General features: G+C 43.7%; 3 protein-coding genes across 3 annotated transcripts in view; 2 read left to right on the top strand and 1 right to left on the bottom strand.

The window, feature by feature from the left end:
* The first annotated feature begins 1,331 nt into the window (after positions 1-1,331).
* Positions 1,332-22,541, top strand: KLHL6 (kelch like family member 6). The gene is made up of 7 exons (XM_009807328.2): positions 1,332-1,591; positions 6,673-6,838; positions 12,358-12,807; positions 15,202-15,439; positions 18,759-18,961; positions 19,928-20,141; positions 22,218-22,541. Exons 1-7 carry the CDS (start codon positions 1,332-1,334, stop codon positions 22,517-22,519), a joined length of 1,833 nt encoding a protein of 610 aa, XP_009805630.1. The 3' UTR covers positions 22,520-22,541.
* A 6,756-nt stretch (positions 22,542-29,297) lies between these two features.
* Positions 29,298-30,356, bottom strand: GPR148 (G protein-coupled receptor 148). The gene has a single exon (XM_009807329.1). The coding sequence runs from the start codon at positions 30,354-30,356 to the stop codon at positions 29,298-29,300; it is 1,059 nt and encodes a 352-aa protein (XP_009805631.1).
* A 29,463-nt stretch (positions 30,357-59,819) lies between these two features.
* AMER3 (APC membrane recruitment protein 3) overlaps positions 59,820-60,948 on the top strand; it is a 3,009-nt gene continuing 1,880 nt past the window's right edge. The window contains exon 1 of the mRNA XM_009807327.2: positions 59,820-60,948. This exon is cut by the window's right edge and continues 1,880 nt beyond it. Within this exon, the coding sequence (XP_009805629.2) occupies positions 59,820-60,948 (1,129 nt within the window).

Raw genomic sequence — 60,948 nt, 5'->3', positions numbered from 1 at the left:
TCGGAATGCCGCTTTCACCTCCCTCTTCTCAGCCAAGCTTCCCTTAACACTGTGAGTTCAGCTATACAAGCTGGAGACAAAAGAGGAAACCAAGCACACAATAAAAACATGAGGATTGGCCAAACGAGGATTCCTAGAAGTAAGTATCACAAAGGCAAGGTCGGTTAGCACTCAAGCTACCAAGGTTAGAGGTTAGCCCTGCTTTCCTCTCGGGGGGAGAGAGAGGGGTGAGATTTTCTAACTCCACAGCGTGAGAGTTTCCTAAGCGAGCCAGGGGATTTACCCTGTTACTTTCAATAGGCTGTGTGGCTTATTAGCTCAGGCAGCTTGGGTCAGCTTCCCATCTAGGCGAGGTCCAAGTAGATCCAATTCAGCCTTAGGTGAAAGCGAAACCTTCAGCCCGGTGCTCTGTGTGCTCCTGTCATGCAGGAGGCTCAGCCCAGTGCTCCTCTGCATCATCCCCGCCACCAGCCACTCAGCCCACAGTCCCACCACCATCCGTGTTTATCTTGGGGACTGCAAGTTAGGACTGCAATGTGATTCAAGGTACCTCCAGCAGTGGGGATGGTGGGGATGAGCACGCGTACGCAGCTCCCTAGGCTCTCTCCTTTAGCTTCCACTATTAGCCAGAGTTGGTGGCATGGCACTGGCTGCATGGACCCATGCAGGACATCACTGTGCCCGGCAGTGTGGCCTGAAGACCATCAGCTGCGAGGTCTTTGATGCTGCTCCATGTCCTGAAGAGCGTTATGCCGATTTAGCCTTAAAGACAAGCCATCCAATGTTTGTCAGCTACCATGTCATGAGGGACAGAAACAGCCGCTTGGAGGGCTTTCTGAATATGGCAGCATGTTATTAAAGACCAAAAACAAACCCAAAACCAGCTCAATGATTAATAATCACATACCTGGAAAAAGGAATTTAAAATAATACCCTCTTCCCCTTAGCAGCCCACTCTGCCAGGAGTGACTCGATAGCCGTATGGTGCACCTATCACTACAACCAGCAGATCCGGATAAGAGCGAGGGACTGTCTTGAGGGTGGGAAGCAGGCCTTCCCTGTCACTTGTAATCTTCTCACATCCAGAGGCATCTTAAGTCCTTTCTAAACACGTTGATACTGCCTGAAATTCACCGAAAAAAACCCAGCCTTTGTTTGTGTTAACAGGATGAGAAAGTGCAAGGCTTCCTGTTATGTGTGTGTGACAGCTACAGATAAGCAGAGACCTCTGGACAGGAAATCCGCCCAACTTCTGCAGTGTGACTCGTCTGAAGCTTAGGAGCTCTTTTTAGATTGAAGCACCAACAGAATGAGACGGTGCTGGCCAGAAAATGGGGGACACGCTGGAGAAGAGCTCTGAGGAGCCCGAGATCTCTTTGGACAATGAGCGTTTGACAAAAATGGAGGACCTGGTGGAAGTCTCGAGTGGTGAAAAGGTCAAGTTTGATGATACGGGTCTCTCTCTGGTGCTCCAGAATGGCCTGGAGAACCTTCGGCTTGAAAATTCCCTTACAGATGTCATCCTGTGCGTGGACAGCAGGGAATTCTCCTGTCACCGAGTGGTCCTTGCTGCAGCAAGCAATTATTTCAGGTAAGGCATGTAAGAAACAAACCCAATAAACTTTGCTTCTTAGGCTTGAACTGTAGATTTCCAGGGAGTGTAAACTGGGTGCTAAACTCTGCAAATTTGCAGTGAGTCTGTAATTCCTGACACCTTTCAGCTCTTTTTTTAAAGTTGGAGACTTAAATAAGGCAGGTGCCAAGTTGTGGATTTGCCGGAGTTCTGATACCAGCACTCAGCAAGTCCGCTGGAGGCACGCAAAGAAACAAGAGAATGGTTGGCAGACAAGTGGATGAGAAAATGGTGTTTTAACCAAGTATCTGTAGCCCCCTGTATTGTCCCTTTGGGATTCAGGCAAAGAGGAATATTCATTCAGATCACATGGTATTTTTATTGAGATAGGAGTGGGTTTGTGAACCTTGATAATTTTTCCCATTACCATTCTGTGGTAAAAATATATATTGCATAAAATTGTTGAGGAGGAAAGAGAAGGAATTTTCCATCTTTCCTAGGGTTACCGAAAATCAATTGCAATGGGAAATACTCCTTGAAAGCAATTTTACCGTTTCACCCCCTCCTTCTGGTCCTCTTGAATTTTTCATTCTTTCAGTACTACAATAAATAGTCTATCTGAGACTACTGGCCAGCAAGAACAAATTTTAGACACACAGAGGAACTCGGTATCAGTTTTAACACAGATTTTCCATTATCATTTAGACAATCAAATTTGCATGGCTGGGATTTTTTTCTTTCTTTTTTTACTGCTAAAGTGGTCAGATGACTGAATAGCTACAGAGGAAACATGAGAAAAAAGAACCTGTGACCACTTGTGACGTGAGCAGAAAGCTAATTTTAATGGAGTCTGGTAAGCTTTGCTGGTAGTGCCTGGAAAAGCAGTTCTGCTTTTATCATCTCGTAATAGAGATCGTGTCTGTGAATATATGGAGATAGGTATTATTTCTACAGATAGACCGTATAGATTGCATATGTGAAAATGTGCAACTAAAAGCAGAGATGCCCCAATATTTCTTAGCAGCATTGTGTGCAGGAAGGAGAGCTGATGCACAAATTAAAATCAGAATTACCATAATGATACTTTGACAAAAAAACAATTTCTCTTTTTCTATGAAGAAAGGTGCTGCAATCAGAATGGACTTCAACAGTTAAAAACAGGCAAGACAGTTTTCCGATAACTACTGTTGGCCGGTTTTCCACTAAGCGCTGAGCTACAGCCTGTCCCTTTGAAGGAAGGGGGATACCCGGCTGGAGGTCATCTCATCCCAAGGCAATGGCACACATGCGTAGGGTCTGCCCCCCTGGGCGCTTGGCCTGGCTTCCCACAAAGTTCAGGTTTCTTATATCACACTCTCTGCCTGTCAGTGCTTCTTGTCATTAGTCTTTGGGTTAGTTTCAATCACGTTTGGCAGAGGGTGGAAATCTCAAAACTGAAGTTCCCACGAGTTTGATGGAAATCAGTAGCTAGGCAGAGGAGAGATGCCAGGACTGGGACCCCATGGTGCTCAGCTGGGTAACGAGCACCGCGTCCTGGCCAGCCAACACACGCAGTGCCCAGAACCAGCCAAAGCACGCGCTGCCCTTGCTCAGCCAGACACAGGCAGCCAGCACAGAGCTGAGCGTCCTGAGAGGGACGGCAAAATGTGTGTGAGAGGAAAAACGAGGGAGAATGGAGGGCTCAGGGAGGGGAAGCTGAGGTTACTGCGAAGAGGGAAAGGAGGACACAAGTCTGCTGGGAACTGAGCTTCACTAGTTCTGCTACTCACAAGGCGGCTTGCTTCATCTTGCCATAATTCACTAGAAGCTGCATGGGCCCAAAAAAAGAAGAAAGTTTAAATCACATTATTCCTGCGAGTCTTTCCATGCTATTACAGGGCCTCTAACACCCGTGCACAGGAGCAAAGCAAAGGGACCCTGTGAGTCATGGGCTTCATTCCCCTGCAACAGCACGTTACACAACCCCCTTCCTGACTGTTGGGTGCCATAATGCAAGCAGTCCGTAGCAGCTGACTTGAACGCAGTTAAACAAAGCTAACAACTTCTAGTCCTTCCTTCACCACTGCTTGAGAGTAGATAGACTGGTACTTCTCACACGTCCTGCATCTATAGACATAAAAGCATTGACTCTCCATTTACCTGGATGAAGGTAAGAAAGCAGAGAAGAAAAACACAAGCTGACCAAGGTGGAGCAGTAGTTCTTTACACCTGCACTGCCCAAGGTAATGGGAGAACAGGGCTGGGTGAGGTTGAAGCAATATTTTCCAGAGCATCCTCAAACTCCTGCACGGTTGTTTGAAGTCAGGTTCATAATTCCAAGCACAAGCACTCCAGTGTGGGTGGGTGTTTAAAAAGAGCTTCACAAACTGCAACCCCTCATTTGTTTTATTGAGTTTTCTTCCTGTTTTTTTCTAAATTTACCCATTTTTAGGCATCTAAATTTCGCCCTGGGCACTCACTTCAGATGTGCATTTCTTGGAGTAAATGTTGGTTCAAAGGCTTAGTTTAGAATTACACAGGGACAGGAACCAGGGAAACAGACAACGAAATTAGTAACCATATCTGAAGGATTTAGAGCCCCAGAGAAAATAATCACACACCTCTCTGGGTAAGTATGGAATGGTTCAGAAGCAGCATTTTAATCCCCAGGAGAGAAGCTCAGCCTGATCAGTCCCGAGTGGTGTCAGGGTGTTCCCTCTGTTTGGCACACAGGGTGGGAATGAGGTCCACTCCATCTGAGCAGAAGCAAGGCCACTACAGGAGTCAGCTCTCCTGGATAGCACTGCCCTATTCAGCCCTGCCACTTTCTGGAGAGGAGTACTGATGGGAGGGCATGGTGCTTTAGATGTGTGATTTCTGCAGGTTGCAGCCATGTTACATGAATCCGTACCCTACGAGATTGGGAGCGGATGGCAGCTCTAATGCAATTTCACAGATTAGGAGACAGATAGGTGAAAGCACTTTGACAAGATCCCTGTGCAAAGCCTCCACCAGAATCCTGAGGCTGGTTTCTGAGCAGCCTTGCAATGGTGTAACGCTGAGTATCTCTAACTGACCTCCATCAAACACTCTGGCTTTGCGGGATGGAAGTGAGAGCTCTCACCTCCCCGACAGGGATGGTTAAATACAAGACTGGAGTCACCAGTTTAAGAGATAAAAGGAACAAGAGCAGACAACACCTGTGTCCTACAACGGCCGATTTCTCATTCAGATGAAGCACTCGGCACCTATCAATCCCGTGCAATTGATAGGGTGTTTTGTGCAAACCTCCCTCTCCGTTGAAACCCCGTTCCCAGGGAGAAGTGGGTTCTGAGGGCTGCTGTTTTCAAATGGCCACCTGCCTGCATGCCGCAGATGTACAACATTAGACACTGCTGAAGGGGAGAGAAGCTAAGGAGAATCCCAGTCTTGCACTCACTGAAGTTAAGGAGCATTTTGTCTTAATGCCTTTCAAATACTCTGATTTCAGTGGCAACAGAAACTGGACCATGGAGCAGAGTAGTGAATCAAAAACCTCTAATGAGCTGAGGCGAGTGAAGGGAAAATGAGAATTTTGGCTGAACATCTTTTCTGACAAGTAACTTCTCTGCCCAAGTTTCCTGCTTGAAAGTTAGGTCTCTTTATCCAAAAGGCAGTTTTATACACTGAGATAACTAATACCAGCTCTCTCTTGCTATAAAAATCTCTGCTGAGACAGGGAACAGGTAGCCCTTACAGCAACAAGCAGCTGGTATCTTCCATCCATTTGTCATTCACTATGCCTAACTGCTTTGCAATAAAAACTGTTTACATCTTGGTTCCAGTAAGATGTGTCAATCAGACAGCTTTATTCTGGCACCGCTTTTACAAGAAAAGCATGGCCTAAGATTTTGGACCTCTAGCCACTTCCCAGGTTGCACTGTCCTGTCAACATTGTACATGACTAATAAAGAAGGGCTTGGTATGCAGGGTAAAGAGTGCTTCTAATTACACTTTAGATCAGCACATGTTTTTCACCAACGCAGTTACAAGTGGACTCATGTACTTCTAATCTGTTGAGCCAGATTCCAAATGATGTGAAATCTTGCCCTCTGAATGCAGTGAACGAGACGCGACTGATCAAACTTTTAAATAAAAGCAAGAACATTGGAAGAAATACTTAAGACTATGAAATGAAAATGCAGATGAAGACATGTGTGTTTGCCTTGCAGCTATCACAATGCAAAGTGGATTTAAATAGCTCTTAGAGAAATTTCTGATTTATATTCCACATGAAATATCTGACTAATACCAAAGGTGTTTGTGGCGGTCACCTTTCAAATGCAGTATTATCCATCAAAGAAGAGGTGGTATCAACATGCATGAAATCCCTGTGCTTTCTGGCTAACAGTAGTTCCAATTCATGATTATTCAAGTACTTCTCTAGCCAAGAGGTACCAACTCCACAATCCTACCAGAAGCTCCCAAAATTTAGCAGAGGAAAAGTCAGGCTCTTAATTACAAGAAAATCCATAAGCCATTCTCTCCTGGCCCATTCCTGCTGTTAATGGGGTCAAAGATACATTGGGAAGTTTAGAGGCGAGGCTATCAGACATGTCGATCTAGTCTGTCTCTCAGGGTTCAGTCTAAGCAGCGTTCTGCAGCTTGGAGGCACAGGGGTATTGACCTTGCCAAGGGCTATAAAGTACATGTTCCAAGTGGTAATGAAGTATGAAGAATGCCAGCGGCTTGGAGGTTTGGGGTTAATGAGCTGGGCCTGTACTAGAAACAGAAAGAGTCTGTAAGAGGCCAGCAGGTGAGACATCACAGCTGCTCTGCAGCATCAGTCCAGACACAGAGCATGACTCAGGGAAGGTCCCAGCTGCCTTTTGCTCTCATGGAGCTCCAGGTCTACAGTAGAGTCCAGCTCTGGGCTATCCAGCATGTGTGTATGCCTTATCAAACTCATAAGTAGAGTATGAAAGCAACAAAAGGATTTTCCTTGTTACGTTGCTATAGGACTAGTTGCATAAAATATGAAGCAATCGGAGTATTCCATGTTGAAATCTATACAACCAAATGCTTTCAGAATGCCTCATCCTGGCTGGGATAAAGTAAAAGATAAACGGCTTTCTTTTCAGGGCCATGTTCTGCAATGATTTAAGAGAGAAATATGAAGAGAAGATCATACTTAAAGGAGTTGACGCAGAAACCATGAATATACTCTTGGACTACACCTACACCAGCAAGATGCTTATCACAAAGCAAAACGTACAGAAAGTCTTGGAAGCTGCCAGCCTCTTTCAGGTACAGATAACTCAAATGCACTGATCCAGTCTTGTCGCTCTGGCACACCATGTCTTACCCTGGTTAACACACTGCAAACTTCTCTGATTTCATGGGTTCTGGAAGCATTTTGCTTCATATTTACTTACATTGTGGTAAAAAATGGCAGTCGCAGCCATGTACTGGAATGCTGCTGTGCAAACAGCCAGGCTCTGCCTCCAAGAGCCGCTCCCATGTGCCGCTTGCCAGGCAACAGGGTTGTGTTGCTGGGACAGTGCTCCCTGAGGTTCAGGTCAGCCTGCGAAGTCCGGTCACCCTCCAGCCCAAAAGAGTTAGTGGGTAGTGGCTGGCATGGCCAGCCAGAGCAGGAAGCTAACTTTGTCTCTCCCTCTCCATTGCCTTGAGGTGGAGGCTCCCCAGCCAAAGTTAGCATCCTCCTTTGTAGAACTCTCCATGTAAAGGGTTTTAGTCATGACCTGGGACTTGTGGGAAGTCAGACTTGAGCAGCATTACTCAGCCTTTGGTCGCTGAGGTATTCACGTGTCCTGTAAATCACCTGTGAGGTCTACCAAATTGCAGTCCCTGGTACCAAGCTGCAAATTGCTAACAAATTGCAACCAGCGTAACCTGCCAAGTGCCAATGTGTGTATGTGTGTCCAGTCTTTTCATTAAGGAAGGTGAGAAACACCTGACTCCATATCACCGTGGTTCATTATGAACTTCAGATTCTTGGATCTTACATGGGAGGTTTTGCTCTGAAATGAACCTGTGGCCTTTGGGGTAATGGGAGCTGGTACTTGCTGTGGGGAGAGAAGGGAAAGTTATCACAAAGTACTCCCCAAGGTAACTTAGAAAAGGTGGTGTAGCTTTAATGTTGCCTGGGGCTGGAGTGCAGTAACCTACTGACATTTTCAGCAGACCAATACTGCAAACTGGCAGCACTCAAAGGTTACTTTTGGTTCATTTTCAGGACACTTCTCTGTGTTCTTTTTGTTTTCTTCTGAACCTTTTTTCCTTAGGATCATTCCTCAGGTTTTTTTTTTCTGAAACCATCAAAAGCATAAACTTCTGTATTTTCCTTTCTTTCCCCTATTTTTCATTAAAATTAAGATTACATTCGATTCCCAAGTCTGGTGCTTTAAGAAAACTATCAAACAGCGTTTAGAGTAATGATAAAATCATGACAGTACCATGAGCAAGAATAGTAAACTAGAAAAACCTAGAAAACCAGGAATGTTCAACTAAGAGCAGCGATCCCAAGTCTTACTGCAACGGTCTTGGATACTCTCAAGATTTATAAGGCCTTAAGGCTTCACATTATACACGGGTGAGGTTTTTGGCTGAAAATGTGTTTTGTGTAAAGAAGATTTAGCAACTACTAGCGTTCTGCCAGCTTGTCTCTGCTCTTTATGCCGAAGAACAAACAGAAAGAGTTAAAAGAGTCAAATGTTTCATTTCAATAGATCAACAGCTGAAAAGACTAATTCTGCAATTTATAGTAACATTTTTGGTTGGGAAATTCTTTCCTTTCCAATTAATGACACGTGAGAAAAACAAATTCCAAATAGAACTTTTTTATCTGACTAGCAACAATTTTTGGCAGTGCCTCTTTTCAATCTCTCAGACTTGACAAAGAACCAAAAAAGAAACAACTTGCATGGCTCAAGATGTTCCGATATAGATACCCCACTTTTCTCTAGAAACTGCTTTTGAAAAAGTTTTGCATAATTACGCCTTCCCTTAGTCCCTTCCAATACGTTTTGACCAAATGCAGCCAAAACTGGCAGCGGGGAGAGGTAGAAGGCTATTCAGAGAGAGCCGAAGTCCCTGCCGCAGTGTGCTTTGTGCACAGAGATTTCCTCCTGGGGGAAGCAGGTGAAGGGTTTGGAACAGGGAGCTGCTGAACAGCTAAGCCTCACCCTGAAGTGACCCAGACAAATTTTTTCCACCTAGAACACAGTTGCAACATGAGTTCAACAGTCATCTCCTCTGTCTGGGCTGGCAGCTGCCCAGCCACCATGCTCGCAAGGCTGGTGCCCACCCTGGATCCAGCCCAGCACCCTCTGCCGCCCGCACTGCCTGCAGAGCAGCTCATCGTTTCACCTCTTGGTAGGGCCAGGATCTCAGCTGCTTGTCAGGGCTGTGGCAGAGAGCTCTGCTTCCCCCACGGTAATTCAACAATAACCTTCAGACCTGGCTACACCCATCCTGGCCCCCCATGAACCTCTGTATTACACCCCTCCCTCAGCATGGCTTGGGTCAGGGGCCACATCAGCTGCTTTAGTGGAAGCAAAGAGACAGTGGGAGGGAAGCAAGCTTCTGAGCAGATAAGACGTTGTGAAGGGCTGTGATGACCACTGCCATGGAAAAGCCAGCTGCAGGGGGTCAGCGGAGGATGCCCCGAGCTGCCTCGCTCTGACTGCTCTAAGCAGAGCAGGGCTGCTCTGCCCCCAGGGCACGGCGGAGGGACCACCAGCCTGATGGCCTTACTGACTCTCAAAGTACTTCTCATCTGCATGTTAATCCACTTTCCATGAACAAGACACTATAAGGAAAATACCTTGCCAATTATCTGAAGACCATCCTGCAGCCACCTAGAAGTGAACAGCCAGGGTGGCTGTCGCAGGACAGTGCTAGTTGCACCGCAGTCACCGCGCAGTGCCAGCTGTGCCAGCCAGGAAGGCGTGATTTCCTAATGAAGGGCTTCTGGGCAGCTCCAGGTCGGAGATCGGTTCACAGGCTCAGAAAGGTGTCAGCTCTCCTGAGAGCCACCCTGCAAGGGTCGCTGTGCCCCTTCACTGCCATGGGGATCCCTTGGGACGCAGGTGTTGCTGCTGAGCCGGCACGTGCTGCCCCTGCAGCCACAGGCAGAGTGGGTGGCCGAGGGCAGCGCAGCTGCAGGGTGCAGGATCTGACCCTGAAGTGTGCTGCATACAGAGAGGGATTATGAATAAGAGCCCTTTCAACCACAGTTCCCTTCCCTTCCCTTTCTGGGGGTTATAGCAGGAGGCAGGGCTGCTGGCACTGCTTACACTAGACAGCTGAATCAAAGCTGGGACAAGCAAGGACTTAGATGGGGAGAATAGGTTTTATAATTCAGAGAGAAGGCCAAGTGGAGGCCCAGTAAGCATATGGGACGTCTCTAGCAAGTAAGAACCTGGATTCAAAGGCGTATTAGGAGGACCCAGTTATTGAAGAAACTGTTCCCAGGGAACAGGGCTTTTAAAATGCCTGGAGTGGCATTAGGAGGGGTGCTTGCAGAAGGAAGAGAAGAAAATTTAGAGCTCTGCAAGAATAGTCAGAGCAGATGAAGCAGAGGCTCAGGGATGTCTTTCTCCTGGGTGTTCTCCTGAGTCACCTGCTCTCATGGGACTGACTGAAGCATGCCCAGCAAGTTTGGGGGGGTTCTGGGGGGAGTTTGTCTCTACATAAAGGGAGTGGTGGGGAGACAGCGCAGCACGGAGATGAGGGGAAGTCCTGCCTTGATAAGCTCCTGAGTGGTCCGACTTCTCTGGTTAAGCCCTCGGCGGGGACTGTTTCTCACACCCACACCTCACAGTTCCGCATTCATCTGGCCACAAACACAGCTACCCAGCATGATCAGTGGTGCCTGCGTGGCCGTTGGACCAGTGTGCACCGCCTGGGAGAAAACCCTCTGGTGTCATCTCGTGAGTATCACTCTTACCAAGCCATGTATAAATAATTAGAGCACTCTACAGTGGTTGGGCTGCAGGCTGGTGAGAACGTTGTTTTGGGGTCCATTCCCAGACTTGTGGATGATTTGATGAGTGACCTTGGCAAGTCCCACTTTTATTTTTTTGCACCTCGTTACTGCCAACTTTTAAAGGGCTAATGCTTAACCTGCCGCATGTCTGAGGTCTACCTGATGTTGGCAGAGTCCTTTCAGACCCTCAGGGAAACTCACTGGTGAGTTCAAAGTGCTAGCCTTGTGCTAGCTAGCCCAGAGAACAGGCAATGTGAGCGTGGCAGGCACCAAGGGGCCGCCGAGCTCTGCTGCGGTGCCACAGCGTGCCGCTGACATATTTATATCACAACGGCAGCAACATATTCTGAGACCTCGCGTACCCTTGTTCATCAGTCAGTTGCATTTCTCTAAACTCTTGACCACGGCTAAATGTAAAACAGGAACCAGGTAGTCTGTACGCAGCGTCTGCGATCGCTCAGCTCTGGTAAACAGTCTAAATGTGTCAACAAGACACCGTCGGGTCTGGAAGATTCTACCCTAATTACCGAAACAAATCTACATACTACAGTGTTTAACAATGTTTCGCTTCCTCTTTGCCCCTAATTTACTGTTGTGCAACTTTCCCCAGTGGGACAGAACGAGTTAAAATGGTTTGCTTGCTGATGCTGGATGGAAAAAGGACCCAAAAAGCGTGGACAGAAATGCACAGCATCAGTTCTGACCCGTCTTTCTGTGTGTCGCTGTTTGCACTGCTCAGTGGCAAAACCAACATGAAATACCGATGCCCTATCCATATCTGAAATCACAGAGGCAACAGAAAGCCCAGGGTAAAGGACTGTAACTTATAAGGTGTACCCAAAACTGGTTCCCAATTCCTGAATAATCACCAGCAACCCAGCTCACATCGTAGTTCATGGTAAATGCCCCACAGACGTCTGTGGTCCAGGATCTGCACATTTGGGACCCTCAGGTGGGGCTGTTGTGCAAAGGAAATTAATGAGAGTAGTTGTGATGCCCTATTGAATGCAAACATGGGAAGTTCTTTGATTAAGCAGACTCTGTGTGTAAAATGCACATCTATGTTTTTTTGAACCAATGGTGATGACAAGGAAAACAAAGGTCACTAAAACCTCCGAAGGCCTCCCCCACAACAGCCAGACAACCCTGGCTGTCAGGCAACTAAAAGATTTGCTGATGGTCAGTCTCTTCCTGCCACGTCCCCCAGTACACCACAGCATGCCCATACACTCGGGGCAGGCTGCACTGTGGCCCGAACCTCCCAGACCTCAGCACTCATTTTCCACCAGCCTTGCAAGGCCTCAGACACGTTCAGAGTTTGGATGGTGGGAGCATAAATACAGACAGTGGTGCCACCTGCACTCCAAAACCAGACTCCCTTCTAGTTCATCCGAGCTGACATGCAAGATGAAGCAGGGTGAGCACATCTGAAGCCTGGGGACCTTATCTGTGCTTTGTAACTCCATGGTTGCTAGTGCTTTGAGATCTTGTGGAGGGAAGGGGAATGGTAGAAAACCCTTTACTTTTGTGAAACAAATAAAATTCATGACTGTCACAGGTCTTCTGTGTCCTCCAAGAGGGAAAAGGAGAAATATGGATGCAGAGGGAGAAAAAACAGTGGGAGGAAGAAATTTTCATTTCAGACTGCAGATTCTAGGAGATATCTGTCCTTATATGACTGATTTCTTGTCTCCCCCAACTCTTTGCTGTACTGCGCATGACTGGTTGGGACCCAGCCCTAAAGCTCCATAGCTCTCCCGTGTTACAGTCATACAAGTAACCGCTCTGTGCTTATACATGCTTTTTCTGTCCACAGTTCCTTCGCATGGTAGATGCTTGTGCCAGTTTTCTCACTGAAGCCCTCCAGCCAGAGAACTGTGTTGGCATCCTCAGGCTGGCTGATGCCCACTCCCTGCACAGCCTGAAGCAACAAGTGCAGAACTACATTATCCAGAACTTCACCCAGGTCCTGAACTATGAGGAGTTTCTGGAGCTGCCAGCTGACATTCTCTGCAGCACGCTGAAGAGTGATGACCTCTATGTCACGGAAGAGGCACAAGTGTTCGAAACTGTAATGAACTGGGTTCGTTACAAGGAGTCGGAAAGGTTTCCTCTCCTGCCATACGTGCTGGAGAATGTCCGGCTGCCCCTCTTGGACCCCTGGTATTTCGTAGAGACTGTTGAAGCCGATCAACTCATTCGGCAGTGTCCAGATGTCTTTCCTTTGCTCCAGGAAGCAAGAATGTACCATCTGTCAGGCAATGAGGTGAGTAATAAAAGGAAGGTATTTGCTGCTCTTTCTAAATGTCTCATGCTTCTGCTCAAAAATCCCATCGGAAGGAGCAGTACCATGAGGCAGAAAAAGGTACTCACACTGAAGTTTCACTAACTGGTGCTACTGAAAAGTCAAGGTGGACCTCACCAGTTACCCTACTGATTTAAGAGAGTTTAGAAGCTTTTGGTAGGTTGTTTTAAAACAAAGTGTACAGCTTCCTGTTTATGAACATCTGAGCTCAACCCTTCGTACACACACTTGCGCAGCTAAACAAAGACCCCAGGTGACTTCCCTAGCAAAAAGGCAAATGGTGTTAGTCCTGACACCTCACCCTCTCAGCTATCATTTCAAGCCTAAGAAAGGAAGAATAATTTTTCCACTAAGCTGTGCCACAATCTGTAATGTCTCTTTCAAATCTGAATATGTAACATCTCCATCTGTGAGTTATGGGGGGAAATGTTTCAGAAAGAGACAACCTCCCGTGAAGAAGATGGTCTCTTCCCAGAGGAGAGGTCTGCCTATCTTCCTCATTTGCAGAGGTCCCTGAACCCAAAGAGACAGGTTCATCCTGACATCCAGTCGAGTCCTGTCCTGCCTGCTTCAGGTAGGCTGTGGTGGATCTCCAGTTCTTCAGTTGCCCATCCTCTTTGGAAAGTTAGGGATCAGTCACATCTCCAGACCCAAAATATGGGGTAGAGGGGAGAGCAACCAGAGGTCAGATTTCACAACAGGAGCAAAGGTATGTGAGCATGTGAGGAAACGTGTGTGCCTCCTCAGTCAGAGAGTCAGAGGAAGGCAGGAGGCCTCAGGAGCATGTTGTGGATCCATCGCTAACAGTTGGATGTGTCACTGGCACCAGGCGAGAGACCAAGGGCTCTTTGTGCCGGTGACTGCGTAAGACAGTACACGATGACCTGAGGCAATGCCGGCCAGTCTGGTGGGAACTCCTTGAGGAAGCCTTGCCCCACTCAGCAGTGCTGTCAGGTCCACACGGCATAGATAAAGGGAGTGTTGCTCAGGGCTGAACACTCGTTACACTCATCTTCAAAGGGGCAGCCGTCAGAGGCAGCCCTGCCAGCTATCCTCCCGGGGGCTGACGCCTGGCAATGGTGACAGATGGGTTAAAAACAGAATTCTGAAAGCTGACAAGTTCTGGGACAGATGTTGTAAAAAAAAAATGCCTAATAATTTGCTAAACATAGGGGAAATACAAGATTTATGTCTGTGTAAATAATATTTTTTAATATAGATAAATTACACCAATTTACAGAAACATGTTAAAAGTAGAAAGAGAAGTAAAACTGTAAGCAAGCTGCCTACTGTCACAACATTTAACCTGCAGGTCCACGGGCTGCTTCGCTGGGGCATGCAGAAGGTAATAACTGCAGTTACTGCAGAGGAGTGCAGACCTCTCCCAGAAGATTTTGAGGGTCTGCAAATTGGCAAATGCCCTATGATACAGCAGAAGCAGAGGAGCAACATTATGTGCTCCCCATGCCTTTTACACTGCATTTCTTCCAGTATGAAAAATTGGGGGGTAGGGGAGGATAAAGAAGGTTATTCCTTCTATCCTTCAGCATAGAGCCAGCATACCTTGGGACACTCATTTCCACTTGCTTTCAAGTATTTCCTCCAAGCAGAACACAAGTTTACAAGCACCCCCTGCATTCTTTCCTCCTGGTGAACATCTACCCGGGAAGTGACTTTTTCCAGTGTCCCTGAAACAAAGACCTGGTCAATAAACTGAGCCAACAGGCAGTAAATTAGAGCTAACCACAGTGCTGGCTTTAAGTAAATCTTCTAATTTTGGCTTAAAATTAAGGCTTAGAGACAAAGAAACAAATAAAAAACCCCACAGTTGAGAATTGTTATTGCTTTGACACTTTAACATATCTCTTCAGGACAAATAATAAGAGCACTTATTTTCTGCTAGCGCTAACTGCAGTCTTGCTCTCTCCAAGCTCCCCAGGGCATACACAAACCTTGGGGCCCTCCTACCTTGCCCTCACTCTGTCAGCCCAAATAAAACCTTGTCCTTTTCAGCTGCCTCACATGCACCCAGCCTTGTCACTAGTGCTCACCTTCGTAGCTCTTGGAGCCACCCTGGGAATTCGCAAGAGGATCTGAAAGGATCCTAGCGGGTAGGCAAAAGCAACCAAGTCCAGTGTTGGAGAAATCCTGCTGAACGAAGGATACAGCAACCTCTACTGAATGCTTCTAGGATGCTTTCCAGGCTTTCAACTTAGAGAGCATTTGATAATTCATTCAGCTGATGTAAGCCAGTTGTGATTTGCAAAACAGGTAATCAGAAAAAAGGTCACCAGACCTTTCTGTAATTGGCGGTGTAAGTGCCTTGTGTACTCACTCTGTCTTGCTTGCATTTAGATTATTACAGAAAGAACCAAGCCCAGGATGCACGAGTTCCAGTCTGAGGTATTTATGATCATAGGGGGCTGTACAAAAGATGAGAAGTTTGTAGCAGAAGTGACTTGCCTGGATCCTTTGAGGCGAAGCCGCCTGGAAGTAGCAAAATTACCAATCACAGAGCAGGAGACGGAGAATGAGAATAAAAAATGGGTGGAGTTTGCATGCATTACGCTAAAAAACGAAGTCTACATATCGGGTAAGGAACAAGACATTGGGAGTGGTGGAGGGGAGCAGAGGGTTCTCACAATTATTTCCAGCTTTAATCAAGAGCATGCTCGAGGCAGCTTTAAGAGAATTAAGCACTACCTTTGGCTTTGAACAGGCTCCAGAAAAGTGCTGGATGTCTGAGGACACAGCCTAGTCCTGGTTTTAGCACAGGATTCCTTTTCAAACCATATTAATCTATATGCATGGCCACTTGTGTGTGGCACCCTAAACGCTCAGGGACCATGGTCACGGAAGGGCCCCTGAGAACAGTTTACCAAACATAAAATGAAGAATAATTGCTCCAGCATCTTCTTGAAACAAGTCTATTTGCAGCTCCACATGCACAAGCAAAATCCTGCCAGAATCTGACTCATTCTGCAAGGGTCAGTCAGAACCTGCAGGGAACAGTCACTGCTGTTTGGCTGCTACCTAAAAACTGCATTTCCAGGAGGACTTCAACAGCGCATCAGACAGGACTCAGGAAGTACCCACTTGCTAATGGCAATATTAACTGTCAAAGCCAGATGAAACCCAATGGGCCAGGCACACAGCATGGGTCTGAACATAGCATTTGCAGGCCCTCATCCCCAGAGCTTCAGGAGGCACATTGAACTTCCCACACAAATACAATTGAGCTCTGTGTAGAGGTTTGATCCTGGAGCTATAGACTTTTTCCTTTGATAATCAAAAAGGTTAAACTCAAGCTTGCTAGTCAGTTTGACAGCTGGTTTTGATGGCCTGTCAGAAATAAGTCTGATGATCTCGTTCTGCTTTCCAAAGGAAATGTGATAGCAAGCTGATAATCACTGTCACGTTACAGACCACAATACAGAGCAGTGCTTCCATTTGTAGGACACATTTTCCCACAAAATCATGCACCAAATTCTATGTTCACTTAAAACAGGACAGTAGAAAGGAGAAGGGAGGGCTAAAGTGTGAATGCTTTGCTTAAGTATGAATTTATGCCTTTATTCAAAAATCTTCTATTGCATTCTCCCTTTTGGGAATCCACATGTTTTTATCACCTCATTACAATTTAAAGTTTATTAAATCTTTATGCTGGGATAAGAATTAGATTATTCCTTCCCTAGTTAGAAATAAAGGAGGTTTTTCCTTTCAGCCCACTGTAGGGAGTTTCTTTTTACCCTGGCGGCAGACCCTCTGTTAAAAGTTAGCTGTAGAGGGGAACCTAACTCAAACATGCCAACTAAGGAACATCCCTCACACCTTCACACCCTTGAGTTGAGAGGTCTCTTTTCCATTCGCCTTTAATCTCTCACCCTTTCCTCTTTTTCAAGGTCACAGGCTTTTTGCTTCCTCTTATTCTTGACATCCTTTCCAGTGTCTCTTATCCGCTTTTATTTTATGCTCTATCCAGGCTACCTCCAGGGCAGGCTTACACCCCCCCTGCTATGGTGAGTCTAAGCTGTTTTTCCTCTTGCTGCTATTCAGGTCCTTTTTCTTCCTTCTCTGCTTAATTTCGTATCTTTCACTCCCTTCTTCCATTCCCTCTTAGCCTTTCTCTTATCTGCTTTTCCCCCTTCCCACCCAAAGAAAGGGCTGAGTGGACCAAAGTCAGTAGTTTCTTTCTAGCTAAACCAAATTATTAGTGGCTGAATCCTGATTAAACATCTGCCTCCTCCTGCGTGTCCTTCTACTCTTGTTTTCTATGACTTCGTTCTTCCCTAACTTGATCTCCCCTCCCACATGCTGATTTTCCTGGGTATAGTTTGGAGTCTTCCCTGCTTTTTTACCATCTGAACAATAGGAAAATTCTTTGCTCAAGATTATGACTACTTTTAGATTGCCATTTACCTGAACATTTTAAATGCTTTGACTGGATGGACTGAAACACTACATTTGTAGTGTAACTAAAAATGAAATGAATGATCACTCACCATTCTGATACTTTTACTAATTTAGTTACAATTTTTCCTCAAATTAGAAAGAACTGTGGTCTAGAGAAAGAACAGAAACAAAACAAACCTCCAGTTCTCTCAAAAATCTCTCCCTGCCCCTTGATGTGCAGCAAGTTCACCCGCCTGGTCCAGCTCAGGCTCCTACCAGAGTTTCAGCCTGTGCAGGACAGAACAAGCTCATGTAAAAGGGAAATTTCAAGGGGGGGTAAAGGGAACACCTGCAGTCTCTCAGCCTCATTGTAATCATGAATGCCGCATTCAGGCCCTTCAGCCACTTCAGCTATTTGAGTGCAAATAAAATTCAACGCATACATGTGAAAAATACTGAGACAAAAGCATTACAAACGACTCTTTCTAGCATGCTAATTTTCTCCTATTCAATCTGCTATTTGGCCCAGAGATGAGCTCCATAACTTTGCAGTGATCTGGCTGCAGTACAGAATACCAATGAAGGCAGACACTTTCTCAATGGAATATGAATTCTCTTTTCAGTATATTCACCAGTGAAGCAAATGTTTAATCAGGTTGCAGATGATGGAATAAGCTACTCAGTCTGTAAATGTGGTTTCAGGCTTAACTAGTTCCATTCGTATTGCAGTTACACCAAAAATTGTATACAAACAGAAGTGCTTGTTCAAAACACTGCTCTCCGCTTTAGCAAGATTCATTTGCAAGTCAGCTCTAGAATGAGTTTGCAGGGTCCAATTCTGATCTTCAATCTATAAATATGAAGCAAATTCAAGTCAGCAGAGAAAGAGACCAGAAGGAGAGGTACAAAAATGAGATCCCAGCCATATGGTCCCAAGGTTGAATAGTAAACCTTCTAACATGTCATGCAGGACTACTGTTAATAGGAGTTCAGAGTCAGGGCTTTTGTTTTACAATGTAAACCACTATGCTAGCTGACTGGAGCTACCCTGCACAAACTGGCAGTTCTGCCTGTCTTCCAGGGATTTGGCACTACCAGCTGCAGAATCCTCCACTATCTTATTTAAACACGTTTGTTTATTTGTCACTTCCCAGCATCCTGCAAAGCTCTGGTGGTACACAAGAATTGCCTGCGTATCACCATGCTGTGTGTGGTTGGTCATTCACTCAGTATTGAAAGTGGTTGTGGTCTGGTAAAATGGGAAACAGTAATTTATCTTTATTGAATATTTGGCTGTAGAAATTGTTCAGCGTTTCCTTTGCTATTAAGTAAACTAAATGCAGAAATTTTCTTCTTGTATAACAGGGCCAGGCCGTTTGTGTAGGTAATTAAGAAGCTAACAATAAGTGCCAATGATTTATTTTCTATTGTGAGAGAACGTTTTAAAATTTAAACATATTGGAGATTTTGAGTAAATACAAGCTATGGTATCATATTTACATGTGTCATGTACACTGCAGGTGGCAAAGAAACAAAGCATGATGTCTGGAAATACAACGCCTCCATCAACAAATGGATACAAATTGAGTATCTAAATATTGGGCGATGGAGGCATAAAATGGCTGTATTGGGTGGCAAAGTATATGTCATTGGTGGGTTCGATGGCATGCAGAGAATCAACAGCATGGAAGCATACGATCCCTTTCATAACTGCTGGTCAGAGGTAAGATGCTGCATCGCATAACATTTTACTCATTTGGAACGTTTTAATCAGAAAATGTCAGGGCTTTAAATCATAAAAATGAACAAGACAGGATCTAGTACAATTCTTTTAAGTATTTCCGGTCTGTAAAAACCCTAAATATTTTTTCTATAGAAATGCGTATCCTTCAGAAAGTAAAAATCACAGGATTGCCTGCTAATCATTGCCGGTGAGACATCTAATGCCTAACTTTCCTTTTCTTAGTTGGCTTTTAAAGCTAGTAGTCCATAAATCAGTGAGTAAGAACATAGTATACATGCACCAGAGCACAGGCTGAAAACTACTGCTCTGATGCATAATACATATATAATGTGTGTATCAACCTGGCATTATATACGGTATGGGTTATACATTTAAGCTGAAAGTACAGGTTTCAAGGTAAACAGAATGGAAAAAACCAGTTCTACTAACTGTACTTCAAGCAAGAGGAGAGTATTAGTCAGCCAATTAACCCATGAAATTAATGAGATTAGGCATCATAATGGCAGATACAAACCCTAGTTTTTAGAAAAAAAAAAAAGTGCAGAGGAATCTAACAATCACAGCTGCAAGTAGAAAGATCAGTACAAACTAGCTGCTTGTGTCTTCTCAATGTACATAATTGTACAAATATTTATTTATTTTCTATTGTAAGAGAACATTTGTAAAGGAGATTTGGGGCATTTCTGACATTTCCTAGCTTTTGAATTGTTGACAACGTAATTTTAATAACAGCATTTGGACAGAGCGTATTTTTATTAAGGGGTTTACAGTCTTAAGAAAAAGCTGAAACACACTTCTCCCTTATCCCTAGAAATGTCATCTTCTGAACCCTACTGATCATCTGAAAAGGCATGTCTGACTTCACCCACGGGCTCCCACCCCATAGGCATCAGTCTGACTACTTGAAATCAAAATGATTACTAATTATTTTTTATGGTCACACAGGCTGCTCCCCTCATGGTCAATGTAAGCTCCTTTGCAGCAGCGAGCTACAAGAAGAATCTCTACGTGATCGGGGGAGGACCCAACGGGAAGCTGGCAACGGACAAGACTCAGTGCTACGACCCCGCGACCAACACGTGGAGCCTGAAAGCTGCCATGCCAGTAGAAGCCAAATGCATCAATGCTGCAAGTTTCCGTGATCACATTTATGTTGTGGGTAGGTGAAGCGTTAATGTTCCTTTTTGCCTAGACACAGCAGGGCTTGTTCCTGTGTGTTAGTTTTACCCACAAACTCTGTGGAGTATAATCAAATGGTCAGATGGCTCTTCCCATTGAGCTTAGTGAGGAATGGGAATCCAGCACATCCACAAAAAGTAGTGAACAATCACCAAGTCGAACTCCCTGTTAGTGTGGCAGGTGTCTTTGAAAGCTGGACCTAGCCCAGAAACAAGCTAAAGCCATCCAAAGGTGGGTTCATAGTGGCAAGGGCATGACCTCATGGCTACATCATGTTCCCTCTCCTCTCCAGGGGCATTACACAGCCCACTGCACCCTGGCTTTATGTAGGGATATGAGTACTAGGAGCAGGTCATGGGAGCAGAGCCACTGATACCCAAAGATCCAGACCTCTTCACTAGATCACGCTTGGGGTTAATTCAGTCAGTTGCCAGAACTGGAAGCAAAGATGGAAGAACAAGAGTTTAATGATGGCAATCTGGACTGGAGGGAGGAGGGAGCCTGCACACATCTCCAGATGGTGCTGGAAAAACCAAAAGAAGGAAAGAGGAACATTTGTTTCCAAAACAGGAGCTCTGAAGAGTGCCCCTCCTGCCCCGCCCTGGCGCAGAAAGTTTCTCACTTGCCGTGTAATCAATATGGTGCTGAGGGCTGACATAGAGCCAGGGCATCACCAAACAATAAATGGTTCTCTGAAGGGAGATTTGTAATGTGCATGTGTGTGCACATATATATATATATGCGTACACCTTGTGTGTATGTAAATACCTTGTGCTTCTCAGCACAAGGATTGACATCACCCTCTTCATACAAGATGAGAGACAGAAGGAGAAGGCATGACTTACGGGCTAGCTGATACAACTCCCGATAAAATTTGACATGATACTCCAGTTACATTCATTTCACATCTTTCACCAGTAAACCTATTGTTTCTCTATCTGAAAAACAGATCTAGTTAAATCTGGATAGAAATCAGACTTACCTGAGGTTTAAAAGATAAAAGAGCATTTGGTTACTGCATCCAAAGCAATCAAATTACCCAGACTGATGAATTCCCAACTGCCAGATGAATCACTGTAACTAACATGTATGTTTTCAGTCTGCTCCAACTGGGAAATAAAACTTGTTTAGGTCACCTTACAGTGACTTGATTATCCCTGAAGTGCTGCATTAGTATTGTCAAAACCAATATTTATTGTAACTACAATAGATAAATGCTCACTTTGCCAACAGGTAGGATCCCTGTAGGCATTGTTGCAATTCATGAATAAGACCATGGCTTCAAGGTTTCCCCAGGCCTATTCTATACAGTTGAAGACAGACCCAGTCCCTGCAAATTTCAGAATAAGAACCATTGAGCTGTTGGTATTCTCAGGAGGGAATATATTTCCATAGCCCTTCTTGGGTACTGAGCTATTGACCATTTTTCAAAAGAAAAGGACCCTGCAAAATTGGAAAAGGTGCACAGAAAGTTTCAAGAATCACTGCAGATTTGGGAACATGGAGAAACTGAAGGTCACTTTCTGTTTAGCTTACCCACAAGAAGATTACGAGTTCAGTCTGACAAACCCCTAAGCGAGGAATGGGCTTTTGAAAATAGCCAGCTCCAGGCAGAAGAAGGTTTAATGGGCAGATGGACACTGAAGTTAGAGGAGTCAGTGAAGAAATCATGTACCCATTTCTAACAGTGACAGCTTACCATGCCTAGTCCTTCATGATCTAAGCTCTTCTAAACAAGGTCGTATTTTTCTGAAGCTGTGTCCTTAGCTGAAGCAGCAGGTATGAGAGAGGTCTGTTGCTGTGTGCGCTGTGGTCACGCTGCCTGACCACAGCAGTTTGTTCTGGCTTTAAATTCCACAGCCTCATGAACAATAAGTGGCCTTCTGCGGATCTGGCTTTCAAAACAATAAAGTATCCTGTGACCTTGTTTTTTCTTAGCTTTGGGGCATAAATCATTCTTACAAATGTCAGGAATGGAGCCTTGTTGAAGTGGGTGGTTTAGTTAAAACCTCTTACAGGAATGGCTGGTGCAAACTGATACCCATTTCCTCTCCAGGTGGGGCAATGAAAGCACTCTACTCCTACAGCCCCCAGGAAGACACTTGGTGCCTGGTGACTCAGTTCACCCATGAGAGAGCCAGTTGTGGGATTTCTCCTTGCAACAACAAGCTGTTTATCACCGGGGGCCGAGATGAAAAGAACGAAGTCATTGCAACAGTGCTGTGCTGGGACCCTGAAACTCAGAAGCTGACAGAAGAGTGTGTCCTGCCTCGAGGGGTGTCTCATCATGGGAGTGTTACCCTCAGGAAGTCTTACACCCACATCCGCAGGATTGTGCCTGGGGCAGTTTCTGTCTGACCGTAGGAGAACTGCAAAGAAACCCAATCCTCCGTGCCCCTGTGGCACAGACTGCAATGATGATGGTTTTTAGCTGCAGGTAGCAACGGATGGAAATACCGCCACGGGGCCCCTCTGGGGAGTATCTGTATATATGCTCAGCCCTTGCATTTCCTCTGTACAGTATATCCTTAAATTATCTTAATTCCTTCCCTCCACAGAAAAACAAAGGGACCAGCTGTAGTTTACTCCTGCCAACACAATACCTCCAATCAGGCAAAGAAATGTGATGTGCAGGTGGGAAATTTACTTCCCAGCTATATCTGCCCTGAAATGTGCTTGAACTGGCTCATGCTGGTCCTGAAGTTTGTTCAACTATTTATTGTGTTAAGTTGGATTTGCAGCACCTACTAGTGAAAAAGAGAAGATGCTTTTTGAAATGAAAGATGTGAAACATAACGTTCTTTCCTCCAAAGCTGTGCTTTTTTCCAGTGGTTGGCACATTAGATTAAGTTAAAACTGGTTGGTTTGTTTGTTTGTTTGCTTGAAGACACTTTGTTAGTTTTTCAGTTCTGCGTGACGGAAAAAATCCACCTCAGTTTGCAAACTTTGCTGTCATTCCCAAGAAAGAGACTGCATAGGCTGCAAATATAAACGAACGCTAATCTGGTTCCTCTGAACATTCATTGTAGCTGTTTTCTAATAAAGCAGACCAAAACCTAGTTTCCTTTTTGTTCTATTCTGGGGTGGTTTGCTGTTGTGCCTGAAAGGCTTTTTCCTCTCGCCGTTGGTGTACACCAGTGGAGTGCCGGTGCTCCCGACTGCTCCCATCCCCACCTCCATCCCCACTGGGTGGCAGTGCTCTCCCAGGATTTTTCTCAGGGGTTTTGATTTCCTGGAATGCAAACGGACAGAACAGTCTGCTGGAGAGAAAAACAGTTCCAGGTACTGTTCCCAGCCTGATTCCTGGGACCATCACATGCTGTACCAGGAGGGGCAAATGTTCAGCAGGCCAGGAGGGCCCGTGTCTCAAGTCCCAGCATCTGGGTCAGTTGTGGGGAAAGAAAAATAAACATTGAAGAGGTCACACCCGGGACGCTCTGGGACACTCTTGGCCAAAGGCTGGGAACACATTCCCGTCCCTCCTCCCCTGCCTAGTTGCTGGAAAGAGCCAACTCACCATTAAATCAAGACAGAAAACACTGTGCAAAACAAATCTGTCCAAGCAGAGAGCGGTGACTCCTTCCAGCCTCTCTCCCTCTCTGTAATGTCTCCTTTTGCCTTATACAGTATTAAAAAGAATATTTCTCTCATGTTGGGCTGAGAAAAAAACGTGGGTTCCTGAATTTCAGCACACTGTTGCCAGAGTGCTCAGCAGTACGGCAGGGCCCCAGACCATACCGGTGAGTCTGCCGCAACCGTGAGGGCTGAGCAGGGCAGACGCAGCCCGTGGGGTAGGTGCATGACCCCCAGCAGGTCTCCACCGCGTCCTTCCCTGAGAAAGCCTGCAAGAAATCCTGTCTCTTCTGCAATATGCCCCATGCCTTGAAACTCACTCCTGTAATTCCAGCCAGTCCCCACATTTTCTTACTCTAATTTTCCCACAGTCTTTCCAGTTTCAACTATTTTTTAAATTGGTTCCCTTCCTTCTTTATGTTCTTGTCATTCTGCAGGGTGCAGCACTTCTCATGCTTCCATGCTGGCCCAGACTGTCCCATCCCTCTCTACTTTTCAGAAAGCATGAAGAAATGCCCTCTAAAAAGAGTATTTTATTCCAAAAGGGTTTTGTGAAGAACAGTTACCAGCTTTGACTTGGCTAGCAGGGCTGGCTAGTCTACAGGGACAGAGGAGGTGGATGAATGGGGGAGGTCTCCCTTTTCCCTTAAGGAGCTGCATCTCTGTATCTTCACCTGTTGCTAAAACTAATGATAGCAGCTGCTGAAGCTGACCAGTTCTTCCTACTGGGAATCATCCTAAAAACCAGTAGCCCTCATGAGTTGGTTGCTGATTTTCTTCCCACAATGTCAGTAGCAAAACTTGTATTTTTTTGCTTGAGAAAAATAATCCTCTTAGTTGGAAAAAAGTTGTCCAAATAAACTTCCAAATACAAATTCTTAAGTCTACATTTCAGAAACAGAAAACAGCCTCTTGTCTCTCCCGTGGCAGTTCCCCAGCCACGCCTGCAGACCTCAGGCAAACACGAGCCAGCCCAACCCTCACTGGCAAACACGAGATGGCAGAACCACAGCTTGGCTCCTTTCCCTCCCCTAACGCATGACAGTCTCTCAAAAATTCTGATGTTTTAACAGAAGCTCATGAAGAGTTGATTTTATTCGCTGCCCTGCTCTTTGTACCTTTCAGGTTCATGTTGCAATCTGAAGGACTAGAAGCATATTGAAAAACAAAAACATTCAGGATCAGGAGTTTTATGAAGATGTCAAAAATCACGAGGTTTGTGAAAAAATGGCAAGGACTAGCAGTGTTATTGCCCTCAGTTACCAGCAGCGAGGTGGAGGTGGAGACAGGAGGCAACAGAAATCAAGTTCCAAGGAAACTTGTGATTTCCTTTTCCTATCACGGGTTCTCTCTCATCTCTCTCTCATCTGTCGTACATACCCACCTCCCACAGGGAATGGCCACAGTCACAGTTTCTGTCCAAAGGACATACAGTATCTTGGTGTACAAAACTAGCAAGTAGCGAAGCAGAGAGCAGATGACTCCCCGCGGGAGCTGCGTGACCCATCTCAGGGGCAGCCAGTGCTGTTCCCCGGCACTGGGATGCAGCCCCGGGGGTTCTCAGGGCTGCCTCAAGTGCAACTAGGCAAATGCCAGTTTCCTTCTGACCTATTACTATATTAAACTTCCCTTAGAAAATGACACAGCCAACTGATGGGAGCAGGAGTAGACACTCTAACATTAATTACTAAAACTGCAGGAGGTTAATTAGTTTTACTGAATAATTACTCAAATTGTTGCAAATGAACTAAACCCCAAATCCAAAGCTGTGTGCTTGTTTACCTGCCTGGAGATTCTCTGTATCTCGTGACACTGAAACTGATCTCATTTGAGGCACAGATTTAACTGCAGATTTAATTATTTCTCCAGTGCTGTATGGCACAGACCCAGCCCCTGGAATGAGGTCTGACTCCCTTCGGTCTGGAAGTTACAGACAGCAGTCAACTGCACTGTCAATCCAACTGAGAGAAGGAAGAGAGCAGTGGTAAGTGAAGTGGTAATGTTGGCATAAGAAAAGAGGGGGAAAACTGACCAGGAATATATTCAGGCTATAAATTAGAATACCTTTAGTGATTCATGCTATTGCAATTTATTAAAGGATTACTGCCCCCAGCTGCCAAATCACATGTTAAAGTCAACTGCTCTCCATTACACTTTAAATTAAAATGCTGGGCAGGCACAGCGACATCCAAGAAGTTCACTTATGTGACCTCAGAGAGGTCGATAGCTGGGCTCTGGTAAATAGTCTCAGTTTGGATTTCCAGATCTTATCTGGAGACATCCTCACAGGGTTGCTAATCACTACAGCCATGAGGTTCTGGCAAATAAAGAAGCCTAACGATCTTTAAGACAAAACTCAAGACATTTATGAAAAGAATTATAGGAACCTAGTGCTTGTGACATTGCCCTGGTGACTCCTTTGGTCCTATTCAGATAGATTGGGGAAATACCCAAAGGCAAATGATTCAGGTGTATGGTGTGTTTCTTCTATACGTGCTGTAATATACTGCTTTTGTACCAAACAGCACAATAATATTCCACGGTAAGAAGTTGTCTACAAGCAGTCACTTAAGAAAAACTTACCTATCTAATGATAAATCACACTGAAGTGGATTAATAAAATACCATCAACTTGCAATGCAGATGACCTTTTTAGAATTCCGTTCAACTTAACTAATTTCAGTTCAACTAAAATCTTTCTTAGGCAAACACCCGTTTTAGGGAACAATTTCAAGGACATGAGTAAGATTATTTTATTCATCTTTCTTAGAAGGTCATTTCCACAAAGCAGTGTGTTGGTCCTTATGACATCACTGTAGACAGATTTCATACATACATAAACTTGCCACGATCACCAGTTCACTTCCTCCTTCTTTCAGTGTCCTTCTTTATGTCACCAAACTTCTGGCTGTCTCTAAATACATCCAGGGGATGTGCATGTAAGAAAAAGTTACAGAATTAGCAATACAATCCTATCCGAGTCTGTTCTGGAGATTAACTTCATAACTGACAAAGGCTAGCAGGAAGATCAAATACTATTAATCTGCGGCTATTCAAAGTCACCTATGGCTGTATATAGAACTACCTTACTTTATACTATTTACACAGTTATCTTTACTACTTAGCATGAAAGTTTACAATATAGGTAAACTTCAGGTAATAAAGCTTGAAAGAATCTTGCAAGGACAAAACAATCCGTAAGTTATCAGCATCTTTGCCAACGGGCATTGGCATAAAGATTTGGCCCAGGATATGAGCGGCCTGGGGAGTTATCAATACCTCTTCCATTCTTGATCTTACCGCATCCTAAAGGGATTTAGCAGAAAGCACCTGATCTAGCATACAGACATTTTCCCCATCCTTCCTAGTGTTACGGAAGAGCCCTGCTATAGGCTGAAAATAAAGTCCTTATACAAACATAGCTTGCGTGCCAAGTGTCTACGGTACTTTCATCTTGGAGAAAAATAAAGCAGCCAGTAAAAAGCAAATTTTAGGTCCTATTTTTTTTATTGAAGAGGATTGAGAAGCAATGTGGGGTTTTTTTCTGGAAAACAAAGCCATTACTCAGGAATTTAATGTTCCTTTGGGTGAAAATAGGGGAAGCACAGGACCATGGTTAAAGCAAATACACAATAATACAGCTTATTCACCTGCAACAACTTTTCCTTAAAGATGCCTTTACACAAGAAGTATCCCTTAGAAGCAAAGCCTCTAAGATGTCCCTGCTCATTCCCACCTCTGAACTGGAATTTGTTACCCCCCTCAATTGTGCTGACACAGCTGTTTACAGAACATGCTATAAAACAGATCACTGGGATAATCTTGGTTAAAATGAAAACAACACCGCTTCTCCCTGGAGGGATATTTTTAACCTGCAACCCCAGAAGCAGTTGTATCAGCAAACTGGAGAGAGCAGACACCACAATGTGAGGAGAGTTAACAAGCAGTTTGGGAATGAGGAGAGAAAAACATAAGCAGGAACCTCCCAAACAGGCTTCATTGCCAAAACCCATCTCATGCAACCAGACACCGATCTCCTTCTGGCTCTCATTTAGTGGAATTCTTCAGATGAGTGTGAAATACCCAAAAACCACATTCAACACTTTCTCTGTATTGCTTTAAGCAAGTATGCACACAAGCAAAATATTGCACAGAGTAAAATCAAAGGCCATTTTCTAATGTCTTTTTTAAGTCCAAGGTATTTTTGTATAAAATGTAACAAATTCTAAAAATACTATCTTTAGAAATACAAAGCTCTTTTCTCAAGTCCAAGGAACAGCACTGCAATTTAAATTTCCCACACTGACATTTATGTCTAATGAAATTTTGGTTTCTTTAAAGATTGGAAATATGTTTCACTCATCTTCTGTAGGTAGGTGGCTGATCTGGAAAACCTAAAATACTCTTATAAGATATCATCTTTCTTGCTCCTGATTACATCAACAGGCTCTGCAGCCTCTTCTCCTGACCTTCCTAAGGGTTTGGTGGCAGGTACCCAACACCAGCCCTGATACGGTGCAGCTATGACCTGGGATCAGGCTGCTGGAGAAGATCTGTGTGAGGCAGACCTGGGAAATGCCTCAGCAGGGACTCAGGAACAGCTTAGTCCTTCACCCCTGGTCATGTCTGAGCTATGCTACGGGTACGCTTGTGCCCAGCCTCACACCTCGCTGCTCCTGGGCTCAGCCTTGGACTGGACGCAGCAGTATGGACCCAGCAGGGAATCAGGGCTCTGGGCTGACCCAGGCTCCCCGCAGCCACCCGCTCAGCTTGCCCGACACGGGCACAGTGGGACTGCTCCCTGCAGGGAGGCACTGCCACCCGCTGCTCCCGTTTTCCCTCACTGAGCAGCCCATCTCTGTTACTCCCTGGCAGCATCGTGTGCTGAGCTGCCCAACAGACACTGATCAAAGGTGATGTCCCATCAGACTGAGATTTTACAAAAACTCAGTGTTTTGCAGATTGTCAGACAGAATCCATAAGGCAGCTAATATGTTAGCACACTGCACAAGGTGAAGCACAGCGTTTCACTGAGTACAGCACTTTCCAGAGACACCTCTGTGTATATTTTAAAGAATAGGACATTGGCTACCAATCTTGCAAGAATACACAGCAAGTGAAAGAAAGAGCTATTGTGTTCACAGCATGTTTGGTTAAGGATCCTCTCCGCTGCAGGTGACGCTGTCAAGAGACCTGTGGTTACCCCCTTTGCTTTGCACCATCTATTTTTCATTTGCTATTTTCCAGAAAGGCATCTGCCACAGGTGGGTGAAAATGAGCTGGATTCAGTATCTCCTCCAAAACATACTGCCCTCTCACATCAGAACAAAGCTTAGAACTTCATCCAGGGTAGCATTTGCTGTATTCTCAGCTATGATGTGATGAAAGATCTGTGGCCTTCTGGCACCAAGGAGGCAGAGTGATCAACCCATGCCTTCTCTGACAGGGGTTGATCACCACTTCTTCAGATCACTTCTTCTTCAGAAGGTGAGTGATTCCCATCAGGCTTGCATGTTAACAAGGTAAGGACAACTCCTCTGCTGTGGCTGTGCTCTGTGTTGGCTCAGGATGGTGACGGAGCAGGTGACACCAGGTGAAGATGCTTCTTTCTGACAATGGATTTGAGAGATGCTGAGATCTCTCTGTATCGAAGCCCATACAGAAAAGGGAACAAAACTTTAGGCAGAATCATCAGGACACTGCAGACTGTCAGGGAGACCCAGATTCCTGTTTGCAGTCCAGTGGCAACATTAATGCACAAGAATGATTCTACAAAAAGGGCCAAGAGTGGAAAGAAGTAAAAAAATAACACAGTGTTGTGCATTAAGAATGTTACAGTGGCTCTGGAGCATATGCTCTCCCATATACCCGATTGTTTGGTTTTAAAATACAGAACAGCATAGCAACAAAATATTAGAGACAGGCAGAGAAAGATAACCACGGTAGAAAGCCAGAAACAGAGTTTCAGAGCATCAGACCCATTCAGAGTTAATATTAGTATTACTGGAACTGAGCATATTTCTAGGATACAGGGCACAAAGCTGTGAGTGGTCGATAGCACCAGGAAGAAAATCCCAGGGAAAGCCCCAGAACACATCCATAGTAACACAATGATTTTTTTAGTTCGTGAAGGAGGCAAAATAGCAATATAGCGCAAAGGAAACAAAATAGCTATGTATGTGTCCAAAACTATTGCAGCAGCTGTGAACAATCCTCCACAGTAAGCCACTGCCAGCAAAAATAATAGGAGGACACAAGCTTCCTTTGGGAGATGTACACGGGCTGCATTGAGAGCAGCTGACAGGGTGTAGAACAAAAGGTATATCAGATCAGAAAGCAGAGCATTTCCCAGCAGCATGTACCTTGTTTCCCGACGGATCCTAAACCTAGAAAAGATCACAAACAAGATGGTAGGAATGATGAGGACACCTGCCACGAGGCAGACAACTGGAGGGATTAAAAACATCTTCATGTCTGTGCCTGATGGGTTGAGAGCCAATTCCTCCAGAAAATAGTACAAAGAAGTGTCATCCAAATTTGAGGAACTGTTGACCTGTGTCTCCCTGGGGTGGTATGCAGTTCCATTCGCTCTCTTTACTGAAGCACAGCCAGAGAAGTCCATTTCCTTAGGATTTGGGGATGATTGTCTGACTTGGAGAAAGCAAGATCTTCTACAATGAGTCCTTAAAAAAGCAAATGAAGCAGAGGATGCAAAAAGATAGAAGCGAAGTGATTTCTGTGGCCAATTCTACCAGCTCTTCTCAAGGACAGAAAGTTGAAACTTGTAAGTGAATTCTGTGGTGCCAAAAGATGTTTTTGCCTAAAATGGAGATTTTCTTTTCTTTCTGCAAAATCTAATGTTTAGAAAAGAGAATGAATCTTTGTATGCTTTAAAATAAGTCCAAATCCCTCAGCTAGCTCTTTGATCAGAAATGAATGGCTTGATCATTTTCAGTAATTTGAGTTTGTTCTCATCACATTATCACTCCAACGAGGCATATGGAATATTAGCTTGATTAAACAAATGCATGATGATACAGAACAACATTCCACGTGTACTGATGTAGGAGAGTCATAAATGTGATTGGGTGATGTTTTGTATCAATTTGTATGCAACAACACAATTGATTTGAAGTGATCAATAAAAATGGCTCTCAATCCTGTTGTAAACTTGTATCGCAATGGCCCTAGTGAATGAAATGTTATTAACAGATGACAAACATTTTTGCTTCAGTGAATCAAATCATGTTATTTATAGATGATAAGCCTTCCCCTGCCTTTTTTAATGCATGGTATACAAATACTAAATTCTCATCTATTGCAGACTTACAGTCAATCTGTAAATTGTCTGGGATGAGTGACATACACGATGATGTACCAGCATACCCTACAGCAGACTTGGCACTTCCAATGTCCATTTGGAGACCAAATCTTGGCTTGCTGGCCAGCACACTGCTGCTGCACTGCACTGCTTTTACTATCAGATCTCAGTATCAGAACTGGGGGTGCAATGAGAGAATTGTGAAGGATCTGGACTGCGGAGAAGGAACACTTCAAGTTCTTCCAGGCATCGTCTGATCAGAAGAAAAGGGGTGTTTATTTATCAGGCTGAACACTGGCTAATAAAGCTTTAGTTTTAATCAGAAAGACTGTGTTGATGCAGTTGTTCATCATCTTGTGTGATGCAAAGTGGGCATAGCAGCACTATTTTATTTCATGGTCTACGCCTCCTGCAGTTACTTACCCCTGTGTACACCACACGAAGCAGTGCACCGCTGCTACTACGTCACATTACTTTGCTGTTTACACAGGGCATAAGTAGCAAAGACAAGAGATCTGCAGAATGTGCAGCTTTCTCATCTCCCACCTCTAGCTCACCAGTGGTGCAGGGGTATCCTGCAGCTTTTTAAGTAATGGTGAACATCAAAGGATTACTCCCGGTATTTGAAAAATAGTGTGTGCACAACCCAAAGGTCTAATAAAATAGTCAAAATAAGTAGTCAGTGAAATCTGCTGGCTGCTCAGCTGTTTTGAAGTTATGTGCCTAAAAATAAAGATGTCTAAGTTCAGACAACCTTTTTGGCAGTCCTGACAAGTCTACCAGGACCCCGCCACGTTCACCAGCATGGTCAAACCTTTAACTATCGTTTCAAGTATGATCCTCCTTCTCCTCTCAAGTAATATGGATTCTACTAGTGACATTACAAGAGCAGAGGGAACATGGCTCCTTACTTAACATGGCATTATTGTATTCATTATTCCCCCAGTACTACCAGCATATAGCAATGCAGCGTGCTTCCATTCGTATAGTCTCACCTCGCAGAAAGTCACGCTGTGCCATGGACATGCTGTCTCCGGGCATGCCAAGTAACAAAGCAGACAGCTTATGAAACTCAGCATCGGTCATCGAATCTTGTGCACATTTCATTTCCTTACACACTGATAGTTGGCATCCATGGAGCTCTATGTTAGGACAGTTTGACAGGCTGCACCATATGGAACAAAGGGATAGGAGGAAAAAAAAAATCAATGATAATTTTAAGCACAGCATTTCAGTTGCTATGGTGCCTGGGTAGGCAAAACAGAAGGTGATTATTTTTGCTCACTCGATCAATCCTGCATCCACTGAAAAGTGTGTGAACAATATTGATGCAATTATACATTTGGCTTCAGGATCATGCCCTGCACCTATCAATGAGTCACAACACAGTTAATACCTTAAGTAGACAGTAGCACTCAAACACCCAAACTGTTGAATTATACTATTATTGCAAAATGGAAGGGAAGCAATGAAAACTCAAGTGGGTGCGAATCACCTCCAACTATAATTTCAGACCTCTGTTAATGGTGGAAGTGTTTGCTGCCTCCCAGCTCATGGCATTGCAAGGATGTCCTATTAATGGGCAGATTCTCTCATTTCCATATAAAAATCGCAACTGTATTTTACACCAGCTGGTTAGGATTAAATGTGAAAAACCAAAAGAGTTCATTGTCATCTCAGCTGCACACTTTTAGCTGATAGAAAAATAAATGCAAATACAATATACAATGATCTGCTGGCATTTATAGGAGTGTCTAATGCAGCCAAGTATTTTACAGAGTGATGTTATCCAGCACTGCAGTTCTGCAAATATGTATCTCAAGGGCTTGTTGTTTATCTATAGTTCAATTAACAAAGAGTTATTTTTTCAGTCTAATTATTTTTCTCCTGATGCCTGAAAACAACATTCTTACAGCAGAGCTGTTCCTTCCTCTTGGATAAAAAAGCTAGTTGTTATGAGCTAGAAGTCCCAGCTACATCTGGGAGGTAACAAACAGCGACATCCTCACTACTGAAAAGTACAGAGCAAAAGTGTTAACTCTAGCAACCTTCAACTGAACCACCTTTTAAAAATCCACTTCTATGGCCATGAAAGTGTAAATGTGAATAATGTAAGGTAACTAATGTGAACAGTAAGCAAAGGTATGAACTTGCCAATTATTCCACAGTAGCTGACTGCGGGTTCATTTTCAGCTGCGATACTCATGACAAATGCAAAGTAGCTCACGACTCTCTCATTTAGCCTGCGTGCAAAGAGTGCCACAGAGCCCATGAGATGTCACAAGTTCACAGCCTTGCTTATCCTGTGCTCAACTATTCATCTGCCACAGCCTATGGATGGCAGAGTAAGCCCTATGGCATCAGTTTTTTCAGCTTTAACTGTGGTACTGTAAAAGCCTAAGGAATGCACGCAGGCTTTATTTTTACAAAAATGGAAACCAGCAAATAACTGGAAGACAGATTCAACACCATCAGACCTGGGCAAGTCCAGCCAAATCCACTCCCCTCATATTTCCATAGGGGCTTATAACTGTTCAGTATAGTTCTGCTAGATTTAAAAATTTAAAAGGTTGGTGTCTCAGCACACTGATATACACCCAGAATAGGTGGCTCTGGAGAATATCCGGTGTTGTCTCCTTTCATTTTCTTGAGCTTACGAGGCATTTCCACACCTGGACCATTTGCAAGGGGCTGGCAGCTCTGAAGACCACTCCTGAGGATACTGAACTTGGACAGCTCCTTGCCATCACATCTCAGTGTTCAATATTTTGTGGTGCCAATCTGAATGATTCTCCTGCAATTTCCTGTAAACCTGGCCTTAATGCTCTAGTTATTGATTTTTTTTAAATGCTCTTTGGTAAATTTATGTTAGGTGGGTGCACTTTTTACCTGTCTTGCTGATTCAGACCTACAGTATTAGCAGCCCCTCTTCTGGCTCTTATTCTGGCTCAATACAGTGTGTATTGATTTTCAAACTGAATCACACACTGTTAATTACTTTACTCATTTCTGCTTCAATCAACATCCCACTGAAAGCTTAGTTATCTGTTGAGTTTGGGAGATCTAAGAAAGCATGCATTCAGCCATATGGAACACTGTAAATCCAGCAAAAACTGTACTACGTTATATTCTGTTACTGACTATAAACAAGTATTGTCAAATTGAACAGAAAAGGTCAGAAATATTACCATCTTACAGTAGTTGGTATGGACTTAACTTTGTACACACATAGGGAAGCTTCCTATTTCACAAAGAGTTTAGTCTAACTGATTCAACAAGTCAACAAGCACCCTGCTGCCATGATAGGGAAGCACCATACAAGAAAGAGAAGCCAACAAGAATAATGCCAAGATTTCCCGAGCCCTTCATCGCAAGAGACTGTGTTAGGAAGGGATACCCTGAAGAAGCGTGTGACTAAATTGCGTGCTCACATTCGCCTCTGAGGTTCCCTGGGTGCCATCACATCACTGTCTCAGTATGAGCATGGAGTCTTTGACGTGTCTTTGCGTTCCAGCATCACTCACCAGGCCCTAGCCTAGAAAATGATACTGTGCTTTGGGTTTGCCCCAGAGACTGATCTGCCTGGCCAGGAGCCCAGGGAGAGCAGTGTAGAAAGGACGCCTCAGAGTCCACCACAGCTCCTTGAACAGAAGTGTTTTGGATGAGACAGTTGGGTCCAACAAATCAACATTTTCACTGGTATGTTGTTCCATGGGGATATTTCCAGCCATGTTTAGAAACGGAGCCTTGAGCTCTGGTGCCTTCATGTGCAATTGCAGTTTCTTCAACTTCCTTCCAAAAATGCCCCCCTTTTGGGCTTATCTAGGTCCAGAAGGCATCTCACTTGCTGGTGAAGCTCTCCCAGCCGTAAATGGCCAAGCGCCCATGAGCAGGCCAGCTCCTCCCAGCAGGTTAGAGAACCAGCCATAATTGTTTCCTGCCTGTATCCATTCTTACTCTGGGGAAATGAGCTGCTGTCAGTGAAAAAACAAGTAATCAGAACAGTTTAACTGTACTGTTTTTCTGGCTGAGCTTTCCCTTTTTCTTCTTTAAATAGAAAGTCAATTAAAAGACAACTTTTTTCCTAAACCTTTAAGATTCCCTCTAAACTTTTCTGCAAGCTTCTTCAGGGTCAGGACGCGCAGGGAAACTTGACTGTCCTAGTCTTACTGTCCTAGTCTCTGTGCCTCAGCTATCTGTCTCCACTTGGCTCCAGAACTATTGTTCAGCGCCTTGCTTGTTATTTGCTATAGATAAGAGACATATGCATTGCTCCTGTGACTGTACAAAGTTCACAAATCAGGCATAGAAATTACTAAAGTTAAGGAAGTAAAGAAATGAGTGTGAAAACTAAGCTCAGATTACAATGATTTTAAAGGTCAAATGAAACCTGAAACAGAAGCGAACAGGAATTAGAAAGTGCTGGTTTGAAGACACTTTGATGAGGCTCCCAAACAAAAGATAGGACATTGAGAGGGAGACTGGGAGGACTCAGCATTAAATCCCTGAATTGCTTCTTATAATTCCAAATACCATCAGGCCATGGTGATCACAAAGCCAAGGCAAATGTCGTGCCAAATCTGCCTTGCAGGTACAATATTGAGAATTAAGCTGGATGTCAGAAGAACAGAATTTTGGAATATTTGCCAAAACAAAAAGGTTAGAGAAGGAGCACAACCTGAGGGGGAAAAAAAAAGTGCATGCAAGTCCCAGACACCACCTACTTTCCTGTAGGTCACTGCTTGGCCCTGGCTGCTATGAGCTGTGGCTAGCACAAGCCACCCATTTTCATTTCCTGAGCCTGGCAAGGCAAAGCAAGAGAGGTTTTCCTTCTCTGCCACAGTGCCTCTTTCATGCTGAAAGGACCTACGTGATTCATCCACTAACATGTTTTCATGTGACAAGCTGCAGATATGACCGGGGATTTATAGCAAACAACCACTAGTTTCCATGGTCATTTATGGACAGATTCACGGGGCACCAAGAGAAGCCATCCTTAACTGTTTCTTAGATTTAATGATCTCTCCTGCCCACCTGCTTTTCATAACAATGCATTTGTAAAACAGGAGAAACAGCCTACTAAATACGGCCTATTTTTAAAATATCAGCCTTCTTTCCTAAAGCAGTTTAATTTGTGAGGAACCTTTCTAAAAGAATTTCAAACACTATACAACATCATCAGTAACATGAGTTACTTGCAGAAATCTAAGGCCTTGGGTAAAGAACAATAACAGATCACTCTTATCTGAGGATTCAGCAACTATCAGAAGAGATTAAACCCACACTCAGTATCACAGAGAGTCATAAGCAGAACTAGAAATACATGTCTGAATTCATGGCTCCTCCTTTAAGTCAGGGACAAAGCTCCTTCTCCTGAGAAAAAGCTTCTCAAATGGGGGAGCTACATACATCCACTAACTTCCTAAGAGCATCCTTCCATCTCAGGCTGTCTGTCTTTCTGGTTGTGGCTGGCACCGAAAATTTTGTCTCTGTCTTGTCCCACCAGCAATGATCTCCAACATTGCCTAGGAAGGACTGCTGCAGGCAGGCAAAAGCACAAGTTGGCTAGCTATGTCCCTGTCTTAACATGTTTTGTCTCCTGTAAAAAGCCAGGCACTACAGAATAGGTTTCGCATGGTATTTCCTTGAAGGATGATTTGATGAGAAGGGAGACAGATGGCTGGAGAGCGTAAAGTGCAAGATAAAATGAAATACCAGAGGAAAGATGGAAGGAAAAAAGGGTAGAAGAGACAGGTTGGCATATACAGGCAGGGGCTTTAATGGTGATGCAGCAGACAGGAGGACCCCAGCCACAGCTGTACGCTGTCAGAGTTCCTCCCTGACAGCTGGGAAGCGTTTGCCTGCACTGTACAAGCTGGGGGGCAAAGACAATATGGGAATCAAGTTAGAAGGAAACATGTTAGAAGTGGAGTAGAAACAGAGAAAAGGGAGGAAAAAAGCAGCAAGAAGGAAAATACATGTTCTTTCTTGCTATTCATGCTTTTTGCTGACGGACTGTGAATGAACAGATACAATCTGTACACAGCACGGACTAGCACAAGGCACAGTACCATCCTGGGGAGGAAAGAGCCTCACTGCCAAAGTTACGATGCTGCTTCCCAGCACTGTACCTAGGAACGGCAGTGGTTCCTGGGTGGCAAAGACGCTGAAGCAATATTGATTCTCTGAAATACCTCTGCCCACAGGGAGACGCTGACCTTATCTCACACTGATGAAGCAGGTGCCAGGCACAGCCGCCATATGGCAGAGAGATTAACTGCCAGCATGTGCTGAATAAGAGTCACAATCTCTTATTAGCCAAGCAGGGGATATGCCGTGGGTCGCATACATAGTGCCATTCACAAGCTCTGTTGTCCCTTCCCAGCAGCTCCTTTGTTACTTACCCAGCACAGGTGCTTAAAAATTAGATTTTCTCCACATGAGGCCTCATTCTGCCTTGTCCTCCTAACAGCAGCTTTGTACTGCTCCCACTCATTTCCATAGCAATACACGGTCCTCTCACATGGGAGATTCAGACTTCATGGCAGGAAAGCAACGTTAGGGAGGGAGGAGGAACACAAATGCTCTGAACTTGTAAAGAAAAGAGATACTATTTTTTTAAGGCAAGACTACCAGTGTTTGGGTTACGTAAGCCACCATCAGTCTCACTCTCCTGGTGACATCCACGGGCACTGGGCACATCATCTCCTGATAGTGCCCAGAACTTCTCACCGAACTGGCAGACTTACAGCTCACAACAGGGAGAGATTGAGGCACAGAGAGAACATTGCTGAAGGCAGCCAACGAGCTGAGATCTTCACTCAACACGGTCAATTTTATTTCTAGTTTAATTACTTGTTTCTTTCTTCTCCAGTCCAAATTCCAGCTCATTAGAGGATGTGCATCAGGAGTACCAGAGAAGATATGTCCTCTCTTTTCCTTTGCTATTGTCCTCAGCAGCACCTAGAGCCAACAAAGGCTCTGTGAACAAAGGTACAATGGTACCTCATGAAGAACTAAGGCCAGATGCATTTTCAGCAATTTAACACAAATCATCTTGAAAAGCAGTGGCAGAGCCAGAAATTAGAATTTCACCTCCTGACTCTGGTTCAGGGCCAACGTATCGCACTCCCTTTTCAGTCTCTCTCTGTTTTTGTAAGCATTGCTACCTACTAGCACAGTAGTCAGCTCCAAAATGCCTCCAGGTAGCTCAGATATAGCTCAGCTATCCACAGGCAAATGCCCATTCTGTAAGACTTCATAACATTTACAGCTACTGGGGACAACTAGAAAACAAACAATTTTTCTAACCCATTCTCAGCATTTTCCCAGGAATTCCTAGGTCCTTTTAATTGAGCTGCTTTTTCCTCCCATGAAGCAGCAGTTTCTTGCTCCAAAGAAAACATTTCAGTGCCAGCCCAGCACAACAGATACCAACTAAGAGGAAAATAACGATGCACAAAACTGCTATAGATCACATAAGATGCAAGACAACGTATACAGGAAGAAAACTTAAATGAATTAGCAACCCATTTTAGTAAGTCATTTTAACAAACTGTGAGTTGAACCAGATCAGAACTGCACTGTTCCCCCAACTGAAGTCCCTCAGCAATGCTCTGAGGCAGTTCAGGGGCACGCACCCCTGTGCAGCTCCCATTCCTGGAAGCGCTACCTCCGCTGGATGTTGTGGTGGTCATCCCAATACTAACTGCCCCATGACTCCTTCCCCTGTCAAACACTCAGCTTCCCTGGGAAGCCCACAATATTCTCTTGCTTTTGGATATTTCCTGAGCTGTATTCAAACCAGTGCTGTTACATCAGCGCCAGTGCCAGCTCCAGCAGAGCAGCTGTGGGATTATGTGTGCCGTCCCCCAGGACAGCACCTCAGTATCCTGCCAATTTCTTCCACGTCAATTTCTGAGCTGAAACCGTCTCTCTACTTATTTCTCTCTCCTGCCTGCTGTTGGAGATTGAACTGATGGTGAAAACGAGAAGCACAATGCCACTTTTCATCCCCAGCTATCTGTCCTGAAAGTCTCCTATGCTGTTTGTGAACCACTTCAGCTCCTGTCAACACCCTCTGTGAGGCAGTTTCTGATACGGATCACTGAGCCCCACTTTTAGTCAAAGCAAACATACATCTAAGGCTGTTTCTGCTGTTGGCAGCCTGAGAAGCTAAGGAGTCAGCATAAGGGGATGTCCCTCTGCTCCCATAGCCTCAAATCTGCACCACCAGTAGTACAGGCTTTTCACATAAACCAAATGTTCTTGAACTCCTGTTGTCTGCCTGGGCTGACATAGGAGCTGCCTGACATGTGGTCTACATTTGGTTTCACAGCAAGTGTCTCACCTTGACACTTTGCTAAAAACGTTACAGAAGCAGTGACCTCAGCCCTGAAGTGAGAGAAATGGCATGTAAGGACAGAGCAGAGGAAGGTAAGGGCCCTTAAGGCTACACCCCAAGCTGCTTACTGGCAAGATTCCCAGGCCCACCCTTCCTGTTCTGAAAATAGAGAGAGGTCTGTCCCATGATTAGCCATCAATAAACACCAGCTTGGGGACTTTCCCCCCACTAGAAAAGTCTTTCAACCTGCCAGAGAGCAGCTTGCAGTGGGTTAACTCCCTCGTTGTCTGACTCAAGATAGGGTCCTTGAAGCCTCACAGGGTGTCTGCAGGGATACAGAATTACAAAAAGGTATTTGTTTTTGTAAATGAACTGGAGGAGGGTCAGCTCCTCCTACCCACCCTTCATACTGTCCTGTCTGGTTTTAGCATGCTATAAATGACCAGCTTCTCTGCTAATTTATGCATAATCAGGACTGATTTCCAGCAAGAGGCCGAACAAAAGCAGCTCTGAACTACTAAATAATTCACTATTTTTTTTTTCCATTAGTATAGTAGCCTAGGAACAAGCAGCCTGTGTTCTTTGTTTAGGCACAAGAAGATCTCTGACCTGACAGAGAGCTGATCAGACGTTAGGCAGCATCTAGTCTGCTGAAGAGTGGGGAGAAACATGTTCCTATACTCATGCACCTTATCTTTCTAAGGACCCCTCCTAATCTGGAAATTTTTCTCCATTTTCATCTGCTCCAGAATTTCCTTCTTCTGCCTCCACACAATCCCTTTCCTCTTCTCAGGGAGATATCACGCCTGCCCTGAGCTTTTACTTAGTTGGGTTGTTTTTTTTTTGGGGGGTGGGTGGTGGTGGTGGTGATGGAGGGAAGGGCTTCTCTGTACAACCCTGTCCTAGGAGCTGATCAGCCCAGGCCTCCTGCATCTCCATGCAGTCCCACTGAAAACAGCAACAAATGCAGTAAGCCTATGTATCATCCCTCCGAATCGATGCAGAAATTAAGCCCAATAGGAGAGGATGGGCAGCGGAGAGCTTATGGCCGTCTAATTCAGTGTGCTCTGGGCTCTTAGGCCAAACAGAGCATGGAAGATGGCTCCATCTGATCTACTTATATTTCTGCACTATGATCTTTTGTGGGAAGTGGACATTAGGGGATTATAGCTGCTGTGAGCAGCACAGAAAAGCCACTAATGCTTCATCCCGTGCTATATGCATTTTTCCCCTCCAGGCCAGAGCAGACAGGTTCTTGCTACTGGACCCCAGCAGAGTTGGGACTGGCATCTCCAAGACTCACTTGGTGCACTGAGGTGCTTTTTGAACCATATCTGCCTTATAACATTGAAAAGGATGGGCCAGCCTGGCTTGGACTGGGAACAGCTTGGCTCAGGATAACCATTTGTTAAATGGATCTGGCCTGGGCTTGGCTCTACTACACTATAGGCATAATTACATTTATTATGATGAGCCATGACTGTGTACAGGTACCCTTTTTCCCCAGACTCTACTCCCATAATTACAAAAAAGTTGTGTTAATCCTAAAGCTTGCCTTTTCTTTCACAAATTGACACTGGTAATGACTCTTAAAATTGCCTTATCTGCAATCCACATGACCATGTCTCTTCTCAGCTTCTGGTTCCAGCCTTGATGTTGTCCAGATTGTCCCTTTGTCCTTTTAAGACCTCTGCACAACCATACTAATCCTCAGTAAGCAATCAAATCTCCCCATCTGTGCTTTTACTATTTCCCTTGGCACCATGGTATGACTTCTCTATTTTAATTAACTCGAGCTGTATGCCTTGTCAAGACTTAGCTGCTCTGATTTCTCATTATATTATCATAATACCATTTAGCAACACCACCCCTCTCAGCAAGGAGAACTGATTCCAGCCCCTTGAAGGCAGCACAGTAAAACAAAGAACACTCACCAGGCCCCACAGCAATATTCATTCACATTCTTGTTAACCTGCTGCATTTCCTTCCCAGTAAATGTACCAGTTCTTGCCTACTCACAAAAGCACATTTTATAATATGTTTTCTTATTTTGTTTTTAACGGTTGAGATCACTTAATTTCAACTTTTTAATCCCTTTGTGCAATGCTCAGTGAAAGCCCCCTGTATGTACCTTATTAGTGACAGTTTTAATTTACTTATTACCAGCGTCAGTTGTTAGTACCCTGCACAATGGTGCAGGCACCATTTTCCTGCCAAGCAACTCATTACTTCAAATTGTCCTGAGCCTATTTCATATTTTGCAGCAGTTTAAGACGCAAAGTCCATGGGTCACTTCACAAAATGAGAAGGGAGACTTTTGCTTTTGTTTCAGTACAGACATTTCCAAACCTGCTTAGCTGGGATACCATTATTAGCAGCAGCAGCAACTCAGAGGACAGCATAGTACCTAGCTCTGCAATGGGCTATATGTGCTGCACTGAGGCAGGACACAAAATTCTTCTATCCCATCCTTTTTGTTGCAGTCTCCAACCCATAAACCTAGTCCCCAACCCCTTCCTTACCCCAACCTAAAATATCCCCAATCTCAGCAACACCTTACCTTTGGTCTCACTCTCTTCCCCAGGCCTGTTTCCATCTCTTAAATTGTTGTGTGGTTCCTGAAGGTGTTGTGAGTTGCCATTTGCGCACAAAGCATCAAGTTAGCACCACTGACCTGTTTCACATTAACTCCTGGTCAGCTACTTGGTGAAACTCCCTTTGTAAGCACCTGCGCCCCAGCAGGATTAGACACAGTCTCTGCTACCCATCCACCACCAGGCTCATTTATAAAGCTCTGGAGTGGTTGTGTACCACTAATGGTGTGTGAGTCGTCCTCTGGGAATAACTAGCACTGGAAAGAGCTGTGTGTGAAAAGAGTTTACCTGCACGGAGCTCATGGCAGGAAGATGAGACTTGTGTCAAGCATCCTGCAATTTAACACTGGGCAGCATCAGCAAAACATAAGGAGCACAGGAAGGTGTTATTTGGACAAACAGCAGTGACCTGGAGGAACAAATACAAGGAAGTATTCTCTGCCACACTCCAAGGAAGAGACTTCCAAAAATGGCCTCCTGTTGGCTTGTCATAGGCAGAATAATCAGAGGACACCTGTCTCAATGTTCCTTGACGAAAGCTAAATCTGGGGTTGATTAATACAAGTCTTTAAATTTTACTTGAGTAATGTCAGTTTACAGCCAGTTTAGTTCTGTAGGTTTTTCCCCTTAGGAAGCCTTGCCAGATGTAAAAATTTTAAGCAGAACAGGTACAAGATGACAAATGACAAGGCTGTAATATCAGTGCTTTCTCTTTTGTTCATGAACATGCATGACAACCTTGCCACCTTAAGTTCCAGATCTCAATTTGTTATATGTGGGTAAAAAGAACATTTAACAGCCACCTATATAGCTCCCATATACGAGAAGGCAGGGTTTTAAGCATACGTATTCTGAGTACAGGTTGACACTGAAAAAAGACAGGGTATTTTAATGTAGGTATTGTGTTGCAGGAATAGGGCTGCCCTGTTTCAGGACCAGAGAAGGCTTGAATTTGGCCTACGTGAATCATGGGACAGAATGTTTGTTGACAAAGCTTAAAGTGAAATTCAAAGCCAAGAAATTGTTTCCATGTTTACATGGAAACATACTCAATGTTTGATGTGGAGGGCCATCTAGTGGAAAGTCTCTTTGTTCGCAACAGCAGCGCAAATACAGGCAGTATCTTACATCAGTCGGAACAAAGGCATTTTTGCCTGTTAACATCTCGGAAATGCATTTTACAAGCTTTTCTTTTCAGACGGAAGGCTTCCCTGCTGAGACACTACAGCATCCGCAGGAGAGCCTTTGGAACAAGAAATCAAGCCTGTCTTGCTGCAGGATCATTTGCAACAGAGTGTTCATTTCCTACAATTAATTTCCTTTGACTAATGACTTCAGGAAGCTTTCCTCAAAAAAACCCGAAACAACAACAACCACCACCACCCACCCAAAACCACGGTTTCAGTTTTTATTCTCATTAATACAAGTTCAAAAAAGGCTCAGTGACACTATCAGGCAGCATACTGTGATGGTACATAAAGGCATTAGTGCATCTCTGGTGTTTGACTGAATGAATCAGATAGCTGTGCTGGCTGATAGTATTTTTTCACAGAAATATTGAGTGTTCTGAGCGAGATTCTCTGGTCGAATGACTGTTATAACCCAGAAAATACTGGAGTCACTTCAGAGATGTTCAGAACACCCAGCTTGCCATCTGTGCAGTGAGGAGGGTGAGAAGTGGGTTTTACAGCAGTTATAGGGCTACCTATAAACACTGCAAATCTGGAAAAAAACTAGATTTCCAAAAGCATGGAAAAATCTCTCATATTTAGGTTTTTACCATTTTCTCATATTTTATGTATTACTGTATTAAAGCTTATAAACAATTGCTGCTTAATAGAGGGGTTTTTCCCCCACTGATTTACATATAAGTAAATAGTTCAAGCACTGTAACAAAGCCTACTTTTCTGTGACCTTGTAATCTGTTGTTGATTAACTGCTTTTGGTATCCAAGATGTTTACCTGCATGCAATGCAATGCTGCTTTTTCGATTTCTAATAAAAGATGAGTTTCTTTTCCAGCCTTTTTCCCCAGTGGAGGTACTTACATGGCCCCTGTCTGCTGGCTTGCCACCTAGTTTCATGAAATCTTTAAAAAAAGGCAGTATTTTCTGAAAGCTCTCTTACTATCTCAAGTTAGGATAAACCTGGCTAACAGGTGTAGAAGTTATTCAAAGGCAGGGACAAGTAGACAGGTACAAAGAAGATTTATGAAATCTTGCTGATCTGGAAATTAAGCTAAAAAGAAGTTACAATATTGTTATAAATTTTCTTGTTAAAAATGCTTTAAGAGTGTGCAACCAACTACTTCATTCCATGAAATCTGACTTTGGATATTTATTTCTTCTTTGTTACGAAGCAATATAAAATACAGTTATATTAAATAAGAATATGCAGTATCTGAGAGTGTAGTTTGAACTGCTCTCTAACCAACAAGCATCTCTCTTATAAGCACAATACTTAACGTATTAATACTAACTATGCCTAGTTCAGCAAAAGGAAAAAGCCCAAAGAATGGATGGGAACAATAAACCCTCATATTTTTTCTGTCTAGAAATATTTCAAATGCGTATTAAATAAGACCTATTCTTCCTGGCTCCTTTTGACTCCACTTTCCTTCTCTTCTTATATTGCACGAGCGAACTGTATATGCACTGCCCACAAAACAGGGAGAAGACAAAAGAGACCCTAGAGCTGCTCTGTGGCCTTTTGCAGCCCTCTTATAGCACCAACCACAGGCAGATCCCGCACACCGTGGAGGCCCCAGCTGTAGATGCTGTGCTCCCCTTCCCCTGCCTCCTGTCCTTCCCCATGTCACCACACAGCTGGGCTGTCATCAGCACGTTACCTCAGCTCTGAATGGGGATGCTGGAGCACAGACAATAATCTATTGCTGGGTGCTAAAAAGCAGTGTCATTACGCCTGTTTGCTTCAGCAGTGGATCTAGTGTCCCTCTCCTCATAGAAAGTGCTGATGATTGCCATAGTCTGGCAGGCGTAACACCTCCACGGAAGGCTCTTGTCCTCCTACAAACAGCCAAAGATGAGAACTCTGAAGTAAAACACACATTTCTGATCCACTCATCCCACTGAAGGGACGTGACAGACTAGCGCCTTAATCAGAAATATATCAGACATTTCAGGTGGAAACAGCAGCACATATCAGGTAGATCCGGCAAAAAAATTCACAACTTCAAACACCTGTTTAGGTGTTGAAGAAAGATCTTTATGGGGCAGGGAAAATAATATTATTATCAGAGAATCTAGGAGCCCTGATCAGTGTGCCTTAGGAGCACGGTGCCAGGCACCAGGCACACACACTCACCTGGGAGCTGCTGCTGGGAAGGCAGGCGATTCCTGCCCACCTGGCTGCCCGTTCCTCCTCTCACCGCCACCGGCACTTGTGGGAAGAGGACCACAGCAGTTAAGAGCTAGCCTCCTCCCTGACGCATGTTTCTCTGCATATTACCTAGGCTCTTCCACTACCTAGGTATTGCAGCACCTTGTTATTTTGGGTAACTTGTAATTATTGGGGCAATGCTTCCCAACCTGGAGCAGACTAACCTGGGTTTGATCCACGCTGGCATTAAGGACAACATCTGTAACAGGAAACAGCCAAAGGCAGAGAAATCTCCTCCAGCTCCACGCAGCAGTACTGGCACTCCTGTGACTGATTCGCAGGGCGTCCACCACAGACCCCCTGGCCTACACAGTGTGAGGAGATGCAGCAACATTTCTTGTACAGAAAACTTCAGGCTAAAGCAACAAATGAGGAAATCAAGGTCCCCATCCCTCTGCCATTCTCATACCATTTCTGTGACAACACATGTACCTATGTGTGAATCCAGACTTCATTCTTGACTGGGCGACTCATTTAATGAGCTGAGGAAGAAGTTAACTCATTTTGTGGCTGGCTTCTGTCCATTTTGGGATACCACTCTCAGTCAGCTCTGAATGGATCAGGCTCTTTGAAACACCGTCAAGCTTCAAGTGACTGATGATGTAGCTATGACCAGTCAGCAGCACTCCCCACTTAATACTCTTTCACACACCTTTCACTCAAGCTCTGCAAACTCATCAGTCTCCTGCTGCTTTTTTCCCCACAGTAAAATCCCAGCATATAAAGGCCTTCGAAGCACCTTAAGGTGTCTGATTTTCAAGAAGAGTTGGACCCCCTGTAAGGTGTTTCAAACCAGATGCCTAGAAACAGAGGTATTTAAAAAACACGAGTCCTTTTCAGAAGTGCAGGTTGTAGCAGTGCGTCTGCACGGCAAGAAATTGCCATCTCCATATTAAAGCTCAAGAATAATTTCCGAATCGCTTTTCCCCAAATGAAGGTGTCCTATTTGACAGGCTTACCACCCCCCTCAACACACAGCAACAAAGAACAGAGCATCTACCCTACTGTAACACAGCACCACTCACATGGCCCCCGCTGAGCTCGGCTCCCAGCTTTCTGTCCTCGAACACACTGTTCCTCTGTCTCCCAGCTACCGCATCACCTTGGCTTGCACTGGCACTTGGCTACTGGTTGGAAAATGGCTACTGTACATTTGTAAGAGAAATATGTAACAGTTTAATATGCTTGAGTACTGCCTAAGCATATCAGCTGGCTTAGAAACGTTAATAACCCCTCTGTGAAAAAATCATCTGGGACAGATTGTTTTGTTGCAGAGCTTATGGTAACAGCCAAAGCCATGAAAGGATAAAGCCCAAAGAATAATGCTCAACAAATCACCCCTTTCTAAATAGCCTGCCAGCTAGAAGACCCATAAAATACCGTATTTTAAAACCTGCTGGTAATTAGTGTCACTGCAAACCAAATGATGACCTTGGCGTTGTCAATACTCATGATACATTAATGGAGCACTTTGTCAGAAGCCGAGTTCTTTCAGTGTTACTGCTTTATTTACCGTAACTGCAAAAATATATTAATGGTCGTATTTCACTACTGTAAGAGCCTTGCTTGCAATACCATACTCTTACCCCAAACATTATTTAATGACTTCAAGGAACACGGTCAGAGGTTTCACCTTCCAGCTGTGACGGTAGTTAAGGCAGCAGCAGGCAGTAAGCTTCTGGAGTTAGCCACTACCACCTCGCACACAGGAGGCAGGAAAACAAGAGAAACAAACACCGCCAAACATTATCTCTAGATCTGCTAGCAAGCTGCATTTAAAAGCCAGTATTTTATTCTCTTCTAAGATGCACAACTTGCCGCTTTAAAATGAAATTTGGCTGTGACATAACCACCAATATAAATCCAACACATAGATTTATTTCCAAAAGGTATGTTCGATTGAGTAAATCAACCATAAGCATTTCTAACTGCACTGCTGGTGATTTCAAAGGCTTCATTTTTTTTTCATCTTCCAAATGTTCTTTTCTTTGCCTGTTTTTAAATACTGACTGACAGATAAGTGGGATTTTATGTACAGTAAGGCGTTACTTGTCACAGTTAGCAAACTGGCCATAGTGTTCTTTTTCCTCAAGGTCCCACCAACTATACACTCAGCCAAGAGGTTTCTTCCCTCAGAACAGGATTTGTGATTTGGTTCATGGCCCCCATACCCCCCATAAGGACTCCTTTGCAAGATCCTGTGACAAGTATATTATCTGCTGTGTGACCAAGCCAGCATCTCTGTGCAACACATGATTTACTTTTTCACCGAGACACAAAATAAAAGCATACAAACAGTGAAAGGCAGAAGCAGGAGCAGCCACCTTCCCTGCTCACAGTTCAGTATCCCTGTCTGTGCATGTAGAGCTCAACCTGCTGTACTTTTGCGCTCAGCCTCAGTAACTTTATCTAATTACTCACTTCTCTCTTATCTGGGTATTTTTGGGTTTAGCCCTCCTTTGATCCCAGATTTAGCATTTAAAAGACTATCCCATGAGACCCACTGAAATAGTTTCTCCCTCACACAGTTTCAAACAACAGAGAGAGACCACCAGTATCTATGGCTACTTCCATCTGTATCTCTTTTTTTGTTTTCCTGACTGAGCCTTTTACAAAGCCTTCAAAGCACTTAGTTGTATATACTCAGGCAGAGAACAATATAAAATTAAGCAGGGAAACCAAGTCATACAAAACAGTTATTAAAAATTTCCTATAACCTTCCCTGAAGTCATCGCACTAATATCTTCCTCAGCAGAAGCTGAGAAAATTTTGCTTATAGGTTGTACTGGGATATCTGTGGAATAGTGCATTTTGCCATCCCCCATACTTTATGCTGAATGATTATTTTGCCTTTGAGACAGGGAGCGTCTGTAATGACAGTAGCAGCTCAATAAGCCGGAGGTATTCTTGCCTCATCTGGACAGATGTCTATGACACACAGGCATATCTAGAATGGAAAAACTTCTGAATACGTGCCTTGGAAACTGGTATTTAAATATTTCTGTAGTCAGGTCCCTGAGGTGTTGTCTCTGTTCTCTAGAGCCTTGGAGATCTTAATGATTTGGTGAAACAATTCTTCTGGAGTAGTTCTTCATAGCATTTAACGCAGCTCATTTTTCCCACATTGATTTTACAGGTAAGCATTTATTACCTGACAGCTTTTTGTTTAAAGTGGGAAGTTTAAGGGCAGCCACTATTCTAACACGAGCAGCTGGAGAAATGTCCTCACCATTTTCTTTTTTCTCAAAACCTCTTTTCATTCTCCTTTGAGGCAACAAGCAGTTCACAATCAGTCATCCATAGTCCCCAGAATAGCAATACTGAGAAGGTCATCAGTCCCATCCTGGAGGCACTCAGCACTCCTTCCTGTCCTCAAGGGCATCATTATTGGCACTCTGAGGGCTGGCTGGCAGGCAGGACAGCCAAGCCAAGCTTTTTAATACCAGTACTGAAAGGGGCTCTTGCAACCCTACCTGCTCTACCTCATCCCCTTGGCAGCAAACATGGCAACAACAGTGCCTCACTGGGAAGACAGGCAGGACATGTTGAGGTGGAATATACTTCAGAAATCTGTGGATAAAGATCCTTCTATTTCCTTTGCCAAGTACTGATGTTATTAACAGCAATTCACAACCCTAAATTTTGCAGCAGACACTAGCTCACCAAGTAACTGAGAAGAGAGTAGCAATTAACTTGTAAGACCTTGGAAGCAGTCAGATAAGTAGCAAAGATTGTTCCCTTCAACCTAGGGCAGTTTTCTGCTAGCAATCTGGAGAGAAAGAGCTCCATATCCCATTACCAATTCTCTACGACATGCAAACCCAAGAAATACTGATAAGAATCCATGAATAATTAAATTTAAGCTGATGCCAGCAGAAAGCTCAACTGGATTGGGGATGTTAGCCTGGGTCAAATTCATTCTGTAAGTAATTCCTTGGAAACAAATAGAGCTATCTCAGCAAGCGGTTTTGTTCTGAGTCTCAGGGTTAAAGAGTCCTCTACAGTCTTCCATAACAGAAAATTAAAAAGTAGTATAGTTTGCTTTTTGTGAGTTGATCATGCTAATAATTGTCTTCAATCACTTGATGCAAACATTTGCTACCCACACCAAGGAGACACAGGCTTTCAAGTTCTGGCAGGCTGGCCTGCTTCATCTAAAAGCTCCCTCCCTGTGTTTCCATACTGTCCCTTATGTGGATTTTCCTCCTCCTTTCCCCATTGGATACCTCTCTCTTCTTTGGATACCACGGATCCCTGCCGCCCTACTCCTGCCATGCCAGGGACTTTACGTTCCTTAGTCCCTCTTCTCTCAAGGGCCCTCTTCTTACTCCCCATGCCAAGGGCTGTTGTGCTTCTGCTAAACAGATGGCAGCTGTTCCATGTGCCCCTCATTTACAGTTTTCTGATTTCCCTTCCCTTTTATGCCCACTGATGCCCAAACAATTCTGGACAGACTGAATTAATCAGAATTAATCAGAGAGGATGATTAGATTCTCCGAGAACCAACCTTTTAAAGCAAGCTGATCAACAGCCACAACAAAATAGCCTGAAATGAAGTGATAGCAGAAAAGGATAGTTCAGGGAACTACAAGCTGAGAACTATTTAGGAATAAAAAAAGCTGTATTGGAATGCATAAAGGCTACCATGGTTCAGCTGCTATTCAACATAATGTGCATTTACCAGTGCATGCAATGAGATTGTGATTTAGGCCAATGCAGGGTATGGCCATGGATGGCTATGGCCATGGATCACTACAGATAGCTATGGCTATCGATGGCCTATGGATTTAGGCCACTTCCCTTGATGAAGGGAAATAAAAGGCCCTAAAGATGGAAATGTTTGTCTATATGGACATCCTAAAGTAAACATCCTAAAACCTGGAGTTCTGTCATCACAGGAGCTGCTTTACCTGAGTCACCATGAACAGATTTGTGTATCTCATCCAGGTCTAGAGTGATCTCCTCTAACTCCTCCAGCAAAGGGACAGCAAGTGCCATTTGTTAGAAACAGGGACATTGATATGAGAACTTTCCCAGCTCCTGAAAGCAGCAACAGACTGTCCTAGAGACAGCAGGTATGGGAACTACCAGAACACTACTGGAGCTAAGAGCTTCTCCCCGGCCAGATTCACTTCTCTAAGTCTTTGAGGGTGGCTTGTCTTATTGAGCTTGAGCTGAACATGAAGTAGGCTTCAAATGCAATTTTAAGTGCTCTCTGTTGTCTGATCCCTTCTCCACATGGCATATTTTGGTGTATCTTTTCTGATGTACCTTTACCTTTAATGCCTACACTTCAGAGTACAGAAACTCAGCTCAGAAATTGGGTGCATGAATAATTTTCAAATAAAAAAAAAAAATCAAACCCCCTAGTTTTGCTAGGTTTGCTCAGACAATACCAACACCAACCATCAGCCTTGAATCAGCACCAGAAGTGACCTCTGATTGACTCTCATGTCTATCAGTGTTTCTAACAAGCCCTGGTGTTACTTTGAACAAAGGACTTCAAAGTTTTATAGGCTCCCTCTTTCCAAAACAGAGTGCATGAAGTGGAGGCTCTCAAAAGTGACATCACTGCAGAGCAAGGATGTACTACCTGAAAACTTTGGCTTTTATATACCCATCATGAAGAAAGGCTTCCTCCTATATTAATACAAATATTTCATGCAGAATAAAAACCATAAAATCTATCTCTAATTAATGTATGTTCTCTCATGATTGGTCTTAATCTACTTGCCAGAGCTACTAGGATTCACCCACAGCTTGTTCATTCCTCCTACCAGTCTTTTGGTGAAGTCACACAAGGGCTTTCTACTTGTTGCAGATTGGACTGAACCCAGAGTGTTTTGCAAGGTGTAACTTTCCAGTCTCTACCATCGGGGACACCTGAGTGGCTTAACGGCTGGCACTCAGAGCAGGAGCACTCTGTTCTGCCTCATTAAAGGTTAACTGGCTGATTTTGCTGTTTTAGAAGCTTAGACAGCACAAAAGTTTAAGCTCCTTCCCTCCCGCATCTCCAAGGTTCAGCTAACGCACACTGTGAAAAGGAAGGTGAGAACAGGCAGCAGGTTAAGGCTTTTGTTCCCTTTCTGCTGTCATGTGGGGACAGAAGTGATCAGCTCTCTGACTGATGCACCTGCTCCAGTTGTGAGGGAAAGCTCATCTTCAGTTCGTACAGAGCTGGAGGATTTTCTGAATACCTGCACAGACTGGACCTGTCTGAACTTGCTCTGTCTCAGTCATCTGAGAGCCTTAGAGCAACCATGATCTTAGCCCCCACATCAGAAGGGTGAACTGCCCACAGATATGCCAGTCTGTACACAAACTACTGCAGTATCCTAGAGTACAGCTCTAAACTGCAGCTCACAGGAGAGCTACTGGAGCGGATTAAAGCCACTGCTTCCTGGCATGGCATACACTTTTGCTTTTAAGAAGCTCCTATCACGCCCCTAACAGAGGTGTTTCAACAAGCAGGAAGGAGAAGGCAGGGGGTTTGAGAAACTGATGTAAAGGACTCGAGGAGACTTAATGGGGAGGGACAATCAAGATACGATCAGGTTGGAACCCCTTCATGGGAGAGGGCTGGGGCAAGGATGCCAGCTTTACACTTTTGTGAAATTAAAGCTTTGGTGTTTGTGATGATAATAAACTCATCATATAACAAAGAATTATGTTGTAACATCAGATGTCTGCTTCAGTGCGCAGTGAAGTCGAAGTTAGACTGACTGTAAGGAGGATTCGATAAATCATGTTTGATGAAGGCAATATGAGGCCGACACCAGGCACTCTAGCTTTGGGCAGCAGAAATATTCACTCTCTCCCCTTATGCCACTTTGCTCCCACATTGCATTAACAAAAGCCCTAGAAAGGGTGGCACAGTCCAATAATCTGCATACACTGCACAGTGAAGCATCTCACTAAACTGTTAGGAATGCTTTTCCCGAATCCTAGTCAAAAACTAAAAAACTTGCGAGAAATGATATTAATTTGGATGTGGTCCTCCCTATTTAATAAGCAGTCATATAGAGAGGAACCAAAACGCTGGCTCAGGAGCTTACCTTCTGGGCTGTTATTCCGTGGCAATGGAGGCATTTCCATGGTATCAAGCAGATGGCTGAAATAAGCATCTTTCCTAAATCAAGATACATGTGGAAGCCTAGAATCTATGCAAGGTATGAAAAAGCTACAAGCAGTAGGAATGAGGGGGTGGGGACGAAGGAAGAAGGAGGAGGAAAAGACAGGGGGTGGAGAGTAACACTGGAGAGCAGCAGTGGTCCAGCCCCTCAGAATCTGAAAAGCATCACAGGAGCCTCTGGATAAAGACCAGCCTCAGTAGCAAGGCTAGGAGACAGAGGATTTCTGCTCAGTGATAAAACATGGTGAGTAGGATTTTTGTGTTTGCCTTATTGTTTGCTGTGGTGCAATGGCATTTCCTTTGCTCTGACACTCGCAGCGACTCTGAGGGACTATTATTTTGGGATGACTGCTTGTTTTTGAAGCATTGTTTTTTATTTATTTTTCCATACACCTGACAAGTGTGTGCCTGTATTTATATAAATGCACATCCTATCTCCTTTTAAAGCAATAAATTACTGAAAACAGCCAAAGCTGCCAGCATTAACACTTTGCTGTCTGGTACCAACAGGCTGCTGGTCAGGGCAAGTAAAAAATGCCCTGTTTCCTTCTCAGGTACACAGCGGAAATTTCTGCTCAGCTGCCTTCTCCTAGCAATAGAGTGATGATTCGATAGCTCCCTGTGCAGGAGTTTATGCTGCCCTTTTACATGGTGTAATTGGAACATTTCAAGCAATTACATTTCTTTCAGCATGAGGTATAGAAGAAAACTGAGTGAGGGGTGCAGAGGTTTTGTCAGAGAAGGAGCCTCCTTTTGTCATGGTCTCAGCCTCCTTCTGCATGCCCCACATGGGGAAGCAGTGGGTGCCCCACGCGGGGCTGGCGGAAGCAGTGGGTGCTGCTGTTCCCCCAGGGATCCTTCCTGTCGGCACACAGCAGGACAGTATGCTGGGAGTAGAAATGCGGTTAATTTTATTATGAAAAAAATCCTGAGCTCCACGGAACAGTTGGCAGGGCTTATAGGAAGGTTCAGGCTTCCCTATAGCGCATTGCTAATAAGATTAGGCATTTAGCTACACATCCTTCTAGTATTCTGCTGGTGAGTATAAGATTTTACTTTGTGTGCCCAGTGGAATTAAGGTTGAAGAAAAACACACCAATGTGCTTTTTGCTGGTTCTTGGTGAGAAAGCCATTGCCTGACCTAAATGTCTATGCAAATAATTAGGCATCCTGGGTTACCCAAGAGAGACAAATGATTAAGGGGAATGATAAGACACAGCCACTAAAGATGATGAGAGGAGTACTCCTAACAAGAGGCATGATCTCAATGCAGGTTTGTATGTCACGCAGGCATCTTTAAAAATAAACATTCTTCTGTTTCCTGAATCATGACTGTCCCTGATTACATCCTCCATCCTTTCCACCCTGTTCTTTTCTGTTTTCTAATGGAGATGAGATACTAGCAGATTAATCAGTTTAAGTGAGAAGATGAGCCCTGCTTTAAAATCCTCTTTGGTTTTCACCATAAGAACAGTTATGTTTATTTGCTTACTAGAAACAGTATAACTGCAGACAGGATATCACCACCCTCTAGCAAAGAAGCATTCTATTGCTTTGTAATTAAAAATCAAATTAACAGAATGGAATATATGCTCATGATTATTAGTAAGTATTTCCATTATTAACTTCTATCTTCTGAGATAGAGAGTCAAGGTTTTTGACTGTAAATAAACCGTCTTATTCCAAAAATAACCCCCTCACACTTTACTGGGAGCACCAGCTGTTCTTTATGCATTGCTAATTGATTAGATCCTAAGCATTAAAAATTAGTATTGTCCACTGACTTTAAAAATATCTGTGGCTCTCACCACCTCACGCTTGCTGGTTTTTGCATTTTAGGACTTCCAACTGGAGCCCAGCAAAAATCCTCCTGATGTTACCTAGGCATAGAAAGGGAGTGCCTCCTGGAGCCCTCCGTTCTTTTTCCCTTTCCCATTATACAATTTCTCAATAAATATTTTTAAAAACATTTCCTCTTAAAGTGCATCCATTTTAAGCATAATACATGTGCAAATGCCCAAACCAGATATAAGTTTTCAGGAAATTTAATTATGCTACCATTTTTGTTTGGAAAGCAGGGGTAACATTTTCAAAGGTAGCTTTGATACTCAGGCTCTTAAGTCTGACTGATATGAAGCCACTTGTGGAAAAGGGATTTTGGACTCACTCCAGACTTGTATCCTAGAACATAAAAGCAGTTCAAACAGAGTTTTTTCCTTCTTTTAAAATTAAAAAACCTAAAAAAGTATGCAATATTTATCAACTCTTTCATTTAATAAAAGGAAAATGCTTGGAGGGAGGTGAAATTAAGATTCCAAGTGGCATTCAGAATACTGCTTAGCAAGAGACAGCAAGGTACCATCTCCACAACCTGCCAATTTTAAGAACAAACTAAATGTAAAGAAGCAGAAAGAGAACTCCTATCTCTCCTGCAAAACAACGACTGTATTCTGAATTTTGCTTATTTCTGTCTCCAAGAGAGACAGTTATATATAAATTACACATCAAACAAGCAAGTAAGAGTGTCCAAGCCAGACAGCTGATAATATTTTGGAATAAATGAACCTCAATTATAGTTTTTCCTACTTAAGCAAAAGTAATTTTGAGACAAACTTGCCGAAGCCAGAGAGCTCATCTAAATTTCCTCTTTGTAATACTATTATTTCTATCCCTGCAACCTCACTGAAGCAGATACTTCTACTTTCCCAGTAGGATGATCTCCCAGAGTTACATGCAAGAGGACTGTTATTTCAGCTACTGACACGTTAAAGCACAATCTATTTTACCTTTTCTTAGAAGATAACCTAAACAAACCTTTCCACTGTGAGATAAGCTAGTAAGAGATACGATAATAACATAGACACCAGCCCAAAAACCAAAGCAAGTCTTCCCCCCTTCCTCCAGAGGGAAAATTTTGGGCAACTCAGCTTGGCAGAAAGCTTTGGGGGCCATGGGCAGAGGCAAGTGTGACCCCCCTCTTCTCTGACCCACACGTCAGAGGCAATATTTGGACAGTTTGAATCCTGCCTCCACCCATCTTCCTCCTGCTTCCTAATGAAGACAGCCCAGCTCCACTGCACTCCTCTTTGGCCTCCTTGTCTGTTGACCTGGACTTAGGTAGAATTTAGGCCATCTGAATATGGCTCTTATTAACCAGAACAGTTACTTAACTCAGTCTTGTTCAGGTCCTCATAACACAGGACATAACCCAAAAGCAATTGCTTTGACTGTCCTAAAACCAAGTCTCCTCAGCCCACAGGAATGTGTTCACCTTCCCATTCTAAAACTTTAATTTACTTTTAGAGGAATCACAGACACAGTAAAACCTTCTGTGTTTATGAAAAGGCTGTCAGACACCCTACAGAGATGGTGTATGTTTGAGCTTGAAGTATCTCTGCATTTTATGAGCAATATTATCCAAATTTAAAACAAAACCTTATGTCCATTATAGTATAAGCCCAAAATCCAGATCTAATTGCCTGCTTACACAGTTGTGAAATCCTAAAAATGAGCAGCTGGTATGATCAAGATGGATGAAAGTACTGTTTATTGTACATGGGAAGTCTCAATGCTGCTGCACCTAAGATCATTGTAAAAGACAATTAAACTGTAGCCCAGTATAAGATTCAAGGATGTCCTCTATTTAAACATGAGTCCCATAAATAATTTCACAGACATTAAAAAAAGATATCAAGTAACATTTATGAAGAAAAAATCCAGAGCATGTTGAAAACAGAACAACCTAGCCTTCGTAGACTGACTGCTAGTTTCCACAGGTTTCTGTTCTTTACAGTGATTTTTAATTGCAAAATATATTTCCTTTGCAAAAGTGGAAATCAGTCCCTCATATACCTTTTATCCCCGTGGAAGAAAGGATATGCTGCAAGTTAAGTCCAAGAGGAGAATAATTAAAAAGGAGAAGAGACAGGCAATAGTGTAGCTGAGTTCATGGGTCAAGAAATCCCAGAGAAGATGTACCATTTTTTAAATGCCTAGAATAATTTTTCACAGAATTTTGATTAGCTTTACACAACCACTGGAGGGTAACTTTCCCTTACAGCACTTTAATCTGTTTCTAACTTCACTGGTACAGCTTCTGGTGTAAGAGATATAGCTTGTGTCCCCGCAGAGAGAAAAAAACCAAAAAGGTATCATGGTATACTCCATTACAACCAAAAGTGCTAAAAGTATTAGTAGATACAGAAAGAGAGTGGCATTACATAAATATTTCTGTTCTATATTTGGAAAGAAGCTCATTGATAATTTATTTCCTGTGAGGATGAAGAGAAACTCATAGTATGGGAACTTACAAAACAGCATCTGGGACGAATATTTTTTAAAAAATCTGCAGACTCTGGTAGTCTGTCCTTAAGAGCCCTCAAAGAGTTGACTGAGGAGATCTTCCCTTTCTCGGTGTTCTTTTTTAATAACATTTTTAATGGGGAAGATTCCCAAAGCTGTGGCAGTGTTCAAACAGGATAAGCAGGATGACACAATGAACTAGATACTAATTAGTCTAGCATGAATCCTGGGGGAATATGAGAAAAAGAATATATGGGATTAAATAGAGACATTAAACAGTTAGAATACAAAGTTGATGATTATATGTATAGCAGATGTTTAAAAAAACCAAAACAAAACCTAACATTTTTTCCTCATCAGTGGAAACTGAAAAGGTAGCATAGGCTACCATCAGTGTATCTTACATTATTATACTACATATATTCTCAGTACAGATTTTATTCATGCCATTTGGGCTTTTGTGTTAAAACTGTTCATCTAATCTATAATAAAAGATAAAAGAAGCAGCCCCAAAGTTTCTAGACCCAGTTATCAAACTGGTAGTCCATTGTTTTTCTTATCAAGGAGACACAATTCAGATGAAAGATTTCTTTATTCAAAAGATTATCTAAATATGTCCTGAATTCTTAGCTTTAAGAAGTTTCATACTTGATAATAAAACTAATCCACCTCTAAAAGCCTTTTTAATGCATCTACAGAAAAACTTCCCAAGTATGCCATTTCCTACAAAAATGACCCTTGCTTAATACTCAGAATGGTCAGAAACAGCTGTAGGACTTCAAAGAGTCCTACATAACATTGTTACAATGCTAGCATTTGCCATGTCACAGACCTCTAAGGAGCTTCTCAGCAGCAGGACTTCCAACAGGGACACAGTACCTACTTCTACGGTTGCAAAGGACTGAGGTGTCAGACACTTTATTTTTGGGATATTAATAATTGGTCTTGTGTTAGCTGTTTCTGATCATTTTCACAACACTGCTGGAGTTCTGTGCACTGAATTTCTTCTCAATCACACTTTGCTGTTCAGAAAAGGAGTGTAATCATGTCCCAGTGACCTATTTCTAAATATGCAAAACAAGTTTCCTGTAGCATCAGTGAACTCCAGATACCTGACAGTGTAGCAAAATGTTTACTGGCTTTCATTAGGAATGCTCTGCAGTACTCACATGCAGCCCCAAATGCAAATAAGTGTGCCAACATCTCAATCATACTGATAGATGTCTATCTATCACCACCCACCGTGTTTTCTGTAGCATCCATACTCTTGATGTTGAATACTCACACTGTACCCTTATGTTTTCTACCGTTTGTCACTGACCTACATTTAGTTGTAAATCTTGCTAATCACCTGCCTGTTTGCAGCTTCTATGAGAAACAGGCTGTCACTGATCTGTCTGCTGGAGAAGTGCTGCAGGTGACAGAACTCCCAGATACACAGACCCGTATCTTGTGAGGTGTTGGTCAGTGTTGCTGTTCCCAGCAAGCCCTGGCAACTGGAAAGCCTCTGGAGGCTACAGACAGCTGCTATAGTTCAAAGACTATAGACTAAAGTCTGCTTTAAGTTGTACTTTAGAGTGTACAAAGGCTAGGCTTAGTGCTGAATTTAAAATCTCCCTGGCTGCAGGGACCAGGCCTGGGTGCAGGGCTGGATCCAGGGATTTGACCTGAGATTGTTCTTGAGGGAGTATTGGTAATTTTTCATTTCACAAGAGCTGTTACTTACGGTTTGTCAAGGAGTGCTAGAGATAGCCCCGTGTTGTTTGTGCGTGTTGTGGAGTTCAATGGCTCTGAGTCGTTTTAGTTACGTTTACACAATTCAAAACAAGATAAATCATTAACTGAGGTCTCATTAAGGAAAGATCCAAGCACATTCTTTCAAGAACAGGACTTGAAGGTTTTGTCCTATTTCCCATCCAGTAAAAATAATTTCTCTAACAGCTTTTAGGAAGTGCTTGCTTCTTCCTTGACCTACCCTTATGTAAGCCCACTGACTTACTCAATATTCAAGTTGATATAAGGCAGGAAAGTATCAGATGTGTCCATGAAATAACTGCTGGAAAACTGAAAGTGTCATGGCTAAAATAATTAATGACTAATTAGATGTATGAAAACATAAAACAGATTCAATACTAAACCATATAGGCAGAGACCAAAATTGGCATTGATACAGGTAATAGAGTATTTTTAGAAACAGCTAATCAATGCACAATGCAGATTCAATGTGGCAATGCCTCAGAGTACTACACTGGTCTTTGTAAATTGGAAATGTTTCCGTCATAATTTTCAATGATTTTCAATGTTGCATTTTTTACTTTTTACAATAAAAGTAGTAGTGCAGAAAATTATACATTATGCTCAGGAGGAAGCAAAAACAGTAATTCAGTTTCAGCATGCTTCCCAGGGTAGTACCAAGGTTTATGGATTTTCTATTCACAGGTAAGGATTATTTTAATGTAAAGTGAGCATCATGTGTCAAATGTTTGATCCATTTTCTCAGGGGATTTCCGACCTTAAGCTCTTCATCCTCCTCAAAGGTACAGATTTATGAACTGCTGCCTCCCTGATGCACACACATGTTAAAGTTCCTCAGGCATTGCTTTTTATTGATGCCTTTTCTACTTTTGGAATAGGACCTCTATCTTGTTAAAAGCCATCCTGAAGTCATAATCCTAAATCCAAACCCCCTCATTTCTAATGGACAAAATATTCTCCGAGCCTCAGCTACCAACTCATAAAGTGTACTGTCTTCTCCTTGCTGGATCTTCCTTCCTTCCATTGCTAACATACCTTCAGTTTCACCTGATCTGTTTCTCATACATTATCATGAGTCAGTGACGGAAATTTCTGGTGGCAAACAAAACCAATTGCGTAATGCTTAATATCCTTCCCTGTGTTCTCCAGTTGTTTTCAAAGTTTACAAGTGCTAGCCACCAACCTCACAATATTTTTATTCTGCTGTTTTCTTTACAGAAACAGATGTGAGGAAGCAGTATGGAGCTTAAGAGAGGAAAGACCTTCATAAAATCCAGTGTGCAACATGAGAAAGTGCCACCAGCGCACACAGTTCCTATCAACAAAGATGATACGGGGAAAGACAAAAAGTCAGCTCTCGAGGGAAACCACAGTGTAGCTGAAGTCCAGCTGGCATGTTTGGCCACGCACAAGACCTACAGATTTTCCACCAGAGCAGCAAGGAATGGGACTGGTGACAACTGCCTGGAAAAATCATCTGGGTCCTCCTACAAACTTGTAAGGAAGAGTAAAACCCATGACTGCGTTACTGAGGCAGACAAAACAGAGCAGTTCAGCTCCAGCAGCAGGGCTTGTGAGGAAGTTTTTTCTGGAAAGGGCAAGGGGCGACTTGTCAATAGCATCAGCTTTTCAGGGATGTCCAGCTCCAGCAGTAAGAAAGAGTGTGTGGTCAGCCCCAGCCAGTCTGCGTGCAGCAGTCAGATGATTGATTACAGGAACTTTGTGCCACAGATGCCTTTTGTGCCAGCTGTCGCAAAAACCATTCCCAGGAAGAGGATTTCCCTCAAAAGATCTAAGAAAGGTCTCAGAGATATATTTCATATAAAAAAAAATAAACCAGAGAGCCTCACGATCCTGGTTGAGAAGGACAAGAATCTGTCCTCTCCAGGCTGCAAGAGTGAGTTGTCTGGGCGTCTTGCAAAGTATCTTTTCAAAACTGGAGAAACATTTGCAGCTGATTGCTTGTCACAAGACTGCTCGGACAGCGAACTGCAGTCTGACTCTTCCTACGACTGCTGCAACACCCTGTGTGAAGATGTCGCCTCACTGAAGAGCTTCGATTCCCTCACCGGCTGTGGGGAAATCTTTGCTGATGAAAGCTCTGCTCATCTGGAGCTGGAGAACAGCAAAGAAGTTCTGCTGAGACGAAGCAAGCACAAAGACAGCCCCGTCATGGGCTCTTTCCAAGGGGGTGTGGAGCAACTGGCCTCTCCTGGCCAGAATGAGACCGTTGAATTTGCAAAGTTTTGGGACAACATCAACAAATCAGTGAGGCTACATCAGAGTGCTCTGTTTGATAAGAAGTTACTGAAGATACCTGGTCCTGATGTGGAAAAGGCTAGAAGCCAGGCTGCTGCATCTGTGACAG

Source organism: Gavia stellata, chromosome 11 (assembly GCF_030936135.1).
Source record: "Gavia stellata isolate bGavSte3 chromosome 11, bGavSte3.hap2, whole genome shotgun sequence".
Lineage (NCBI taxonomy): Eukaryota > Metazoa > Chordata > Aves > Gaviiformes > Gaviidae > Gavia > Gavia stellata.
The sequence above is the reverse complement of the archived record's forward strand: the minus strand, read 5'-3'. Positions and strand labels throughout refer to the sequence as shown.

Bases quoted from the DNA above. Each gene is read 5' to 3' on its own strand.
- KLHL6 (XM_009807328.2), top strand. From the start codon at position 1,332: ATGGGGGACACGCTGGAGAAGAGCTCTGAGGAGCCCGAGATCTCTTTG. The intron at 12,808-15,201 runs GTGAGTAATAAA...GCTTGCATTTAG, and splicing joins ACCATCTGTCAGGCAATGAG to ATTATTACAGAAAGAACCAA. The intron at 15,440-18,758 runs GTAAGGAACAAG...TGTACACTGCAG, and splicing joins AAACGAAGTCTACATATCGG to GTGGCAAAGAAACAAAGCAT.
- GPR148 (XM_009807329.1), bottom strand. From the start codon at position 30,356: ATGGACTTCTCTGGCTGTGCTTCAGTAAAGAGAGCGAATGGAACTGCA.